A 72,089-nucleotide genomic window follows, 5' to 3' on the forward strand; every position below is an offset into this window, starting at 1 on the left:
ACAGGAGCCCTCATACTCCCACTTACGAATCAAGTTTTTGATAGGTAAAAAGCGGACTGGTTTTACAGTGTGATGATGGTCCTGGCGAGTGTGACTTCCGCACATATATTTCACAGAAAAGTTTGTTTGGATACCACAGAGCTTCATTTCAATCCTAAACACGATCTTACTGGAAGTGCTAGTCTATTGATATAACTAGCAAAACGAATCAGGACCGCGTTTATAAACCTTTTTTAGCAACATTGCGAAATGTTTAACTGGTATCACATCTCAAACATTACGCCGCGTTTGAGGGTTGCACACACGTGAGTTCGAATCGTCGCGCCAAAATAAGTAAACAATAACAAACCACCCCAGCTGACGCGCAAGTCGCCTTGTCCAACACGTCCACGCAACGTCATTCATCAACAACGCAACAAAACAAAACATAATTCGGTACTTTTAACAGGTGACTTTTTTGAGAAGTGATGGTACAGTTTTACAGCACAGGCAACGGTATGAGTTACGGAAAAGCTGTAGCATTCTCCATGTGATTTGTGCGGCGCCTGGCGCGAGGCTAGCGAGTAGAATGGATCCCGCGGAGTGGGGAGGGTAGTGGTGGCGACCGCTTCACGCAGTAACTGGAATCACTACGAGAAGAAAGCGTGTGGCGCTCGGTGTAGCGTCCAGTTGCAAGCGTGGAGTGTGGTGGCAGTGTGTGCGTTTTCGCTTGTGTGTCGAACGGCATTCGCGGATGTAAATATCGCCTACACGGGGAAAAAGAGCTTGTTACAGTTCTGCAGACCAACGGAAATGCTAAAAATTTTGTGTATTATCAGGAACTGCTGAGAGGAAATTAATTCAGGGGGTTGTTTTCTGACGCCATCTTGATCGTGTGCTGTCAACATGTATAAATTATTGGGAGGGTTGAAGGAATACCTGAAGTGGCAGGACATCGTTACTGATAATGCCATTTTCAGACTTCATAACTTGTTCACCACAGTTTTGCTACTGACATGTTCTCTCATTATTACGGCCACGCAGTATGTTGGCAACCCCATACATTGCATTGTAAATGGATTACCAGTCAGGCCAATAAACACGTATTGTTGGATTACATCAACGTTTACGATGCCGGATGCTTTCCTAAGACAAGTGGGCAGTGAAGTGGCACATCCTGGAGTCGCAAACGACTTCGGCGACGAAGATGCCAAGAAGTATTACACTTACTATCAGTGGGTGTGTTTCGTGCTTTTCTTTCAAGCTATGTTATGCTATACTCCGAAGTGGATATGGGACAGCATCGAAGGAGGATTGTTAAGAACTCTGATCATGGGTTTAAATCGTGGACTGTGCCAAGATGACGAGAAATGTATGAAGAAGAAGGCCTTAATTGAATATCTGTTACGTCATATCAAGGTTGGTGCTGTTTAATGTAAATGTCTAAATTTCTTGACTCATTGTTGCTGAAGCACTGTTGCAACGTTCATTTGTTTCGATAGGAAACGTAATCGCAACATCAAAACATGTGAGAAGCGGTACCGTAATTTGATTATGTAACAACTTGCTGTATAGTTAAAAGGATAGGTAGATGATTTGACAACCCGTTTTTTATTGTCATGTCCCATCTAAACAATACATAAATTAAACAGAAAGGCCTTGACTGTCAGATAGTAACAGGCAAATTGAGGTAACTACCTTTCCAACGTTCTACCTGGTTCTGTAATAAATATGATACTATTGACAGCTGCGCTCAGAGCGGAAACTTAACACGCGCTACTGTACCCTATGAATGGAAGACAAAGTTGTTGAGACAATCAGTTGTGTTTGCGTTGACATTAATCTCTGATAATCATAGCCTTTAATATAACCAGTTTCTAAGTTAAATAAACTGGTGCTGTCTGCTTTCTGATGATACTGAGAAAGAGTACATGGAGGATTCAGATGTCTTCAAGTATTATATATTCTCACACAAGTAATTTTCATTTCTTGCACGTGAGTGGAGAAAAGCTGCAGGAAATGATTTCATACACAAAAAATACAAACACTAGAATAATGCGAATAAAATGTTTATTTAACGTAAACGTGCGTGAAAATGATGTTGATTATAATCTTTTGAATTCGCTAGTTTTTTCGTACATATTCTTTACTATATGGGCCATGTCATTGTTAAAACATTTATTTATGATGAAAACCAAAGGAAGGGCACCTACCTGAGAATATACACATATGTCATAATTAATATCTTTCGTAGTTTTTGTAATTGTGTTGCATTCGGCAGTAATATTAGAGATTTTAAATCAGTGTATCATAATTTGAGACAGAAATAACGATTCCAAGTATAAGACAGCACTTTCATAGGCTACCCTCTCGTACCTTTACACAGAAGTATAATTCAACAGTAAATATTGTTGAATGTATTATAGACACTGCGGACAAGTGGAAAATGTTTGTGTTACAGAGTTTGTATTAAGAGGCACAGACAGTGTTTAGTATTGAACGGCAGAGTATCATAAAACAAGTGTATATTTGATTCTGACTGACGGTTGCAAAGCCAATAATAACGCTGCAGAAACAAGAACTGTAGCCATGTTTTATGAGTGACATAGGTAAATATTTTTCCTGGAATCTGTTTTGTTGTGTAGATATTGATTATGAGCATCTGTGGTGGATATTGACGATGAGCATCTGTGATAATATTATGAAGTCTCATGAGCATGATGTTTGCTGAGTAGTGGTCCATTTCATGTGTAGTCTTAATTTGAAAGATTCATACCAACCTTAACAATCTATACAGTTACCCAAGTTTAGTTGTTAGCTTGCTGGCTGCTGAAATATATTTTTTATTTGTGTATTGAGAATGTAGTGGAATGGTCTGGAATTAGGTCCACTCATTCTCACCCAGTAATCTGAGCAGCCACTGCTTGAATAAAAAAGCCCTCTTTCCATGTATAGGGTGCTAAAATATTATTCAGTTGATAGCCTGGTAGCAGGATTTATTTGACATTCATATTCACTGGTTTTGCCAACTCATAACCAAATTATTGTCTTCCAACATAACCTAGATAAAGATTACAATCACTCTGTTCAGTGAATAAAAAAATAAAATAAATAAATAAATAAAAAAAGAGATCAAGTAATTTTACTCATGGATGATTTATAATAGAGGAAAGTGTGGAACAGACTAGGAGTAAGGCTCTGTTTAAATGACATGTTTGCCATTGAGTGTACTATTTAAACCTATTATCATTTCCTCATTTTCGATAGGGTGGTTAAGGTGCTGAAAATACATTAATTGTAACATTAATTACTTGAAAATGACTTGCAGGTCACATCTGCAGTTGTAGAAATTATAGTACATAGCACATTAAACGGCAAATTATTTTTAAAAAATAAGTAAGATTGTATTTCTAAAACAGGTAAAAGACACAGATGCATTTGATCCACATATGTAATCTGTGAGCCACTTTAGAGTGTTTGAGGAGGATTCATAATGTATTGATGCTCTCTCCTCCTCTGCCACTGCCCCTTCCCCCACAAATCCTATTCACTTACATATGCTGATGTGGGTAGAAAGGCTGTATTGCCCCTCTAGGCACCTGGGTTTATCTAATTTTAGTGTTGTGGTTACCACAGGTGACACTTTTGGGAGGAAATGCTATGTTTCTTCAGCCATTTTGAAATAAAGTCTCACAGAATTTTGAAGGTTCTCTGTGATTCACAATATCTTTCCTGCAACATCTCAACACTGTGTTTGTTGAACATTTCTGTGATGCTCTTGCACTGCGTAAAGAAATGCATGATGTATTGTGCAGCTCTTCTTTGAATGTTTTGTGTCTCCTCTGTTGATCTATAAGGGACATCCAACGAAAACAAGACAGAAGGAAAAAAGTAAGTAAATCATTTATTATTTCAAATGTAATCACCATAACTGTTAACACATTTACCCCACTGTGAGACAACATCGTCATTGCCTTCACAGACAAATGTTTGTGATTGCCTACGGAACCATGAGTGTACCCAGATGTGCACATCTTTGTCTGAAGCAAATTGATAGAGTTGAATGTCTTTCTTCAGGGCTCTAAAAATATGTAAATTGCATGGTGAGAGCTCAGGACTGTATAGAGGATGTGCGAGGGCTTCGCAGAAAAACTTCTACAGCTGGCACATGTATCCCCAAGGTTTTTCAGAGTATGCTGCAGAAGTTTTGCTGGGAAGCCTTTACACATCCTCTATAAAGTACTGATCTCTCACCATACAATTTCCATATTTTTGGAGCCCTGAAGAAAGGCACTCGCAGCCATCAATTTGCCTGGGACAAAGAGGAGTGTGCCTGGATACAGTAATGGTTCTTCAGGCAACTGCAAACATTTTTCCATGAAGGCAATGACCATCTTATCTTGTAGTGGGATAAATGTATAAACAGTTATTGTGATTACTTTTAAAATAATATTTTACTTGCATTTTCCCATGTGTCTCATTTTCATTTGATGGCCTCTTACAACTTAAGTGTCCAAAAGCCTGGAAAAGCACTCAAGGATTGGTTAGTTGTTAGTTTGATGACCAGCCTCATTTGTGTGATCATTATCACCTCAGCATCCTCCTTTTTGTTTCCAGTATTGTGTGGCCATTCTGCCTTAAATCATTATGGGCAGATACTACTAAGTACTTGAAACTTATGGTGGATTACCAGTCACATCGTCAAACAATACCAAATCAGTTCATCTGCTTCATCTGGGAATACCTTCATAGGACTACAAACATTGGATTAACTGAAGCTTTTGATACCACTTTATCAGCTCGCAACCAAAATCACCTAGTCCCCTGACTACACTGCCTATCAGTCTGTCACCGCAACCTACATAAAAATTGTATAAAAAATGTTGTCAGTGTTCTACTCTTTTCATGTCTGCACATCTGTAGTGTCACACATCTCAACATTATTTTGTAACACTATGAAGTGACATCAGACGTTGGGTATCAGTACGTTCAGTTGACCTCAAGTATTATCTGTCATGTCCTTTATATTCATGGTGAACAGTGAGCCTGCTATAGGACCACATTGTACACAGGATTCTACCTGAAAAGTAGCAGTGATTCATAAACTACAGTGTCAATATGGAAAATTTCATGCTGAGGCATATGTCGAGCTTATATAAACATAATTCACCTCCAACATTATTTCCACTGCAGCTTAACAAATCCCAGCAACTGAGTACACTGCTTTGTTCATTCCCAATAATAGTGCCTTGCAGTATTATTTTTCATACTGAAATGATTTTACAGTTGAAATCACAATTGTGTTGATCATAATAGATGTTGCCAGTTAAATGTGAAAATATTACCTTTCAAAATAAAATTCTACTTGATTGTGAACTCTGTTCAAGGAAAAAATAATCTGTTTTATTCTATTACTCATCTCGTTTCTTGTTTAGACTGAATTTATGTGACCAGTTTTCCTGAATTGCTCAAATTGGCACAAATTTATGTAACATCCAAAACTTATCTACGATGACCCATTATTACCATTATGATACAATACGTTAGTGAGTTGCAATGGTAATAATTAAAACAAAGGCATTTTTAATTGTGGTGAGATATTTCCAAAAATTTTCAAAAACTAGCTTTCTTCTTTGTATGTAAAAATAATTTATTGTCACCAGTTTACACGAGGAGAAATGATCATCTTAATAAAATAAGAGAAATTGGAGCTTGTACAGAAAGATTTAAGTGTTCATTATCCCCAAGTGCTGTAAGAGTTTGGAACAGTAGAGAAATTGTCTGAAGTGGTTCAAAGAACCCTCTGCCAGGCACATAAGTGTGGCTTGCAGAGTGGTCATGTCGATGTGTTTACTTCTTGTGCATCAGGTACCTTCTTTCACTGATTGCTTTGTGTATCAATTCATAGTTGCTCTTTTTTCTAATGTAAGAAAAAAATCTTTCTCTCTTTAGTGTTCCAAAACTTAAGGAAAGTATATGCGGACTCAATTTCTGATGTGCATATCTTCTTTTCATGACAACAATTTATTTGTACCATGGGTGGTAATAAATGTAAGGATGTCTGAACTTTCGAAGACAATGAAATATATAATGACCTAAGTAAAGAAGTTATCAAAAATACCTCATTCAGTCAGGTATGGTGGGATTTAGTGTATTTTGGAATAAGAAACCTGATGTAGCTGGATTGTTTTCATCCCAGACCGTCATGTTAACTCCGTGCAAAAGCTCTAGAACCAAGTGGTGATTGAACATTTAGATGTTTGGTTTGACTCTGATCCCCAGTCTGACATACTTCCTACTGCTGTAAAAGAAGTAAAAAAGAGGAGTTAGATGGGTGAATATTGGTAGACACATCACATAACTCACATCAAAGACTGGTAGGCCTGTTGTTTTTCTCATGTGTTTACATTATTTAGTTCTATAATTTTGGAATTGGGCATGTGCCAGTGTTGCATGTGTTGTAATAATGAGAGAGATATTTCTCTCTTTCCCTGAATTGTAACTGTCCTGTACTTCCTTAATCACTGAAATGTGCTTAAAGCCATGCTTTGTTCTGGTCTGTGGCTCATACGTATCTATTTCAATTAGTAGAAGAGGTGAAAATTGAAAGAAGAGCAGGGTTAGTCAGCAGTCCTCACAGCGAGACACTACGGAATGCTTCATGTAAATAGGGCATTAGTCTGAATAATTGACTGATCTGGCCTCCTAACATTACCCAAGATGGTCTCGTTACGTTGGTACCGTGAATGGTTGAAAGAAAATGGAAACTACAGTTGTAGATTACACAAGGACAAGGAACTCTGCTGTATGGCTGATTGATAATAACATCCTTTTGGGTGGAATATTCTGGAGGTAAAAGTTCAAGAGGGTGTTGTCAGGAAAAACAAATCTTGTATTCCATGCATCAAAGTGTGGATTGTTTGATCACTTAATTGGGTAATTAGGTTAAATAAGTTAAAAAGTGAAAAGGATAACTTGAAGTTACGTGGGAGTAAATGAAGTGCATTGACAGAAAGAGCAGGCCATCAGTTCAGTTTAGTGCACTGTTATTAACGCACAACCAAATAAGCATAATGCAAGAGTATATCTCGTGATGAATGAGAAGATACAAATTGGGATGTACTAGTGTGAACAGCATAATGAATATAGTCATAGCCACAGTAGTAACAGCTTTTATGTGTAATAGCTCTGCAGGTCATGGAGATATTAAATAACATATGATGAAATAAAAGAAATTATTCAGATCTTTAAGGGAACCGAAAATTTAATTGTGATTTGGGGGAGGGGGCTGGAGTTTGAGAGTAAGAAGAGAAAGAAAAGGGGGGGGGGGGGGAGTTGTAGGAGAATATGTATCAGGAGAAAGGACTTAGAGGAAAGCATCTAGTAGAACTTTAATAATCTTAGCTGAGACACTGGAATGTTTTAGATGGATTATGGATTGATAGTAGGCCTACAGAGATATCTAAACAAGATTTTAAACCGCAAAACATTATAGATTCTGATGTGGACCACCCATAATTTATTGGTTATGATCAGCAGATAGAAACTGAAGAAATTGCAAGAAGGCAGGAAAAAAGGGAGCATTAGACGATGATTGATTAGAAAATGGACAGGAATAAAACAGGATTTGAATGGAATGACCACATAGGCAAAAAACAAGGGCCTATAGAAATCCTTGAATAATATGAAAGATAATTAATTTAACTGAGAAAACATAAAAACACAGCAAGTGGAACAGGCAGAAGTCAAGATGTCTAAAAGATTAGAGTGAGAAGAAATGCAAAATGGCAAGGCAGAAATTAATAAAGGATAAATGTGAAACTCTAGCAGCGTGAATGATCATGAGAAAACTGGATACCAACCGGTAGGTAGAAAATTGAAGAAATCTGTGGAGAAAAGAATGTAGCAGTAAGAGTATCATGAAGATGACAACAACAACAATGATGATGAAGACAGTGACGATGTTTGGTTTGTGGGCACTCAACTAAGAGTATCAAGAGTTTAGATGACAAGCCACTTGTAAGCAAAGGAGGGAAGTCTTAAGGATGGAAGAAATGCATGTAATGGCTGTACAAAAGAAACAAGCTTGAAAGCAATATAAAGGAAAGGGGAGAGAATTTAGATGAATGTTAGATGGGACATATGATACTGTGAGAATAATTTGCTGGAAGACTTAAGTCGAAACAAGGTACATGGTGTATACAGTGTTGTCAGAATTATCAATAAAACTAGTACCCTGGTATCTAAGGTATGTGACAGGAAAAGTACCCTAATTTCTGTGCCAAAGGAGATGGGTGTTGATAGGAGTGTATATCACAGAATTGTCACTATAATAAGCCATGGTTGTAAAATAGTGACATGAATTAATTGTAATACAATGGAAAGACCGCCAGAAGCTGAGCTCTGGAAGATCTGTTTCGGTTCTGGAACAATGTATGAACACAGGAGGCAGTACTGACAGTATAACTAATATGGAAGATTCATACATTTAGAGAAAGCTTTCTACAGTGGAGACTGGAATAAACCTTTGAAATTCTGGAGGTAGCAGGAATGAAGTAGAGAGAGCAAAAGATTATATAAAATTGGTACAGAAATAAGACTGAAATTACAATCCAAAGACACAACGTGAAAATCGACAAAGGTACCTCAAAGCTAATGGAATGTCGTGGAGTTAAATCAGGTAGTGCTGAGGAAATTAGGAAATGACACACTAAAAGTAGTAGATGAGTTTAGCTGCTTGGGCAGCAAAATATCTGATGATAACTCAAGTAAAGAGGATATAAAATGCAGACTGGCAGTAGCAAGAAAAGCATTAATATTGAGTATAAAATTGTTTGGATGTATTTTATGGAGGTGTTTGCCCATAGTGTAGCCTTGTATGGAGGTGAAATGTGGACAATAAACAGTGCAGACAAGAAGAGGGTAGAGGAATTTGAAGTATGATGCTACAGAAGAATAGTGAAGATTATGTAGGTAGATCAAATAACTAATGAGGAGTATGGAACTGAAATGCAATACAATGAAATGTATGTGGTAACTAGACTGAAATGTGGACAGTTAGTTAGTTATTTGCTTGTTCTGTGGATCATAATTGCAAGATCTCACTATGATGTGTATCCAGTCAGTTTTATGGCTGATTTCCTGAAATATTGTTGTTATGAATGTTGTTGTTTTCAAACTGTGATTGATTGTTCACAAAAAACTTGATAAGGGCTTAAATCTGCTGAAAAGCTGTTGTCAGCATGCCCAACCGCTGAAACAGCTGTGTGCAAGAGATTCTAGAACAGACATCAAATATTACTCTTATTACACACTTCTGTGTGGCAACTGCTTTCCTCCTTAGTGGTGAGTTATCTGAGGGTGTGATGGTTCTAGACATTAGTGAATGAAAATAGGAAAAGTAAGTCTGCTTTGATGTTCGTATCTACAGAATCTGATTTTATCCACAATGCAAAAGTTGGGTTACAGAGCTTAGAAATTTAAGGTGATTTGTAAAATTTGACTTCAGCTTGAGGTTCTTTTCACTATAAACATCTAACAATGTTGGTTTTTCCCTTAAGCATTGTTTATAAAGGTTGGTACGGCCTTGTGCAGTACTGAATTACTGTGTCATCAGTGAATCATCACTAATGTAATACGGGGAAAGTGGGTGGTGAAATAGAATTGTGTACGGAGACCAAGGTTTGAATACAACAAGCAGGTTCAAATGGGTGCAGGTTTAAGTGTTTACAAGGTGTAGTCATAAAGTTTTTTCACCTGAAAAAAAAAAAACCAGGTTGTGACCACAAAACATGATTGTGATGTTTTTCCTTCTATACAAAATCCACATTCAGTGCAACACGTTTTTCACAAAGACATATGAATTGGTGAAGCCCTTGGGTATAGAAGCATGCATTTTGGCAATTCAAGAAGTGTTATTCCTCGAGAGTCATCTCATTGTTAGTTTTGGGAATGTCTGCCATGTAATTGTTTCTTCATCTTGGTAGGAGAAGAAGGTCATTGGATGCTGTGCTAGGAGATATGCAGGGATGGGGGTTGAGAATTTGATAGCCCAAAGAAGTAGCAAGTGTGACAGTATCCTGCAGAATCAGCTAACACATTATGGAGCAAAAGCACGGCTTCCTGCAACCTTGTCAGGAGATTTTGGGGTACACTCATGTGATGGTTTGCCCCCTTATGAACATGATCTGGTAAAAACACAGCATGGCAGTCCCAAAAAACATTCATCATCTTGCCTAATGATGGTTGGGTTTATGCCTGTTTTGCTAGTAGTAAATTCACATTTCCAATGCTCCCTTTTCTCCTTCACCTGGGGCCAAAGTGATACACTGAACACTCGTCCATAATGAGGTGGTTACAGAAGTCACCTGTATAATGTTTGAATCAGCTGCAATATTTCTGTTGCTCCTTCGATTCAGTGGAGTTTCTGAATTGGTGTGAGCAGTTGCAGAATCTAGTAGGTGATAGCTTTTACTGAGCGAGGTGGCACAGTGGCTAGCACACTGGACTCGCATTCGGGAGGACGATGGTTCAATCCCGCGTCCGGCCATCCTGATTTAGGTTTTCCATGATTTCTCTAAATCGCTTCAGGCAAATGCCGGGATGGTTCCTTTGAAAGGGCACAGCCGACTTCCTTCCCCGACCTTCCCTAATCCGTTGAGACCGATGACCTCGCTGTCTGATTTCCTCCGCCAAACGACCCAACCCCTGAAAGCTTTTGCTGTATTTAGAATGTCATGCAAAACACTTAAACCTGATCCATGACTGATTTTTACATGTTACGCTTTGTCTCAGTTGTAATATACTGATCGTATAGTGTCAGGGCCTTCACTTCCCTTGTAATATCTGGTTCTTCACAGAGGTGGTCTACCACTTCATTCTTAGGCATTGAGATAATATGTTTGACTGCAGTGGTAGTATTTGTACCAACTAATGGGCCAGCCGTTGTGGACGAGCGGTTCTAGGTGCTTCAGTCCAGAACCATGCGACTGCTACGGTCACAGGTTCATATCATGCCTCAGGCATGGATGTGCGTGATGTCCTTAGGTTAGTTAGGTTTAAGTAGTTCTAAGTCTAGGGGACTGATGACCTCAGATGTTAAGTCCCATAGTGCTTAGAGCCATTTGAACCAACTAATGTCAGCTCATGGTATGTTGTTGCTGTACAGTTCCACCAAATCAACTCTGATTGTTGCAGTGTTGTTCACTTCAAAGACAAGAAACTAATTACCACGTGATCCTCCAGTTATCAGTGGGAGGCAACATTTGTTTTTACCCCTCTAGCAGCATGCTACAGTGCCGTGGCAAGGATATTTCACTGTGTAACAGGACAGCAGACATGGGAAAAACCAAACACCCCAGTGAAGGCATCAGACCAGATTCCCCCTGAAGAAACTAACCAGGTGGCAACTGTACACATCTTAGAACCAGACAGAATCCAAATACTGTCCTGCAGAATATTCAAGCATTCCTCCCACAAATGTCCAGCATTTTCCTGATGATAAGGTACATGTCTGACAAAGACTGCATTTCACCTTACTACACTATTTGTCAATTGTTGACAGGTCAGGCAATATTTCTGGATGAGGTTTGGTGTCTGATGTCTTCCAAAGCTTCAGTTTCGATGGAACAGCATATGGACTTGCACACTACTATGAGGGTGTGCCGAAAAGTATTGTCTCAGACTTTTTTATTCTGTTCCCATGGGTATTACTCGGTCATCTTTCCTGCTTCACTGACACAAGTTGTAACCCTCAGCCACTAGAGGGCTCTGAATTGTAGCATATAAGGTGACAGTATGTAATGTAACTGTGCAGATACACGAGACACAGTGCTGTAATCAAGTCTCTAAATGCAGAAAAGTTTGTCTACCATGGAGCACCCTCTCCTTCAGCATGACAATGTCAGACCACAAAAGAGCGTTGTGACATCTGCAACAGTCCAGTGAGTTCACTGTCATCAATCATCCTCCGTGCAGTTCCGACTTGACACCATCCAATTTCCACCTGTTTCCACAACTTAAAGAACTCCTTTGAGGACTTCACTTTGATAGTGATGAAGTGGTGCGAGCAGAGGTGAGGTTGTGGCTCTGTCAACAAAATCAAACATTCTATAGTGATGGTATCAACAAGCACGTGTCTCATTGGGAGAAATGTGTTCATTGGCAAGGTGAGTATGTTGAGAAATAAGCTTTTAGACACGACGAGTAAAGATGTGAAATGTTAATACAGTTAGTTTTATTTGAAATGCATTAAGAGTTAACACAGAAAAATTGGAGGCATTACTTCTCAGCATGCCCTTGTAAAATCTCTACAAATGGTAGATGTAACATACTGCTTTCAGATTGAAAAAGCAACTCTCATAGAATTCAGTCAAATGAATGTATCATCAACTTCTCCTTCTGATATTAAGAAAATTATGTATTCTCATAAAAACTCATCTGGTTCTGATGTTGTTACCATCAGAGTACTAAATATTTGTTCCCATATCACATCACTATCTCAAGGCATTTTTTTCAGAGAGACTGAAATATGCCACTCTCAAACCTCTCCATTTGAAATGTGATAGGAGAGATGTGAAAAACTACTGACCTGTTCCACTGATAACATCATTTTCCAAAATGTTTCATAAGGTTGTGTATTGTAGAATAGTATTTCCCTAAGCAAGAATGTTATCCTCAGCAAATCACAACTGGGGTTTCAAAAGGGTTATTCTACTGAGAATGCGATTTACATGTTCACTCACCAGATTTTACAAGCATGAAATAATAAAATAGCACCAGTTAGTGCATTCTGTGACCTATGTAGAAATTTTCTGTCTGAAGCACAGTATTCTCCTAGATAATTTGAAGTTATAGGGGATTGATGGTATAGCGAACCAATGGGTAATGTCATACATAACCAAAAGAATGCAGAGCAGAAAGTTGTGCTTAGTAATTCAGCCAAAATAGTCTGGAGACACAACTCTGACTGGAGAGAGAACATGTATAGGGTTACTCAAGGTTCAGTCTTAGATCCACTGTTGTTCCTCATATATTTAAATTATATCCCATGTAATATACAACAAGCAGTTAACTAGTTTTTTTATTCAGAATGCACTAGTACTGTATTCATCCCAAGTAAGTATATATACAGAAACAAAAGTAATAATAAACAATGTTCTTAAAAGTATAACTGACAAATTTGCACTTAGAATCATTGCAAATCTTGCAGAGAGACAAACCAGTAAGTTGACATATTTCGCATATTTTCATTCAGTTATGTCATATGGAATAATGTTCTGGGCAGCTCAGTTTTAAGAAAGTCTTAATCACTCAAAAATGTGCTGTAAGAGTAATCTGTGGTGCACATCCACAATCTTCTTGCAGACATCTGTTAAAGTAGTCGGGCACTCTGACTACTGCTACAGCATATTTATTCCCTCATGAAATTTGTTGTAAATAATCCACTGCAGTTCAAAAGAAACAATTGCGTACACAATTGCGTACATAATTGCAATATCAGAAGAAAAATGACATTTGTTACTCCACATTGAGATTGCCTGTAGCACAAAAGGGCTGCACAATGCTGCAAATAAAATTTTTGATCACTTACCCAGTGCTGTAAAATCTCTGACAGATAGCAAAGTAAAATTTAAAAACCTGTTGTAAAAGCTTCTCTTTGACAACTCCTTCTATTCCATAGAAATAATTGTATTACTGTAACGTGTAAAAGACAGTGGGTAGGAATTACCAAGTCACATCTGCATATTTAAAAAAAAGGGCCACATTTAAAAATTAATTTGTGTTGTGTAAGTAAAATGTCTTGTTTCACAGCATTAAGATTTATTGCACAAATGAATCGTGAACAGGGAACTAACTAAGATTATTGTAAACTATGTATGCACTGAAAGTGTCTTGGTGTATAACTAATGGCAACACATACTGAACTTAAAATGCAGAAGCTGCTGGATGCACAAAATTATGTTGTACTGATGTTAACACTCACTATGACTGTTTATTCACCAAGACAATTAAACACGATTCCTGCTCCCAGTGCATATATGTCGTGCAGTTTGATTTGGAATAGTGTGCAGGCAAGCGACTGGAGCTCCATCTTGCTCAGTTGTGGGTGCTTGATTTTCAGATACACAGAGGGTTGGCTTCTAGGTTCCATAGATAACTGCACTCATGAAAATGCCACATTAAGGTCAGCAGCTGTTGTTTACCAATTATCTCTCTTTCCATTCATTAGATTAATGTTTTGAGCTGTATTAGTTGCAATGTAATATGCAGCTTGTGTTTATCCATTCTGAAGTTCACTAGTTGTTTAACAAAAGTTCAAGGCAAGGTGTTAAACTGACCATGTAAAGTCTTGAAAATACACCACACTACGTCAAACGAATGTTTCCACATAATGATGTGCAACTCTTTCTTTGTTGTGGCACGTAGCAAGATGAGATGAAAGCTGTTGAATGTTTTTTTTTTCTGTTATAATGACAGTTAATACACCCTGTATCATCATGTTTGATGACACTGTTGGTTTTTTTTACTGACAAGTTGAGGATGATAGCCCACTTTAAATACAAATCTGGTTAACTGGTTATCTGTATCCACCATTCCACATGCTTGCTTGTGACAGTGTGCAAACTGTGAACACACTTGGCAGTGAAAAGTTCAGAAACATACCATTTTTAGAGACTGCTGTGACTTTACACTATATGCGAACCACTTGCTTGCCACAGTCTTTAACAAAAGACCAGCAGAGACTGGATCCAGACCAACTCTTCTGTGTTCTTTCATTTACAGCAACAGTAAAATTTCTCCAATAAATGGGATCAATTTTATCCATTATTTTCAGGTAATCCCTTGTAATTTTTAACTCATTTTGGAAAATATGACATATGTCACTTAAGAGGATGCTGTGGCTGAAAAAAATATTTTTGTTCTCTTCTTTTATTTGACCAGCTGAGAGTGAAAGCTTCTCAGTTGTGGGGTCCTGGGTTCAATTTCCAGCCTGATCAGAGATTTTTCTTTGCTTGGGGAAGGGATATTTGTGTTTTCCTACTCATTTCATCTCATCTGCATCAATGTGAAAGTTGCCGAAGTGCCGCCAAATAGGAAGACTTGCTCCTGGCTGCCAAAGTGCCTCACATGGGGTCTCCCAGCCACTAATGCCATACAAAATTATTTTATAACACTGTTCCGGGAAAACTGTGATCTATTAATATTATAACTTATTTAGTAAACACAGTTCTGATCGCATCTAAGTTTTTAATTTCTATTTTTAGGTGATCGGTCTTGATCTTCTAAGAGATCATCATCAGATCTACACTCCTTGATGGCAGTAGGAGTGGCTGATGTGGAGCAGATCCCCATCAGTGCTGGGGTGGAGTACAGTGCTCAGTTCTGCACCATACTAGCACAGATGGACCTGCTACACGCCAGCAAATCCTACTGTCATCAGGGAATGTAGATCTGATGATGATATCTTATAAGATTGAAATCAGTCATCAAAAAATAAAAAACTTAAATGTAATCACAACTGTGTTTACTAAAAAGTTATAACAATGCCATACACTCATTCATTCAGAGTGATTAGTTCTACTTTTAGCATTAGTGGTTTGAGTTAGGATGTGCAACCATCTACAGATGAGTGTTGCAGCATGGGAAACCACATAACACAGAGACACATGCATCTTTGTGTTGCAGGCTGATTGTTCAGATACACTGGTATTGCATAGTGTGAATAACACCTGTGGATCTCTCAAGCAATGTTTACTATTTACAGGATGTAAAACAAAACATTCAAGAATCCTGCACAACTTTTATCTGTATAAAATATTTACTGTGGCTATATGGTTTATGTATGCAGTATCACTCAAGATGTAATCATGTTCATGGCATGCTATGCTTGAATGGCCCTTAAGTTATGTATAATTTGCTAGCTTCCTTTATCGTATTGCAGTTTAAATGAACAACAGAGTACACTTACACTAAGCTGCTCCAACACAACTTAAACAAATCCAAGAGTAAAAATTTTTATTGAGATACAATTCGTATAGAGCACAGAGTGAGTTGGTACACTTATTAAGACACTATGGATTCCGGAAAGAACATAGATTAACTGATAAAATTCATTGTTTGATATAGTTATGGCTAGATATTTTCTTTTCTCTCCATGTGGCTAGTTTTTTTCTTCATATTTCTCAAACTAAACTAATAACCTTGATGTTAATGCAAAAGGCCATAACTTCTTTTTTTATCTTAAATGAGTTGTTTCTCATAATTGTTGGACATTCTATACTTTTTTGAAGTATTAATAAAGATGTGCACTTACAAGATTTTGGGAGTTGCCTGGTGTTTGTTCCTCTTCACATTGAAGCATATTTTGTGGGAAGAAGCAATATTAGTTTATTAAGTTATGGTGAGTTTTCATTCTAGGTTGAGACCTCTTCCTTGTAGCAAGTATTTTGTCATCCGTGGAGTTTGCCTAGAATTGTGGTCTGGGGTTCGAATAAGTAGTAAGCTTTTAAACATTATGCTTAGCTGTCTGTCGTGACTTTTTAAGCAGTCACTTGAAATACTGATAGTATTGCTTGCTAAGGACCATCATGCATTCCTTGCAACATAGTTGCCATCTGATTGAGATTAGAAGCTGCAGGCCTATAATTACGTAATTGCAGATGGTAAAATAAGGTCTTTTTTTCACAATATGAGGCAACAATGAACTCTGTCAACATACAGTGTGCATTAAAACAGCAATGACTAAGAAAAGGATACTCTTTTGGGGTCATATTGTCCATAGGGGCTCACATCAGTGATCTTCAGCACTCTCTCTAGACAGAAGGTGATGTATGCAAAGTATGCAAGAATAGTTGGGAGATGCCTCAAGGAACTAGAAATTGACTAAAACTTCATTCCAGACACAAAACAATACAAATTGCCCATAAGAACATCAGATTCTCTCCAGTCACTAACAGAGGTAAAAGTTTGCCTGAAAATTGGAATTTAATGGGCCCAAAAGAGAAAAATACCCATAGTGCCAGATGAGGGAGCACTAGACTAAGAGGAAAGCTCAGCAGGAATTAAGTGGTCCATTGTAGGCCTAATCAAAATCTTATAATAAGCGTTATCTTGTACATCCATTACAATTTTCAATGACAGTCAAGTTTAATATTTAATGAACTGTGTGCTACAAATTCACATTATATAATTATCTGAAGCTATAATTCTGACTGGGGAGAAATCACGCATTGGTTTCCCAAATGTTTGATCTTAGGTCCATTACTGTTCCACATATATGTAAATGATCTTCAGTCTAGTATACAACAAGCAGAACTAGTTCCTTTTGCAGATGATACTAGTATTGTAATCAATTTGAGCATACATACAGAAACAGAAGAAATGATAAACGAAGTTCTTAAATGTGTCATTAACTGATTTTCTGCAAATGGTCTCGGCCTCAATTTTAAAAAGACCCAACATATTCAGTTCTGCACATCTATATGTACTACACAAACTGAGGAAATACTAAGTCGGATGGAAACTTCAAAATTCTTTGGGGTCCATATTGATGAGAATTTAAATTAAAAAAATAAATACATTTTGGAACTCCTAAAACAACTTAATTCAGCCACATTTGTGCTTACAAGGGAACCTCCCCATCATACCCCCCTCAGATTTAGTTATAAGTTGGCACAGTGGATAGGCCTTGAAGAACTGAACACAGATAAATCGAGAAAACAGGAAGAAGTTGTGTGGAACTATGAAAAAAATTAGTAAAATATACAAACGTAGTAGTCCATGTGCAAGATAGGCAACATCAAGGAACATGTAAGCTCAAGAGCGCCGTGATCCGTGGTTAGTGTGAGTAGCTGCGAAACGAGAGGTCCTTGGTTCAAGTCTTCCCTCGACTGAAAATTTTATATTCTTTATTTTCGCAAAGTTATGATCTGTCCGTTCGTTCATTGACGTCTCTGTTCACTGTAATAAGTTTGGTGTCTGTGTTTTGCGACCGCACCCCAAAACCGTGTGATTGGTAGACGAAAGGACGTGCTTCTCCAATGGGAACCAAAAACATTTGATCACAAGGTCATAGGTCAACCGATTCCTCCACAGGAAAACACATCTGATATATTCTGTGCGTCACATGACAGGAATATGTTGTCGACTCACGTAACTTGTACACTTAGCGAATGGGTAAAAAGATTCTTCTACCTTACCCGATTTAGGTTTTCTTGTGGATGTGATAATCACTCCCAAAAAAGTGATGAAAACATAAGAGTTTGTCACATAAACTGAAAATAAAAAATTAAACATTTCGCTGGAGGGAAGATTTGATCCAAGGACCTCTCGTTCCGCAGCTACTCACGCTAACCACGGGACCACGGTGCTCCTGGGCTCGCACTGTTCTTGATGTTGCCTATCTTACGCATGGACTACTCAGTTTGTATATTTTACTAATTTTTTTCATAGTTCCACACAACTTCTTCCTGTTTTCTCGATTGATCTGTGTTCAGTTTTTCAAGGCCTATCCACTGTGCCAACTTATAACTAAATCTGAGGGGGGTGCGATGGGGAGGTTCCCTTGTTAGAAACACTGCAAATTCTTGGGCGAGAGAATATTTTCATTAAGTAATGTCATATTGAATAATGTTCTGGGGTAACTCATCTTTCATTGCACAAAAACGGGCTGTGAGAATATGTGGCACTCAACCACGATCATCTTGTACACATTTGTTTAAGGAGTTGGGCATTCTGACTGCTGCTTCACAGCATGAAGTTTGTTATAAATAATCCACTACAGTTCAATAGGAACAGTGAGGTTCATAATTACAATACCAGAAGGAAAAATACCATTCATTACTCCACATGAAGGTTGTCTTTAGCACAAACAGGGGTGCACAATGGCACAACAAAAATTTTTGATCATTTACACAGTGATATAAAATGTACAACAGACAGAAAAATAAAATCTGAAAAGAAACAGAGAAAGTTTCTCCTTGGCAACTCCTCCTATTCTGTAGAAGTAGTTTTGTTGGTAAGTGGGGGCTAGGAATTATCGACACGACATTTTTAACAAACACTTTGTTGTATCAGCAGCCCAAACTGGAAAAACACATTCTGTTAATCAAGCCATGTTAGCCCTTTAAAATGCTATTAATTAAAAAAAAACACAAGCTGATTAAAATATCTCCTGTCACAGTGCATGAAATTGAAAATATAATTAGAGAGATCAAAAGCAAGAATTCTGTTGGCATTGATGGTATCTCTTAAAGATTACTGAGGGAATGCTATAAGGAAATAAGCAAAATACTGTGCTGTATATCCAATGAACCCATCCAGCACAGGATTGTTCGTGAGGGGCTAAAGTATGCTATTGTCAGACCTCTCTATCGACCTATCTCCCTTTTAATAACCTTATCTGAAACTCTTGAGAAATTGGTTCACAAAAGACTTATTGACCACCTCATTCATTAGGCACATGTGGCTAGCAACATGATTACCCCTGTCCACAGGCATCTGGCTGGTGTGGTATGATCATGAACACTGAAGCTAAGCTGTCTGACTGCCCACGTGTCAGCTGTTTGCTCACCTATCCTTGTGGGTGCCCAGCTGTCAGCTGACAGGCACACTAGTTGGAACAGCCCATGATATAATGTTAGAACTGAGCCATAAATGTTTACAGTCACACTGCAATTACATGTTTGAGTACTCTTCAGAGTTTTAGAAGAGGAAGGAGTAGAAAATGAGTGGAATGGAGAAAAATGAGAACAGAGTTATTTACTTAAGGTTTCCAACCTTTCATTGATTCCTGAGTTAGTTTGTTTATTTATCTTCTGAGAAACAAACAATACAAAGTACAAGGATTCACATCTTACCTAATGACAAGAAATAAACATTACAAAAATCAAACAGTTGTAGACAGGGACATGGCTAGTTAGTATGTTAATAGTAGGTTTTCCTAAAGTACTCCACAATGCACAAGATTGGCATAAGTGACAATGCAAGAAGAGGGCAGAGATCTCTTCAGCACCCCTTTCACAAAACATACTCCACACTGGTGCTGCATTTCTGGACATTAGTTGGCTCTTCGTAACCCCTGAATTGTTTTGGTTGGGTGACATCTAACTTGCACATTCTTCAGTGTGGCCATTAGACAGTTCACCTCCAAGTATGACCCTTAACTGAAAATACTTGATTCTAAAATGTCACAACAACAGTCTCAGTTGCCATGGTGATCCTGTGAATGCCTTAGCTGCCTTTATTAAGGAAACTCTGTGTAATCATCAATCATGAAGGTGCTTGCTGGTATTTAAACTGAGAATGAATGTAAGATGTTTTGGTTTACTCTTTTGTGGGTACTGTTTGTTGAATGTTAGAAACAGCAATTCCAGCAAAACAGCTCCTCCAGCATAGTGGGCTATAAACAGCCTATAATGATGTGGCATGTTTCTTTAATAGCTGCATCCACTTCCTAGGTATGGTGGAAACTGTACCATACATGGCACACACATTCAGCTGTAGAGTAGCAAAAAGCAAATGCAGAAGCCCTCACAGTTTCTTGTTGGGCTCTCCTGTGTATGTACGTTTGTGCACATTATTACTCCTGGTGGCCATTTTCAGCTTATTTGGACAGTGCTGTTTAAAAAATAAGTTTTGGTGCAAGTTATTCCAGAGTTATGTTTTACAGTGTTTTTTCTTTCCATAAGAGGTTTGAACTTGATTTTCTTCCTTGTTCCTCAGATGAAAGAGACATTTCTGTTTCCAGTCAGCTCAATTTTCTTTGCTTCCTCTCATAATGTGTGGAAACAAGTCGGCTCTTAATTGCGACTGGCGAAAATGCCCAGTACAGATAGTTTAACTAGTGAGGTCCCTGCACAACTTTAAATTTTCAACATTATTCTAAGATCCGACCAGGGCCCTCTAGTCTGGACGGGATGGAGGTTTTAAACCAGCGGTATTCTCAGTTCTGTAATGAGCTCTGTTATAGGCTCCATGAACTACAGTGCTTGGTGGAGACTTGTAAAGTTGCCTTGTTTATTGTGTGCTTTCTTTATTTTTTCATGTAAAACTTTGAGGTCCCCTGTTCCTCCAACAGACTGGAGTCAAAATGTGGGAAATAAGAATCTTAAAAATAAAGCTGCTGCAGTATTCACAACAAAGTCTCAGACCTCGACCCTCTCTTAGAAAGCAGTCATCCACATAGCACTTTAGGAATGGAGAGTTACTGAAACTCGTAGTTGAACGTAGGGAAGTTTGTGGCACTTGGACTGTGTATCTAAAAGATAGATAACTCCTCAGGAGGAGTAGGAGGACTCTTTTTAGCAAAAACAGAAACATTAGGTGTGATGAGGTTCAAAATGAAATACACCTGCTCGCAAATTTGGACAAGTTTTCTGGATCAGTAGACTTGGACCAATAACCAGATGTTTACACCAACTGTCAAACCACATCAATCATAGAATCATTCAACTTTGATAGCACAGAAATGCCCCCTGTATATGGTTGTAATATTGCGACTTCAGCCTGTACTGTATCAGCTGGGAAAACCACACACACGCTATTGGTGGTACAGGCAAACAGTCTTGCCAAGTAATGCTGACTACATTGTCAACTGCTGCAAATAACTAGTCAGAAAACTCACTCTGAAAGAAATACTTTAGATCTCTTGGTTACAAACAGATTTGATCATTTGAGTGTGTCACCAATGACAAGGGTATAAACAACCTTTTACTGTTACACAAACAGTTATCATTGGAGGCAAAATTGTGAACAAGAAAGCTAGGAGTGAGTATTTGGGTTAGGTCAAATGTGACGGGAAATCGTTAACAATCTACATAAATATAAAATATGAACAGAGATCATTTAGCACAGATGTGGCAAATGGAGAACAATTGTGGTTAAAGCTGAAGATCATTATAAATTGCAATCTAGATAAAGATGGACCAAGTAAAGTAATAAAATACGACAAAGATCCACCTTGGTTTAATAGCAAATATTGGAGAATGGTGCCAAAAAGACTGCAGGGAAACTGATAGAGAAAACTTAATTGCAACTTGTGCATCCACAAAAAGGTTTGTGTGTTAAGTCTACAACAATTTTCACCAATACATCCTGACAGAAGATGTAAGAGAAATCCTAGGACATCCTGGTCATATGGAAAGTAGAAATATTAAATACTGCCTTTAAAAATATATTTACACATGAAGTTAGTATCATAGCAACATTTGCTGCACAGACTAAAATATGAGAGATTGAATCAAGCACCTCAGTGTTGAAAAACAATTAAGTTGACTCAGATGCAAGCAAAACATTAGCCCCTGACAGGATTTCAATTAGATTTGCATACACTGTTGAGTTGGCCACTTTCCTAGCTCAGATGTATTGAGAATGACAGGAAGAGAATGATGGTCATTCCTGTTTAGAAAGGGGTTCAAAAATATCAGATGTTCAGATCTTCTGACCAATGTTGTTTATGTCTGGCTGTTGCGGGATCCTGTAGCCTATTCCAAGCTGAAAAAATAAGACTTCCAGAAGGAAAGACTCTTCTTTCAAAGATTTGGTACGGATTTTGCAGAAACCTCTCCTATGAAACTTCACTTGCTTTATTTGTACACAATGTCTTGCAAAGAGCAGATGCAGTTGAATAGGTAGTTTCTGTCTTCTTAGATTTCTAAAAGGCATGCAGATGTGCTAGGTTGCTGACTACTGAGATAAGATCGTACAGAGTATCTTCCATAATATCTGGTTGGCTCCATAAATGTATCAAGTATGTTATGTTGGAAACTGAATGTTGAATAGAAATAGAAGTAACATCAGACGTTCTCCAAAAAAGTGTAATAGCACTGCTTATATTCTCCAAATACATAAATGATTAATGAGATAGGACCGGCAGCACTGTAAGATTGATTGTGGACGATGCTGTTGTCTACAGGAAAATCAGCGTTGGTCCATAGTAAGTAATGCAGAGACTTGGACAAAATTTTCACTTGGTGTGATGAATTGAAGGTCTATTTAAATGTGAATAAATGTAAGATACTGCATGTAATGAAGGGAGAGAACCTATTAGTATCCAGATAAAAGATTAATGGTGAACATCCCGAGCATATCACATATTGGAAGTATTTTGTGGTGCTACTAAGAAGCAATGTGAAATGAGACACACGTAAAGTCTGTGGGATCCTGCCACTTGTCTCGTATAGGCTGCCTGAAGGACGCTGCATTCTCGGATAACTATTCAACAATTCAAGCAAATAACTTTAATAGTTTTTATTACAAATAAGCAGACTGACAATACTTAACTTTGTATTTACAACGGGTTGTCGCAAGCGATGGGTGACATGCAAACAAAAAAATGTTCTTTGCTATAGACAATGTCCATGTAAGCAATTGATATGGATCACTAATAACTGCTGTTGTTGTGCCAGCCTACAACTTTGCTGGTCTGCGAGTCCTGGTCGGACACTGTGGCAGAGGTTGGCAGAAGCGGCGCTTATATTCTCTTTGGCTAGAGGGCGCTCCTGTCGTGGTATGGTTCTTGTCAGTGGGCTATTGGCTGACATTGTCTCACAGCCTTCTTTGCTCTCGCATTCTTCATCTTTGAGCTGTTACTTATTGTTATGCCGTAACAAAGTCAGTGTTAAGGAGAAGTGAATGGAAAACTTCTTAGAAGGATTGTAGGAAAAAATGCAGTGCATGTGCAAGTAAAGAAGCATAAAAGATGCTAGGGTGACCTGTTCTAAAGTATAGTCCCAATGTTCAGAGTCCTTAACACAAAAGCATGACAACGGATATTGGACAAGCATAAAGACACACTGCTAGGATTGTGACAGGTTGGTATATCTCGTATGAAAGTATAAGAGAGATGCTTGAAGAGCTTAAATAAGAATCCTCGAAAGAAAGGTGACATAGTTCTCATGAAATCATGTTGGTTAAAATTATAGAACTGTTAATCAAGAAATATTGCAATCATCATGCTGCCACCATCTTAGAAAGGGCATGTGCAGAGGCGTACAGATAACCATTTTTCCCTTGCTGAATGCATGAATGGAATAGTACAGAAAATCACTAACACTAGTGCAAATTATCCTCTGCCATGCACTGTTCAGTGGTTTGTGGAATGTATATGTATATACAGATCTAGAGGGGGGTGTCTAGTGCATTTAGCTTCTCCTGTATTGGCTTTTGTAATGGTGATATTTGGCTTTTGTAATGGTGATACGCTCGTAAGCATAAATGAAAATTTGTGTCGTCCTAGGAAGAAGGAGCAATGAGAAATCATTTGCTTGAATTCATAGAGAATTCATTACTTTCAATCTTCTGCTTTCAGGGTGATGAAGGTTGCTCCCGACATTTGTGGAGGTTGCTGAATTTGAAACAGTGTCTTCATCAAATTTACTTCTTGTATGCTGTAGTATCATACGATCATAGAGATTCAACAATCTTCAGATTCAGCTTAGATATAAGTAATAATATCTTGAATACCCATGTCAAAATGCTGTGTACTACTGGAAACTGTGTTGATTACTGAAGATTATTGATTGAATACTTGAGAAAAAGCATTAGCAGTAGTTTAAGGATCATTGCATCTACTAATAATGTGTTTTCTTTCTCTGCAGAGACACAACATGTACGCACTGAAATACTGGTTCTGTGAAACTTTGTGCCTGGTAAACATAATTGGCCAGTTGTACCTAATGAACCACTTCTTTGATGGAGAGTTCTTCAGCTATGGCTTGCGTGTGGTGGCATTCTCAGAACAGTCTCAAGAGGAACGTGTTGACCCAATGGTTTATGTGTTTCCGCGTGTAACAAAGTGCACATTCCACAAATATGGTGCTTCAGGCTCTATACAGAAACATGATTCACTTTGTGTACTTCCTCTCAATATAGTCAATGAGAAAACTTACATTTTCCTGTGGTTTTGGTACATTATACTAGCAGCACTTTTATCTGTACTAGTTGTTTATAGAGCAGTTATTTTAGCTGTACCTTCTGTACGGCCAATACTATTGCACGCACGTAACCGTATGGTACCAAAGGAGGTCACAAATGCAATATGTCGTAAGACAGATGTTGGAGACTGGTGGATTCTGTATATGCTTGGACGTAACATGGATCCTATGATTTATGGAGAAGTTATAGCTGACCTTGCGAAGAAAATTGAGACTCCTTCGAGTAATAATCCTTGACTGAAGTGTTACTGACTCTACTCAAAAATTCAATTGTGCTTCATACTCAAGATGTTGACTGAATACGGTACTGCCATACTGTGTTGTCACTATTATTGCACCTGGTAATTAGAATAAATTTGTAATGAAATATTTTGTGTTGTTTATGCTATTTCAGTTGGCTCATTCTGGTTTTCTAAAGCATGTGGCATGTGTAATTAATCATTTTGAAGGCAATTTAGGATTGTATGTGATCTGACACAGAGTCGGCTTTTTATAATTTATATAATTTTTGTGTGTGTAACTGTATTACTACATCAGCTATAATTTTCAGTAAATGAAACACCAATTGAAGAGTATTATTTATATTATTTTCTTGTAACTGTGCAGTCATTTCCTGCACATTCGTAAGACACTAAGATACATTTCATACATGTATTTCATACTTGTTTCATTCCACAAACTTTAAGGAATTATGTGACTGACGTGATTTCCTTCCCAATCTTTTTGCCTCGGAGTTCTTTGCTTTGAAACTACTTGTTTCTAAAGTGAAATAAAATTATGTATTATCTATTGGTAGTAAGTACAAATTTTTTTAAATCTTTGTCATTTATAATCTCTTTTATAAAGTATAATCAGCTATTTTTGATAAAAAAATTTACATGTATTCAGCATTGATGAACTTTGTATTAACTGTTTGAAACTATGACTGTAGATTTTTTTATGGCACAATTGCTAATGCAATGAATTAAAGATCTGTTTCTTGTACAGCTGTTTAGTGTTCAGTGTATGATCTGAAAATCTCCTGCTAAATTCCTGTACAAATGTAATAACACAATAATTATGCAGTGTTGGCAGTGATGTTATCAAACAGACTGTCCAGAAATGCAAAGTGAGCATAATAATGTAAGCTTTCGATGTGTTCCTGTTACTGGAAGGAGAGCTAACCTTTCATATTTGCTCAAGTTGAAAATGAAGCAGTGATACAGAAAACTGACTGACATTACATAAGAGCTTTGCTCTGTTGGTGATTACATCACCACTGATTATAATTAAATGGAAACTTGGTGCAAATTTCTGTACAAATCATTTTGGTGTGAAAACAACAGATTTGTAATTAGTGATTGCATACATGCTTAATACGTTTCATATATGTAATATCCACTGCCTATGATTGTTCTGTAATGATTGTTATATTGTCTGTTTCAGTATCATGTGATAGCTTGTGCGAATCTTTTTTCAAAAGAATCTTGCCACATAGCTCACATGTTTAACAAAGCGTGCTTCCCACTGCTTAAATCTGAAATGTATTCAGAACTACTCCATTTATAATGTTAGAAGGTTCAGTAAGATTTTCTTTCGAACCATTTTCTAGCCTCTGTTATTTTGAGGTGATGGGAGTTTACTATTGTTAAGACAAAGTTTGCACATTGTAAAATTACAGAATAGGGCAATTTTGTTAATATAAGTCTGATACAAGTATTTACAGGAAGTACCATTTCCTTCATTATTTCCTGTTACATATGATATTATAGACTTACACTTTTCAGCTTTCCCATGAGATGTCTTTCATCGTACTGGTAGTTGTTATATTTAATACTGAACATAGCATGTGTAAACCAAAAAAATCAAAATAAAATAATTAATAAAAAGAGAGAATGCATGTGCAGAAGTATCACAGATATTCTAGTTGTAATATGAGGATCATCTAAATTTTTCAGACACCACTAACTTTTCAAAGACAATGCAACATAAATTGTAGTGACATCGCTCCCACAAGAATACTACTTGTTTTAATGGAGGTACCAGTGCTGTGGTTGGTACCTCATTTGTCTGGTTCAGAGAGAGGCGGGGTCACCAATGCTGCCATTGGAATGTTTTATTTACAGTGGGTTTTGTGTTTTTTGTACCAGGGGTAATGTAAAAAAATACATTATTTAACTGCACTGAGTAAACTATCCTGGCATATTTAAACAGAATGTCTACTGAAGTTGACTGTGTATGCTTGGATACTCCTATGGGAAACATATTGCCAAGCGGGAAACATTGACTTTTTGTGAGCAGGATTTCATGTAGCATTCATTATCAAGCTGTAAGACCAGTTATTGATAGTGGCCCTTTCTCTCAAAATTTTCATCAGTGTTTCTCTGGAATTACTGAGAGTGAATGAATCTATCAATTTATTAAACTGTTATGTTTGATCTTTCTTTCATTCTTAACGTGTACTATTAATAGCGTAATATTTTCCACGAGTTTATGGCAGTCTTATAAAGTCTTAGTTTAACATTTTACCGTGTTTAGTCACATTATTCTCGGCAGCCAGAGAAAGTTAGTGGCAATCTAACCTTTTCAAAATACTGTTAAGTTTTGCATGTGATGACTAATCACCTATATTTACTTTGGAAATTATTTTTTTTTGTGCCTGAGTGCCATACCTGTCACCACATTGTAACTCAGGATGAAAGAGTTGTGTATGCTTCCTTTCTGTGACTTGTGTAAATTTTAATGTTTTTGCTGTCATCTTTCAATAGTTTGCGTGAAAAACTACCTGTAAAATACACCCTGCCTTGCCAGTTTACCAAACCATTGGTTGTTACTCTGGTGTGCTAATCAATCAGTGTGACCCATCTTGTCTTGCAAGCACGCACACTGCACTTTAAATTATACAAGGTCAATTAATTTAACATTTTTCTCAACAAAATATTTCAGTTTGTGCTTCATTTTTGCAGCTGTGCATTTAATAGTTCCTACTATGATAGCTGAAAATGGTATGCACACATAAAATACATATTGTGATGTCAAGTTGTAGGCCTTCTAGTCTTTGTTAGTATTGGTATATACTCCGTGCTGCTTCCCAGGCTTGATACTATTAGCAGTGTGACCTTTTCTCATGCAAGGATGTCTGCCCTGCATAAAGTAAGCAATTGCAACTGTTGAACACACTACACAGCAGTTATCTTTAGTTATTACAGGAAAAGCACTCTGCAGAAAAGACATTCTGAATATCAGATTTAGACATGCAACTGTCCCACTAATAAATTTTTGTGTTGGTCATACAGCCTTAAAAGTGTGGTCCTGAACAGTTACAAGAATTTTCAGTTTATTGATAACTTTGGCAAGTTAATGTTTTTTTTAATGTTCTCTGTAAACACATAAATTACAGTTTCTTTATTTTTTTATGTATATCACATTTCACTGACTTACATCAGACTGATTGTAAAGTTCTGGAAACTGACTGAACATTATAATACATTGCACAAAATGTGTCTCTTTGAATGGGAATTGGTTCATAGCACATCATCAGTAAGTTTTGTACATTTCTGATATTGTGTCTAATCTTCTATCACGTGTCAGTGTGTGGAGCTTTATCTGGTTTGTTTGTTCTCTCTCTCTCTCTCTCTCTCTCTCTCTCTCTCTCACACACACACACACACACACACACACACACACACACACACACACGTGCATGGACACTTTTTCTGTGTTCCATTATGCACATGGAGACTGGCTTCACTGCTGAAGAATAGTAATAATAATTGAGATCACATGAAATTAGAAGACTTAGGAAATCTAAAATGGGTATGACGCTAGGTCATTGGTGTTACTGTCATGAAGACAGAAGGAGACTGTGACAGCTGCTGGTTGATAAGTTGCTTTGTTTAATATTTGGCGCCATATGGATTAAATTCACCATTATTGCTACCTTTAAGTTAAAAAGTTTAAGGACAAATTTCTTTCAGTGTTTTTATAGACATTTTTGTAACAGAAACTAAAACATTTTAATCATTTACAGATTTTGAAATTTATACAGTCACTCTGACAGTCTTGCATTGAATACAAACTTTAAACATGACTACAGGATTGCTACATTACATTAGTCTTATCTTAATGTGTGTTAATTTTCTACATTAAGTCGCAGCAAATAACCTTCAATCCATGACAAGTTTCTTTAACAGAATGGTAACTCATTAGTGCAGCAGTTTTCATTTCTTTAGTTGTGACTCGTTATTGTGAATGTTCGTTGGTGTTTGCACCACAAGTTCTCTGAGATTGGTATATTCTGTGCTTGTTACACCAGTGTTGGTGCTTCAGTTCTGTAATAAGTGTTGGAAGATAATTATAATTTGAACTAAAAGTTCCTGAATTTTAAACATTTATTTATATGCCACAGAGAACTCTTTAATTAATCAGAACATATTTTCCTGTGTTAGTCATGCCAAAATAATTGTTATTTTTAAACATATTGTATAATTTTTTGCAATAAATAAGGTTTAAAATTATCTGTTTATTAATTATTGTTTTGCAGCCTCTGACTAATTCACTGGTTGAGATGCTTTTGCATTTAATCTATGAATGAAACTGAAACAGATACATTCTGAAATGGCAGCAGTTCCACCATTCACTGTAATTATGGTTTATTTTCCACTATCGGACAATTTAGTTTATTATTCCATTTTCAAGTGGCAGTTGACATGCATGAGGACAAGCCATCAAACCTTCCAGCTATCAGAAAATGACAAGCAAACATAAAACTTCTGACTACAGTTGTGCATACAATTGTTATAAAACAGTGTAAAAGTAATAGCAGAAATGAGAACATTGCCACATAAGGTAACTGTAATAAAATTATAACAGGAGTGATACCTGCTTGTAGGATAGTAAAGAGTCTGAAATTTTGTCTTCGTAACTTGTGTGTTGTCAGCTAAAATCTGATACCATTAATAAATAAATATTGTAAATAATGCACCATCTGCAGATGACAACTGCGGCCACATGAATTCTGTGGAGAGAGAGATGATGTATAATATTGTTGTGGTTGTGGAGATGGAGATGAATAAAACAAGTAGACTGTCACTTTTGTTCCATTTCTTTGAAGTTTGTTTAGACTGAGCTGAGAATGTTGTTTTAGTCAGATTCGCTGAAAGATACAGGTGGAAATTAACAACATTTAAGCTAAGAAAGTGAGATAGATACAATCCCGGTACACTGACTTCAAAACATCACTTTTTTCAAATACAGCATTTCTTCTGTATACAATGCGAACTGAGTTTCCTCCTTTCCAACTATTCCTGTTTAGAGCTTTACTTTCAGTAAGTCCAAGAAGTACCATGAAGTACAGAAAAAGTATGTCGTAGATATTTACATAAAACCAGCATTACACGTGATTTTAATAATAATGGGGAAAACTTTGTATGTAATCTTCATTGGTGATGTGTTAAATTTAATATTTAGCAAAATTCTGAGTCAGAGACATTGTATTGTAAGTGTTTGATCTCCTGACACATCTCCATAAATGACATACCTGACTTAAATTTTGTCACTTCCACCTTTACAGTAACCCCCTTACTGGCCAATGAAAGATTTTGAAATTCCTAAATTTTGACACCTTGCAAGCTGTGGTATTTCTTGTAATCTGAAGGTGGGTGAACAAGATTACACGTAACTACACACACCTGTTTCTACAGTATCTTCACACTTAAACCAGTGAAAATTTGGATATTTTATCAACACATTTATTAGAATTTTTAATAAATCTAATGGTTCATTTAGATTTTTGTGTCATACAGCAAGGTGGTAGTTAAGTGCCTGCTTGTTTATTTGTGTGACAACACTCCACAGATATGCATGGAAATGAACTGTATAGGCAGTATTTTTTACTCTTTCCTATGGTTGCTACATTAAATTGTTACTTAAATTGAATGTAGTGGAAGGGCTTATGACATAGTTTTGAAACAAGTTAAAACTCTATGGGAAGCAAAGGAGTGGCATATTTCATACACTACCACACATTGAACATAAATGGCACAGTAAATGTTGTAGGGTGGAAAAACTGCATTTATAGCTTAATGCACTGCACCATATCTTGTGAGACAGAGAAGTTAACCAGAACTGGATCATGTCAGCACAGCATATCACCTTTGGTCTGGCACAGCAACCAGCATAAGTGTGGTTTTTAGGCTGTTTAAAATCTGGGATAGTCCCCAATCTCCATCCCAGAAAAAATTACACACGAACAGTTAAAATATCATAAGGCATAGAACTAAGTTCACACAGTACAGAGACAAGATAACACACACAACTTTCCTCCCTTATGTTAACTGGTGATTGTTGCAATAGTAAGTGCAGTTGGTCACAGTGTTAAAGTAAATTTGCCAAATCATGAACAACAATGGACCCTGGTCCTGGTCAGATTGATTTTAGGAAAGAAAAAATGATGATGTAGGATGTAAGGGTACATCGCCTAGAAACCAATACACTTAGATCCAGTAGAAAAAAGCATAAATGGCATGGGGAGTGTTGTAGGGTGGAAAAACTGTTTTTATAGTTTAATGCAGAGGAAAGGGTATTAAAACATCAAGGAGCATGCACATGTCGGAAACCAGTAATTCAGACTTAGGCTATATGGAATGTAATGAAATAGGAGACAGGCAATCGGCCACAGAACAGGATAAGACCACTGATGAACTGAATGAAAGGCCAATAAATGATGAGTGACAGGTAGCAAATATATTTAATGAACATTTCTCAAATATAATAGAATGCATAGGGACAAACAGTTCAAGAGAAAAATCGCAGCAGTATAATAAAAAAGTAACTCTCATAAAATTCACTTACAACTAAGAAAATTATACATTTCTCCAAAATAAAAGTTCATCTGTTTTTGATGGTGTTTCCAATAGAGCATTAAAGATCTGCTCCCACATAATAAGTGTGGTCTTGTCTGAAATATGTAATGTATCGCGAACTCGGCATTTTTCCAGAGAGACAGAAATATTCCATTGTTAAGCCCCTCTCTAAGAAAGTTCTCAATAACTACTGACCTGTTTCACTGCTGACATCCTTTTCAAAATTTTTGAGGTGATGTTGTCTAGAATAGTATCTATGAACAATAATATCCTCAACAAATCAAAGTTTGGGTTTCAGAAGGGTTGTTCTACTGAGAATGCCATTTACATGTCCACTCACCAGATTTTACAAGAATTAAACAATAAAATAGCAGTAGTTGATATTTTCTGCAACTTATTTAAGGCTTTTGGCTGTGTGAATCACAGTATTCTCAAATGTAAACGGAAGTTTTACAGTATTGATGCTGTAGCTAACCAATGGATAATGTTATATCTAACCTAAAGAATGCAGAAATAATCTGGAGACATAAATCTGATGGGAGAAATCATGTATGGGGTTCACCAAGGTTCAATCTTAAGTCCATTATTGTTCCTTACATGTGTCTACAATCTTCAGTCTAATATACATCCTGGAATCAATTAGTTCTTTTTGCAGATCACACTAGCATTGTAATCAGTCCAAGGATATGTACAGAAACAGAAGTTATGGTACACAAAGTTCTTAAAAGTATGATTGACTGGTGTTCTGCAAATGGTTTTACCCTCAATTTTTAAAAAAAGAGTCAACATACTCAATTATGCACATCTAGAGGTACTACACCAATGATAAGTGTAACACATGGTGAGGGAATAATAAATAGGGTGGAAGCTTCAGAATTCTTAGGTGCCCATACTGACAAGAATTTAAATTGAAAAAAAGACAATTTTGAAACTCCTAAAACAACTTGGTTCAGCCACATTTCCACTTGGAATCATTGCAAATCTTGGGGAGAGACAAAGAAGTAAGTTGATATATTTTTCATATATTCATTCAGTAATGTCATAGGCCCCCCCATGAACCATGGACCTTGCCGTTGGTGGGGAGGCTTGCGTGCCTCAGCGATACAGATGGCCGTACCGTAGGTGCAACCACAACGGAGGGGTATCTGTTGAGAGGCCAGACAAACATGTGGTTCCTGAAGAGGGGCAGCAGCCTTTTCAGTAGTTGCAGGGGATGATTGACTGATCAGGCCTTGTAACATTAACCAAAACGGCCTTGCTGTGCTGGTACTGCGAACGGCTGAAAGCAAGGGGAAACTACAGCCGTAATTTTTCCCGAGGACATGTAGCTTTACTGTATGATTAAATGATGATGGCGTCCTCTTGGGTAAAATATTCCGGAGGTAAAATAGTCCCCCATTCGGATCTCCGGGCTGGGACTACTCAAGAGGACGTCGTTATCAGGAGAAAGAAAACTGGCATTCTACGGATCGGAGCGTGGAATGTCAGATCCCTTAATCGGGCAGGTAGGTTAGAAAATTTAAAAAGGGAAATGGATAGGTTAAAGTTAGATATAGTGGGAATTAGTGAAGTTCGGTGGCAGGAGGAACAAGACTTTTGGTCAGGTAATTACAGGGTTATAAATACAAAATCAAATAGGGGTAATGCAGGAGTAGGTTTAATAATGAATAAAAAAAATAGGAGTGCGGGTTAGCTACTACAAACAGCATAGTGAACGCATTATTGTGGCCAAGATAGACACAAAGCCCATGCCTACTACAGTAGTACAAGTTTATATGCCAACTAGCTCTGCAGATGATGAAGAAATTGATGAAATGTATGACGAGATAAAAGAAATTATTCAGGTAGTGAAGGGAGACGAAAATTTAATAGTCATGGGTGACTGGAATTCGTCAGTAGGAAAAGGGAGAGAAGGAAACATAGTAGGTGAATATGGATTGGGGGGAAGAAATGAAAGAGGAAGCCGCCTTGTAGAGTTTTGCACAGAGCATAACTTAATCATAGCTAACACTTGGTTCAAGAATCATAAAAGAAGGTTGTATACCTGGAAGAATCCTGGAGATACTAAAAGGTATCAGATAGATTATATAATGGTAAGACAGAGATTTAGGAACCAGGTTTTAAATTGTAAGACATTTCCAGGGGCAGATGTGGATTCTGACCACAATCTATTGGTTATGAACTGCAGATTGAAACTGAAGAAACTGCAAAAAGGTGGGAATTTAAGGAGATGGGACCTGGATAAACTGAAAGACTAGAGGTTGTACAGAGTTTCAGGGAGAGCATAAGGGAACAATTGACAGGAATGGGGGAAAGAAATACAGTAGAAGAAGAATGGGTAGCTCTGAGGGATGAAGTAGTGAAGGCAGCAGAGGATCAAGTAGGTAAAAAGATGAGGGCTAATAGAAATCCTTGGGTAACAGAAGAAATATTGAATTTAATTGATGAAAGGAGAAAATATAAAAAAGCAGTAAATGAAGCAGGCAAAAAGGAATACAAACGTCTCAAAAATGAGACCGACAGGAAGTGCAAAATGGCTAAGCAGGAATGGCTAGAGGACAAATGTAAGGATGTAGAGGCTTGTCTCACTAGGGGTAAGATAGATACTGCCTACAGGAAAATTAAAGAGACCTTCGGAGAGAAGAGAACCACTTGTATGAATATCAAGAGCTCAGATGGCAACCCAGTTCTAAGCAAAGAAGGGAAGGCAGAAAGGTGGAAGGAGTATATAGAGGGTTTATACAAGGGCGATGTACTTGAGGACAATATTATGGAAATGGAAGAGGATGTAGATGAAGATGAAATGGGAGATAAGATACTGCGTGAAGAGTTTGACAGAGCACTGAAAGACCTGAGTCGAAACAAGGCCCCGGGAGTAGACAACATTCCATTAGAACTACTGATGGCCCTGGGAGAGCCAGTCATGACAAAACTCTACCATCTGGTGAACAAGATGTATGAGACAGGCGAAATACCCACAGACTTCAAGAAGAATATAATAATTCCAATCCCAAAGAAAGCAGGTGTTGACAGATGTGAAAATTACTGAACTATCAGTTTAATAAGTCACAGCTGCAAAATACTAACGCGAATTCTTTACAGACGAATGGAAAAACTGGTAGAAGCGGACCTCGGGGAAGATCAGTTTGGATTCCGTAGAAATGTTGGAACACGTGAGGCAATACTAACCTTACGACTTATCTTAGAAGAAAGATTAAGAAAAGGCAAACCTACGTTTCTAGCATTTGTAGACTTAGAGAAAGCTTTTGACAACGTTAACTGGAATACTCTCTTTCAAATTCTGAAGGTTGCAGGGGTAAAATACAAGGAGCGAAAGGCTATTTACAATTTGTACAGAAACCAGATGGCAGTTATAAGAGTCGATGGGCATGAAAGGGAAGCAGTGGTTCGGAAAGGAGTGAGACAGGGTTGTAGCCTCTCCCCGATGTTATTCAATCTGTATATTGAGCAAGCAGTAAAGGAAACAAAAGAAAAATTTGGAGTAGGTATTAAAATTCATGGAGAAGAAATGAAAACTTTGAGGTTCGCCGATGACATTGTAATTCTGTCAGAGACAGCAAAGGACTTGGAAGAGCAGTTGAACGGAATGGACAGTGTCTTGAAAGGAGGATATAAAATGAACATCAACAAAAGCAAAACGAGGATAATGGAATGTAGTCAAATTAAATCGGGTGATACTGAGGGGATTAGATTAGGAAATGAGACACTTAAAGTAGTAAAGGAGTTTTGCTATTTAGGGAGCAAAATAACTGATGATGGTCGAAGTAGAGAGGATATAAAATGTAGACTGGCAATGGCAAGGAAATCGTTTCTGAAGAAGAGAAATTTGTTAACATCGAGTATAGATTTAAGTGTCAGGAAGTCGTTTCTGAAAGTATTTGTATGGAGTGTAGCCATGTATGGAAGTGAAACATGGACGATAACCAGTTTGGACAAGAAGAGAATAGAAGCTTTTGAAATGTGGTGCTACAGAAGAATGCTGAAGATAAGGTGGGTAGATCACGTAACTAATGAGGAGGTATTGAATAGGATTGGGGAGAAGAGAAGTTTGTGGCACAACTTGACTAGAAGAAGGGATCGGTTGGTAGGACATGTTTTGAGGCATCAAGGGATCACAAATTTAGCATTGGAGGGCAGCGTGGAGGGTAAAAATCGTAGAGGGAGACCAAGAGATCAATACACTAAGCAGATTAAGAAGGATGTAGGTTGCAGTAGGTACTGGGAGATGAAGAAGCTTGCACAGGATAGAGTAGCATGGAGAGCTGCATCAAACCAGTCTCAGGACTGAAGACCACAACAACAACAATGTCATAGGGAGTAATGTTCTGGGGTAACTCATCTTTAAGAAAGAAAGTCTTCATTGTGCAAAAACATGCTGAAAGACTAATATGTGCAGTTCACCTACAATCATCTTGCAGATATCTGTTCAAAGAGTTGGGCATTCTGACTACTGTTTCACAGTATATTTATTCTCTCATGAAATTTGTTGTAAATAATTCACTCAATTGAACAGGAACAAAAATGTACATAATTACAATACCAGAGGGAAAAATGACTTTCATTACTCCACATTAAGGTTGACTTTAGCACAAAAATGGATGCAGAATGCTGTAACAAAAATTTTTGATCTCTTACCCAGTGATATAAAATGCCTGACAGACAGCAAAATAAATTTTAAAAGAAACTGAGAAAGGTTCTCCTTTACAACTCTTCCTATTCTGTAGAAGAATTTCTGAACTGTAATGTGTAAAAGGTAGTGGATACGAGTTACTAATTCAGTGTCTGTATATATTATTTCTTTTTGGGAAAAAAAACGTAGAAATGTTCAGAATGTAACCATATGTACAAATTAATTTGAGCTGAGTATGTAAAATGACTCATTCTACATCATTGTGATCTATCAAGCAAAATGATCCATGAAACATTAAAGTAAATAACTAGCTAGCTAGCTATTCAATGAAACACACAGACAAAAAAAGTGAAGCACCTGTAAGGGAAGGAGGAAATAAAATGAAACTCCATTGTAGCGATAATAAAATAGTCAAATTTACAAGGAACTGTGCAGTATGAGTTCACTTACCAGTGGATGCACCCACTCATTCTACATCTACATCCATATACTGCAAACTACCACAAAGCACATGGCAGAGGGTACGTCCCATTGTAACAGTTACTAGGGTTTCTTCCCATATCATTCACATATTGAGTGTGGCAATGTAGATTGTTTGAATGCCTCTGTGCATGCTGTAATTATTATAATCTTGTTGTCATGATCCCTATGTGAGATACACATAGGGGGTTATAGTATATTAATTGAGTCATCATCTAAAGCCAATTCAGGAAACTGTGTTAGTAGATTTTCTAGGGGTAGTTTACATCTGTCTTCAAATAGTCTGCCAGTCCAGTTTCTTTAGTAGCTGTGAAGGGGTGATCTAAAGCTGCTGTATCCTCTCCTGAGTAAAGCTGGTTCATAACTATTGTAACTTGTCATTAATATCCTGGATACTATCACTGGGATGGAGTTTATGTCTGAGCTGTACCTACACCATTTTCTTTTAGTGACTGATCTGGAGATCTTGCTGCCCATATGGACACCTTAACAGTAAGCAGACAGTTCACAGAGACACTTACCATGTGTGGACAAGCACTGTCCTGTTGAAAAATGGCACAATACTGTTGCATGGGAGGTAACACATGAGGTTTCAGGCTGTCCATGACGTACCATTGTGCCATTACAGTTCCCTCAGTCACTACCAGCCGTGACCTGAAGCCATGCTCAATGGCTCCCCACACAGTGTCACTTGGAGCAACACACTGTGTCTCTTGAAAACACTATAAGAATAGGACCACATCCCTGGTTGCCACCATACCTTACCTGAGGTAGAGAAGGATTTTGATTTACTGCTGAACACAGTATGACACCATTCATTAGCAGTTCACACTTACCAGTCATAGCACCATTCCAAATGCAGCTTTTTGTGTTGTGGTGTTAACAGCAGCCCACAGGTGGGATGTTAATCCTCTAGTCTTGCTGCAGCTAGTCTCCATCCATTGTTGTGGGATGACAGATTTTTGAGGTGAGTCCATTACTTGTTATCTGATGGCAGGTGCAGATGTGAAGGGATATGATGTCCTTGGTGCACAGTACTGCTATCCTCCCTTGTGAGCATCAGACGCAGTCAACAAGAATCTTGATGATGAGTAAGTTTGTCCTTGTGTTCCAATGCGGTCCAACATCAGACCACTGTCACATCAGATGCCCCTTACATCTGGGTATTGAACAACTCAACTAGATTGCCAAATGGAGATCCACAATGAAACCCCTTTCAAACTCTGTTGGGTGCTGTTAATGCAGTCTCACACAAGTACGTGGCTTCTCCATGCCGTGATAGTGATCACTCGAGATCTGACACTGTTCACGTGCCTTAGATACCCATCATGCTTAGCAACAACTTTAGATATGAGCAACACTAATTAACTCTTGTGGTCATTCTACCTGTTGCAGAATGTTGCAACTCTAATAATTTACATACTCACCAAAGGTGTGTACATGCACTACATTAATTTGACAGTCGATCATGTCTTCTGGGTGCTTCACTTCTTTTTAGGGTCAGATGTTGTTGGATTTCACATGTGATGAATCGTTTGGCACGAGCTCTCTGTGTCGGATGCTTCTTGAAGACAAATGCCTCAGTTTCTTCAAACATAGATTCATGATTATAGTGCCAGCTACACTCCTGGAAATTGAAATAAGAACACCGTGAATTCATTGTCCCAGGAAGGGGAAACTTTATTGACACATTCCTGGGGTCAGATACATCACATGATCACACTGACAGAACCACAGGCACATAGACACAGGCAACAGAGCATGCACAATGTCGGCACTAGTACAGTGTATATCCACCTTTCGCAGCAATGCAGGCTGATATTCTCCCATGGAGACGATCGTAGAGATGCTGGATGTAGTCCTGTGGAACGGCTTGCCATGCCATTTCCACCTGGCGCCTCAGTTGGACCAGCGTTCGTGCTGGACGTGCAGACCGCGTGAGACGACGCTTCATCCAGTCCCAAACATGCTCAATGGGGGACAGATCCGGAGATCTTGCTGGCCAGGGTAGTTGACTTACACCTTCTAGAGCACGTTGGGTGGCACGGGATACATGCGGACGTGCATTGTCCTGTTGGAACAGCAAGTTCCCTTGCCGGTCTAGGAATGGTAGAACGATGGGTTCGATGACGGTTTGGATGTACCGTGCACTATTCAGTGTCCCCTCGACGATCACCAGTGGTGTACGGCCAGTGTAGGAGATCGCTCCCCACACCATGATGCTGGGTGTTGGCCCTGTGTGCCTCGGTCGTATGCAGTCCTGATTGTGGCGCTCACCTGCACGGCGCCAAACACGCATACGACCATCATTGGCACCAAGGCAGAAGCGACTCTCATCGCTGAAGACGACACGCCTCCATTCGTCCCTCCATTCACGCCTGTCGCGACACCACTGGAGGCGGGCTGCACGATGTTGGGGCGTGAGCGGAAGACGGCCTAACGGTGTGCGGGACCGTAGCCCAGCTTCATGGAGATGGTTGCGAATGGTCCTCGCCGATACCCCAGGAGCAACAGTGTCCCTAATTTGCTGGGAAGTGGCGGTGCGGTCCCCTACGGCACTGCGTAGGATCCTACGGTCTTGGCGTGCATCCGTGCGTCGCTGCGGTCCGGTCCCAGGTCGACGGGCACGTGCACCTTCCGCCGACCACTGGCGACAACATCGATGTACTGTGGAGACCTCACGCCCCACGTGTTGAGCAATTCGGCGGTACGTCCACCCGGCCTCCCGCATGCCCACTATACGCCCTCGCTCAAAGTCCGTCAACTGCACATACGGTTGACGTCCACGCTGTCGCGGCATGCTACCAGTGTTAAAGACTGCGATGGAGCTCCGTATGCCACGGCAAACTGGCTGACACTGACGGCGGCGGTGCACAAATGCTGCGCAGCTAGCGCCATTCGACGGCCAACACCGCGGTTCCTGGTGTGTCCGCTGTGCCGTGCGTGTGATCATTGCTTGTACAGCCCTCTCGCAGTGTCCGGAGCAAGTATGGTGGGTCTGACACACCGGTGTCAATGTGTTCTTTTTTCCATTTCCAGGAGTGTATATACTGCTGCATGTAGTTCATGCATGAAAAATTAATGACTGTTTAGCAATAAATAGGAGGGTATTTCTGTATCATTTAGGTGATAACTGCTGGACCGTATCGGAATTTAACACAGTGTATCCTCTCTAGAATGTCAAATGTTATCTCTGAATATTTTGAGCAGGCTCAATTTAGACATACTGAATATTAGGATAACATCAAGGGCTTCCACAATGAAAATGTTACTATTTGGTTGTTATACACTGTGTTGGTTGTATTCTAGAAGTTAAAAATGCTGAGTATAGTATCCCCCTCCAGGCGGAGGGAGGGGGGGGGGGGGTGGATATACCATGAACGTGCCGTGTCACTGTAACGGTTTTGCACAGGCAGTTTCTTAACATAACCTGTTTGTTTTGGTGCTAACGGCCAGCATTTTCGTTCACAGATAGACAAAGAGAGGATGAACCGAGTGTTTTAAGATGTTTTTTCTTAGGGCCGGTAAATTATTAAAAACGTGTGTTTCGCCACTACGCTGTATCACTGGCATTAACATAGCGGCAAATTGCCTCTGCAGCCGGTACAAAGACGCCCGTGCTCTAGTTTGTCGGGGGGAGGAGGAAAATTTGGAGGTATGGAGAATTTTCAATATTTTAGAAGACGAATGGCAACTCGTAAGTAGCCATAAAAACGTGCCTATTCCGATTCTGTTAAAAACCTGCGTAATACCGATCATTGAATCATATTCTCGAAAGGGAAACACCAGACTGCACTGAATTTTTCGTTTCCCCGAGAGGTAGGGGTTGGGAGGGTGTGGGGCGGAGCGGCCCCGTCGCCTTGCCCCCCCCCCCCCCTCACCCCCAAACAGGGTATGGGCGCCCTTGAGCCGGTATGATGAGGTTGGCACTCGTGCTTAGCGTTAGTGGTATACAAAGGTCTGCTGTGTACACATTCCTTCAGTTTGTTTTATTGACAAGACAGCACAAAAAAACGGATTTTCGAAATTCATCTTACGGAAGAATGGAAAAAGAAAGTAAACTGCCACTTACACATACTGCAGGCCTACAATACAAATTGAAGATGTTTCGAGAGGTAGAGAGAATTATGGAGGACATAGCAAAATCATTCTCCGACGGAGCGAAGTATTTAGGAAGGAAATTGGCGCAACACGTTGAAAACAATGGACAAAATAGTTTTGATGGAAGATAGGCAAGTAATTTGTTTTAAGTAATTTGTTTTACAGCCTGCGTTACATTTTTCTTGTGAGGCCGAGCTGATCGTCACATGACTACAGCGGAGAATTGTCATACATTGATGCTATTAATTTTACGGTTATGTGGACGCTCTACTTACATGAGCTGCTACTCTTCCTACTCCCATCTCTCTCTCTCTCTCTCTCTCTCTCTCTCTCTCTCTCCACCCCCCCCCCCCCCCTCCCTCTCCCTCTCTCCGTAACTCTGCCTGCCTGCGAGACTGAATGCCAGCTGGTGGAGTTGCGGGAAAGGAAAGTATATAAACGGAGTAGAGACGAATGTGGGATCATACTACGGACACAGAACAGAGAGTATATTCTGTGCTAGGGACGATAGGACAGTAAATGGGGGAAATCCACGAACATGCGTGGGTTTTACAAAACGCAGATTGTTAAGCGTTGGAACCTGGGAACAAGCATATTGGAAATGGCAGACGTGATCTGCTGTTTGATTGCTATTGCTGTGGGAATCTGCAGAGAGTGGTTGAAAGGTTCTGAAACCACGAATAGGCGAAAAGGTGTCAGGCGTCCTACTCTCGTCACAGAGGGTGGAGGCCACAGGCTTGCAGGATAGGTAGCGATCTGTGGCAGATCATCAGTCGTGATCTACGTTTGTTAGGGACGCGGCCAAGCTTTGCACACGTTGCATTAAGTATCTACCGCCAGGTAACTTGGCTGGCGTAGCGTATTTTGTTTGAGGAGCACTGTGTGCAGTCACGAATAAAATTCAGAGAACGTTAAGTAACTTCAAGCCTGAATTGAGATTTTCACTTTGCAGCGGAGTGTGCGCTGATATGAAACTTACTGGAAGATTAAACCTGTGTGCCGGACTGAGAATCGAACTTGGGACCTATGCCTTTCGCGGGCAAGTGCTCTACCAACATTTTTTTTATTTTTCTATTTTTTCTCACATAAACTGAAAATAAAAAATTAAACTTTTCACTTTTTTTACATTAGCGCTTTTTTTTGACCGCTTTCCTAACAAAAGAAATAAAACAAAATCAATAGCCATTCCTACTTGGCACAGCAACTTGTGTCCCTGCCAAACAAAAATGAACTCTTACCTCTTCAGGCGTTGCCTTCCTAACTATACGTAACCACCCTCCATCTAAAATGTGAAGAAACTACACTACACGGGACTAACGTGTGTGCATCAACCCACAAAAACACGATGAAAGGAAGGGGGGAAGGGTATTTCTAGTAGGGTGCGGAAGGTATTTTTTATTGTTTTTGTTTTTATTTTTTTATTTATTTATTTTTAATTTTTTCATTTATATAGATATCAATGTGCGAACAGTCATAGGTAATCATGCCCGGAAAGGAAAACAGAATGAAGACACCATACGAAGATAGTAAACATAAATAACATGAAAATAAGCTACCACTTCGTAGTTAGGCTTCCCAGCGACTGCGCCCACTGATAAAGATTGTTCAATATATGATCGTTTGCAGTTAGTTCTGACCTCATCTGCCACTGCCTGGAACGATCCAGCTACACGGCGGGCTGTGAAAGGCACTCCATAGGTAGTTTGCGAAGCATTGTCGATATCTGGTGTGCCCGGAAATAGCATGATGTCTTTCTTGCAAATAGAGCCAGAAGTCAAGTAAATTCTTTTGTCCGTCACGACAGAGGTAATGGACCGCATGTCCACGTGTCCAGGTGACGGAGTTGGTTCGAGTCTTGGGGTAAAACGTCTCATCCGGGAACAATAACGTGCGTGCAGATATATGCTCCGGCCTAACTCGTAAGAGATATGCCAGCATCTGCCGCACAAGGTGCCAAACCGGTTCCGCCTCTCCACAGTTGAGGCGGTGATCGTCAGAATCTACTGTATTACAACCCACACAATTGGGAGATTCTGCCATGTGGATATTGTAGAGACATTCTTGCGTCACCAGCTTCCCATTAACGACTATGTACCATTGGGAAACAACATCGGAATCAAGCATGGCATCGTGTACAGTCTTCCACACCACGCGCCACCGTACGTCAGGATATTTTAGTTCGACCACATTTAGGGGGCGGCGTTGCAGCATATCGTGATATAGGCGTCGAGTTGTGGCCATTCGTGGTGTCGTGAGCGCTACACTGCAATAACTTTGTTCTAAATAGAAACGTCCTATATAAAAGAGGGGCGCTGGGATGTCCTGTAGCGGCACCGGCGCTCTTAGTGAAGCAGGTCGTAGCGCTGTCAGAAGCAGACTCGTGAGGCTCGTAGGACAACAGCGCAGCAGACATAAATGTGAGCTAACATAGAGGGCAATGACCCTAACGTGGACGTTAACTAGGCCGAGACCACCTTTTTCCTTGGGGAGAGTAAGAGATACGTATCTGATCTTCAGTAACATACCAGCGGTGACGAAGTATCCCAGCGCTGCCATAATGCTACAAGCCAAGGGTTTCGGAATGGGTAGCGTTTGGGTGACATGCGGTATGCGGGACGCAAGGTATACATTGGCATAATCCGCTCGTTAAACGATGTTGAGGGATCGCAAGCGCTGATGTGCAATTCCGGCCTTAATTTGGTTAAGAAGGCGTCGATAATGGAGCGTCGTCGCGCGTCGCATGTCGTTCTTGAAATCTAAGCCCAAGCAGCGGACAGTATCACTGAAGCGTAAGGGGGCAACGTGTTCCTGCGGTAGCCCAATCCCGATGCTCAAGGCGACGGACTTGTCAACGTTGATTTGGCTACCAGGAGCTGTACCGTAGGTTGCAATCCAGTTCAAAGCCGCGGCCATATCGTCAGCTCCACGTATGACGATCATCAAATCATCCGCATATGCGATGCAGCGATAGATGGAGCCGCCGAACTGTATCCCAGTGAGCCTGTCTCGGAGACCACACAATAAAGGTTCTAAGGCCAATGCAAATAACAATGTTGATAATGGACATCCCAGTCGAGCTGATCGGCGGATCGGAATGGGTGCCGTCAGTCTTCCATTAACAAGGACTCGAGAAGTAGCCCCATGCAGAAGGCGTGTCAACACTGTGATAAAGGGGTCGGGGACTCCATGCGTCGTAGAACGGCCGTGAGGAAAGTGTAGCCCACACGGTCAAAAGCCTGGCTAAAGTCGATAGACGCCAGGGCTGCCGGCAAACGTCTCACCCGTGCAAGGGAGATAAGATCTCTGTAACGACCTAACGCAGTTCTGATGTTGTTGGGTCCCCCCCCCCCCCCCCCCAAGGACGTCTGATCGCTGGACAGGACGTGCAATAGTGTGCTGCGAATACGTTCTGATAGCAGCCTCGAAAAGATCTTCAAGTCGCTGTTCAATAACGTTAAGGGGAGATAATCGCGGACATGATTCCGTCCCTTCGGCTTATGGATGGGGACAATCAGTCCTTCCAAGAACGGTGGAGGCAACGGTATACCCGGGGACATCAATTCCTGACAAATTTCAACCCAACACGGTACCAACAGTTGTTTAAAGGCTCCATAGAACTCTAATGGTAATCCATCGATTCCTGGTGATTTATGGGGAGCACCTTTACCAACGGCGTCGAGCACTTCCTCTTCTGTCACTTCTTCCAGTAAAGTCGGTACCATGTCTGGTGGAACAGTACCGTGGACATGTGCTGAAACGGTGTCTACCGTCGCCATATCAGGGAGCACTGCTGAATAAAGTTCAGCGTAATGCCCATAGAAGGCTTCTGCTCTATCTGCTTGTTCTACCACGTGTCGGCCGTCGTCCGTCGTCACGTCGGTTACCAGTGCCCTACGGCGTCTCCTGCGTTCTGGGAGCACGTGGTGCATAGATGGCCTTTCTGATTGTATCATGTCTGGAGTATGCGACCGTATAACAGCGCCCTGTAAATGATGGCGTGCTAAGGAGACGAGCTGCGCTTTCGCGCGATTGACTATGATCTGCCTGTCAGGTGAGGGCTCCATAGCAAGACATTCCCGTAGGATGGTGTAATAAAAGTTTTCCGTGCTCCTCCTCCATGACGCCGCTTCCCGGCCGTAAGCCATGAAGGTGCACCTAAGACCAGGCTTCGCACATTCAATCCACCAACTGAGGGTCGATCGGTAACGACCACGACGCTGTAAGGACGCGTTCCACGACTCTTCGATAGCACCTTTACATGTCGGCTCGTCCAGATGGGCGACGTTCAGTTTCCAGGGGGGCCTACTGCGCCACACACGTGCAGGTTGTAGCGCAATGGTGCAAATATAGGCTGTGTGGTCGGTGAATCCAGTGGGCCAGAGCTCTGCTCCTCTCGTCGCCGTCGAAAGGGTGCTTGTGACGTAAATCCTGTCTAACAGATTTGATGAGTGACTTGTATAATGGGTGTAACAAGGAGCAGGGCCATGGATGTGGCGCCACGTGTCGATCAGGTGGAGGTCACGCACTAGCATTTCCAATTCCGCACACGGGACGTGATGTGGCTACTGATCAGACGGAGATAAAGTACAGTTAAAATCTCCTCTGATCACTATATCGTCTATGCGACCCATAAATAGACGCGTAATATCTTCCGAAAAAAAAAAAGCGGGCCCGATATCTCCGTCTCCCTGATCCTGAAGGGGCATATACATTGATGAGTCGTACACCGTTGACAGTTACTGCCATGGCTCTTGCACTCGGTAAGTACAGTACGTCCGGAGCCGCCAAGCCGTCCCATAGCAGGACAGCCACACCATAATCGGTAGAAGAGGCGTGGGAGACGTGGGCGGTACATCCGTAGAAGTCAGGGAAACAAGCGACACATACTTCCTGTAAGAGGGCCACGTCGATGTCCGCCGCATCGAGCATGCGTTATAGCATTGTCAGTTTGTGTGGTGCCCTTATCGCGTTCATATTGATTGTGGCAAGGCGAAAGGTGTGCTGCCTAGCCTCTTCACCTAGGGTAGACGCCATGACAATCGAAGATAACCGCAAGAGATACCGGACCCACCGAACCCTTTACAAATTACGAGTCTTTCACGCTAGGAGTGGCATCCCCAATGCCACCCCCTCCCCTGTCACCCGTGTCCTCCCCAGGAAGTTCCTCAACATCGTCCGACCACAGTGGGTGCACAACGATGCTGTGTAGCTGATCGGCACCTAAATCTCTCTCACGCACGTCGTCTCTGGTAGAGGTAGACGGAGCGCCATCTATCGACGCGACCTCCTGCATCTGTGGTGCAAGAAGTAACTGGGCACTCGTACTATGGGAAAGTGAACCGTCTACACCACTTAGATCCTCAGCTGGCGCAGCATCCACGCCGCCTGACGAGATGTCACCTTCTTGACCGGCCATGTGTAGAAGGCAATCGTCAGAAGGGGTCCGCCCACGTCGCTTGCGTCGTCGAGGCGAACGTTGCTTTCGAACGTGGACATCCGTATCCGAATGTGGGAGGCAATCCAGCGTCGTATCACCTTCCGCTAGGAAAGCCGCGGTCGAGACAATGTTCGCGTCCACGTCCATTGCGTCCTGAATGTTATGTTGCGTCTGGATTCCGTGGGACTGTTGCAGCTTTTGTTGCTGTGGAGGGGGCGACATATGGGTTGGCATCGGGGGTCCTTCCTCTTCCTCCCTTGGTCCTTCTGACGTCGATGGATGTGCCCGATCGCCCGTTTCGTCCTCATCTATGGTGCGCATCGTCGTCTGAGCGTACGTGAGGGGCAGGATTGTCGTCCCCGTCGCGGAAACGGAGTCTCCCACTGGTGTCTGCGTAATTCTACTTTGTAAGCAGCTCGATCGAACATGGCCTTCCTGCCCACATCCGGAACAGGTACGCGGTTGACCGTCACCGATGTTCAAATAGGACGGCACATGTTTCTTGAGCTCAAGTTTAATTTGGCGCACACCATTGTATATCTTATACGTCGAGAAAGTATGCCACTTTCCTGCAACGTGGCTGATAACATTGCCATATGGTCGGAAGGCGCCCTTGACAACTTCCTCTGGGACCTCGAAGGAGAGCTCAAAAACCCTTACAGTCCTTGGGCCCATACCTGCATGATCCACCGTCACTGCTCCGATATGCCTGTCGTAATGTTTGAATCTGAGTAGGTTCGAGTATTTAGACACCACTGTCGCGTAGACCTCTGCACTGGTCATTTTAACATAAACCACGCTCGCCGTTATAGAAAAATGTATTCCGACGGCAGTCGCCGGATCTAAACGTAGATCGTCGCGTATGAACTGCTATACTTTATAGGCTCGAGGACGCGCGTGATCTGGTTGGAAAGTAATTTTGATCGTATCGTGGCGCCATAGTCGCACTGAACTTTGAACAAATAACACTCGCGCCGCGAGAAGGTAAACACAAGCACGGTCGCGCACGGCGGGGCGCAGCGGACGTCCTCGCCCCACCGCAGCCGAAAGCAGACTGATGAGCTACCCAAGCACGACCGACGACCCGTCCCGAAGCTCTTCTGCGAGTTCGATTCTCGGTCCGGCACACATTTTTAATCTGCGAGGAAGTTTCAACTTCAAGCCTGTTTTTACCGTTAGGCAAGACTAGGCGGCCACCTAGGGCGGCAAAAATTTGTAGGGCAGTAAAGGGTGGAAGAAACTGATTTCAAATCAAACAACGAAAAAATTGAGCAAATGAGAAGAAAATGAAAAAGAGAAAAAATTAAAACTCCGAATTTTTTTTCAAAAGCATAAGGAACAGTTACTTAATAAATCCTTAATTACTTTGACGAAAGTAAACACATTGCCTTTAGCTACCTCAAAACTAAAGCAGCCGCTACTGAGTACGAAACAGGAAAACAATCCATCTCCGTCGAGCGCTGGAGCGGGTCTTGTGCGTTGGCTTGCGATCGCGTTGCGACTTTATACTATACCTCCCTCGCTCTCTCTTTTTGTTTTGTCTGTGCAGATGATCTGTCAAGCGTCAGTTGTAATGGTGGTTCGGTTGATGGTTTTTAGTTCTACTATTATTTCCTGTGGATAATTGCTCACGTATTCACAAGCTAGGATTTGTACTTCTCTTGCAACATATGTGAAAGGAGTAGAAGGTCAAGTGCAGTTCTTGATACCTATAAAATAAAAATGAGTTGGTGTCGGACTGCAAGCCTGTCTCTTGAGTGACTGAGACTCACAGCACGAGAAAAGAAGTACATTGTCTTTTCTAAAACAAATGAATAGTCATTTTCTTAAATAACACCCGGAAGAGCGTGTAATGACTTGTTTATCGACTTGACATAACTGTAGAAATTGTGTGCCATGTGCTTTCAAACTGTTGTCTCAGTACAATTTACACATTAGAGCATACTGCAATCTCTATGTTGCATATTCCACTCTGCTGACCGTTGCATTAACACAAGCACCTTGTGAAAGGACATCTTTTGCTTTAGAACGTATAGAGACTAAGCTTCGTGCACTGTTAGGACAAGTTGCTCTTAGAAGCGTTCGTAATCTTGAACACTGAAACAAATATTATTAATAACTTTGATGTTGTATTTCATGATATAGTTATAAATTAGTTGCTGCGTCATTCGAAAATTTGACGAAGTTATTGATTATTCATGTTTCAATAAAATTAACCATGTACAATAACAACGCAGAAACAATTTCTGTATTTTTTAATTTAATCATTAAATTGTAATTTACATTACAGTTTTAAGTAACTATATCTTATGTCAAATAAGAATATTAGAACATGTAAGAATTCTTCGTTACGTATGCTCCGAACCCTAACTGCATACCTTTCTTTCATCAAATAATTAGCTGGAGGGGTGGGACGGGAGATATCGAGGAGATCGAAGGTAGTAAAAAAGAGGGGGCGTCATTTTTCAGTTCTCGCTTAGGGCGACAAAACACTTGGCAACAGCCCTGCACCACTTTCACATAACTTAAGCGATGTAAGCGCACTCCTGGAAAGTTGTCTGTACGAATGGTTCAAATGGCTCTGAGCACTATGGGACTCAACATCTTAGGTCATAAGTCCCCTAGAACTTAGAACTACTTAAACCTAACTAACCTAAGGACATCACACACACCCATGCCCGAGGCAGGATTCGAACCTGCGACCGTAGCAGTCCGGCGGTTCCGGACTGCAGCGCCAGAACCGCTAGACCACCGCGGCCGGCTCTGTACGAATGAATGTTATGTATTCCATACTGAATTGGCGTTAGGAGTGACATTTCATGGCAATGATGGGAGTATATCGAGACGTAAGTAATATGTTTACAACATACTGCATCCGAATCATGGGTGAATGTGTGTGAGTGAGTGAGTGATTCGATATGTATGAGAGGCTGGCTGAGTTGGCACAAATAACAATAATGAAAAGAAAAAAATCCTATGCTCTACATGTTTATCTCGTGCTACAGCACTCCTCTTGTGAAGCTTAGTACGCATTGTAATACATTGTTGGCGCATTGCCACAGTTCTTTGTCGCGGACCCAGCAGTGCCACGCAAAGATCGTGTCCACATCTAGGTTTGATTGAAGTAAAACAGAAAGCTGAAAGTTGACTCATCTACTGCGCTGCTGAAAGAACAAATTGTGAGTAAACAACGCAAAGTTGGTTAAGTGGCTGAACCAGTTTTACGGAAAACATTTTGTTTGCAAATTAAAAAAATGAAACACCTCATATTTTGGACTCCCATGTTTTTTCGCTGTGCAGTTGTTCTCAGGTGATTGCAGGGAAATTATTTCTTAAAATTATTTGTTTCTATCAAGTTGTTTGTCTCACATCACAGCCTGATGACAGGAGGTTATCTTTCCGTTATCGGTCATTGCGACGCTGTAAAGTTGTGTAGCTCACCGCCTGTTGTTTGAAGAATTTGCAGTGAATGAGTAGTGTGAATTGCCCATTCACGAGAATCTTTCCCATGTCATTATGATCTTTAAACGACCTAAAACTATTTTTCGCCACTGAAGACTCGTTTACCAGTCTTCTGAATAATTAAAAAATTTCCAAACAAATACTATCTGAATACATTATGGAGCGCACATGCAGAGCTCACGCACCAAAACACGTCCTATCTATTGTCGGTACATCAAAGGAAGGATCATGCCGCACAGAGCTATGTGCTTCAAGAGTTCTGCCATTCACTGCTAGATGGCAATAGAATGGTTTTTACACCTTCTGTTTACTACTACTACATTGTTCTGCCAATTAGCTATTAAATATTTATAAATTACATACAAACCCTTCCTCATAAATCAGTATACCTATTAATATAAACTGTATCACAATGACTACCGTAGTTCCTAACATTTACCCTGATATACAAAAAGAAGCGAGCAGAGGATTTCAGTTTATGTATGTAGAGAAGATTTATAGTGCATCATGTATCAGAGGCTGGCTGAGTGGATGAAGTCCAACGTCACAAAAAAAAGGGATGCTTGATGTAGACATATGGCCTGTGACGGCACTCCCATTGTAAAGCTTAGTGCGCACAGATTGATTGTTCAGACTCACTTTGTAAGGTGGCTATAATTTCGCACATTACAAGCACTCATCTACATACTTTGCCATGATCTACAACCACAATTAGGTATCATTTGATAGGTTGTACATCGTATATATGAATATTTAAAGAAACAAATTGTCATGTACACTGTATAAATAATTGTTTTCGCCTTTGCATGAAAGGTGATGGAGTGTCTTTATTATCAAAACAGCGTAATGAATGATTGCCTCTATTAGTAGAGGTTCGAATGCCAGTGGAGATGAAACGGCAGCCCTGGGTGGAAGGTCCACGCAGGTGTGTTGGTCCTGCTTAAACACAGGAAGTAGAAAGACAGACGTTTGGACACCTGAACGCTGGCGCACAATAGAGTCGTGGCTGGCCGGTATTGTAGCCGGACCATAAGGATAACCAGGAACTCTGCAAATCTTGGACGCAGCTGAGAGAATGAGAAAGCGTCACCTCAGAAATCATGCAGGCTGGGTTATTTCCAGTAGTGAACCATTGTAGGAGTATACGTATTCCCTCGCAAACCTTCTGCACTGGACGACAAAAGACTAAAATATGGTTGGTCGGCGTTCATAAGAATCTGTAGAGAGGCAGAATGTTCTGGGGTCTCGAGAATAGGATTCGCCTTCTGCAGTTACGAAGGAGGGGAGCCGAGTCTTGCTGGGAAGCCAACGGTGGAGAGGAAGGGTCTTCCGATTGAGCGCCCATGTGTGATGGTCGCTCAGTATCAGCTTTGTTGGTACAGGTGGACTTGCTGTCTTTGCTCTCAGGAGAGTTTATAGTTAGAACGGTTAGGCACCATACTTTTGCGAACTTACACGATTGTAGACTTCGCCACCAGGTTGGAAGGCACTATTGAGCACGCAGCGTTCAGTGATTGAGAGCACTTCTTCTGCCTATACTTACGTCGAGACGTTATTTGAACTCCGTCCTTGTGGCTGGGAGTTCGCGTTTCTCGTCTGTACAACACAGAGAGAAGAAGGCAGTTTTAGAGTATATTAGTCAGAAGACCGCCTTCTGCCATCTTACTGTTTGAAAGAGTTTTATTTTGTGGCTGGAGTTCTTCCATCGACGCAGATGTGCACAAAAACCATCACTCCGACGAACCGGACGTAGTACATATGGTGATATTGCTAACTGCTTCGGCTTATTAGGACCATAAAGCTAAACAGCTGTTATCACGCTAGTTTATTAACACTGAGGTTCCACACTACTGCAGATCATCTTTTAAAGTAGTGTAGTAGTGACTTTCTCAAATACCAAGAAATGGTAAGGGAAAATTGAAGAAGATCGCCTCAGAGTAGATGAAGAGATAGTCACAATAGGAGGGAAGATTTAGATAACACAGTTGTGTTGGAAATCCTTGCACACCTAAAAGTTATGGAAGGAAAATTCAACAGATCAGCTCAGAAATGTGAATTAAAATTCAAAAGGTCAGCTCTGATTTGGGAAGCGAAATAAAAAGGGGGAATGAAAAAGTACGCGCTGAATTGGGAGATCGAATAAAAAAGGGGAATGATGAAGTAAGCTCTGAAATGAGAAGTAAAATTCAAAACATTAGTGCCAAAATTAAGTCGATAAAACACGAAACGGGGGAGGTGAAAAATGAGGTAATGACGCTCCGAACAAAACTAGAACGAGAGACTGCGGAGGTCAGAAGAACCGCCAACGAGGCGCGATTACTGGCGAGGGGCGCAAAGCGGATTGCTCTTGAAACATTAGAGAAGACAGAAAACACGACAAAGATAGGTAGAGGTGCATTAACGAAGTTCCAGAGGCGCGTGAAACAAATAGAAATAACGCATCTGCAAAAGATAGAAATTGCACCAAATAAGGCATTGACCGCGGAGCTCTCCCAATTTAAACAGCACATAGAAAGCGAAATTAAACAATTATCTCAGGAAGTCAGGTCGCAACCAAGTCAAAAATCATCTCAGAAAAGAAATAGTAGGCGATATGGAAACAATAGAAACCGAAAGAGCCAGTTCAAACTCAACAGGATCATGTCCAAGCCCAGACGATATTAGAATGTGCTCGAATGTAAGAGTTGCTCGTCAACTATACACTGAAAGCGTATCTGCAGAGTAACGAAATATCGCTAGAGATATGGACCCCACGTCTACACAGTACACGACTGGGTCGCAAATTGCGAATACAGAGAACGGCAATGAGATATCTCATATGCATAATTGTTTCCCGATAATGCGCACCATTGGACATGTTTCCACTGATGAAAACGTAACAGGGAGTGGAAAAGAGGATAGCCAAAGTTGCGGTAGACCGAAAACGTTAGCGCCAAGTGAGAATGTGGTAGGCCGAGCAGGAAGAAATTCTAATGTAATTTTCGATTTTAAGCATTTTATTTCTGTACGAAAATTCCAGCATTACAAAGACGAGGGTAATGTTTTACGTCCAGAAACTTTCATTGGACAATTTGGTTTATCATTACCCCATGACTGATCTCTGATGTGCAAACTGGACTTTGTATGTTCACATATCGAGGGAACATCGGCCGAATGCATGCGGAACATTGCAGAAACGTGCACGCCATATGAAGAGCTTCGTGGCGCATTTTTAAACAAACACTGGTCCAAAGAGACACAGGACAGGATCAAGCAGGAAATAATGATGAGCAGAGACATGGAGGGTTCAGGGTTCCGTAGCTCGGTGAAGTATTTCGACAACTTGACCAAGAAAAATCAGTATTTGGACGATCCATGGACATCGGCTGTAATCATAAGATTGTGCTGCATGAAGTTGCCAATTTCCTCCCAGCAAACACTCGTCAGACGATGTGGAAGTGATGTAGAAGGATTCAAGAGTATCCTAAGAGAGTTGGAGTCCACTTTCAACGAGCAGCAGGCACGAGAGAAACGTAATCTGAGAGACGTGCAAAGTGAAAGAAGGGAGAACAACGGAGGGAACAATAGAGGCCATAAGTGGCAAAACAATGTAATTCGGCCGCCTCACGAAAACATGAACCATAGATATCGTAGTGGGAACAATGTACAGTGGAGGAGCTATGGCAGAAAATATACGCAACAAAATGAATGCAGATGGGAGTCACAAAATAATGGAGCATCATGGGACGACAATAGAGAAACTCGTCAACGGTCTGACCAAGGATGGGGTGGGATGGATAACAACAGGAATCGGGAACCATCGATTGAAATTAGACCACCTAACCCTGGGAGAGTACGCCAGAATACCATGGAAAATGAACGATGACTAGGCCAGACGATGGGCACTAGAGAAAATGCTCCCGTAAACCGTCTCAAAAGTAATAATATAAATATTATACAATATGAGGACATGAGGGAGATATTACTTGATGAAAAGGAAAAGTTGCCCAAACAGAAAATCTATCCGGTGGTAAAAGTACTAATAGGAGGATTGTGGGTACTGCTGTAATAGATAGTGGAAGCGAACTCTCAGCTATTTCAGAGAGGCTGTTCGCTAAATGCAAGGATTCAGTTAACCCACCTATGCTCACAGTACAAAAAGCAAAGCTACAAGGCGCGTTAGTTGGAAACGGTATGGAAATATCGCAACAAACACGTCTAGACTTTGAATGCCAAGGACGCCAGATGACTCCAGATCTGTTCATAATACCGAAACTAACAGCTGATATAATAATCGGTGTAGATTTTCTTTCAGCGCAGAAAGCTATCGTTGACCTAGGAAGAGAGGAGTTAACGTTAGGGAAAGAGAATAAAATAAAAATCAGATTTTATGAGAAGGCAATAAAAACTCAAATTCCGGCGGGCTGTTTAAAACTACAATTCACGGACCAACATGCAGTTCAGAGGGAAGAGTGTAGAAAAAATAATGAGATTAGAGCAGAGTTCAAGTCAGAACGTGAGAAGATTAATGAAATTAACAGTAAGATTGATTCGAAACGCCGGCCGCGGTGGCCGAGCGGTTCTAGGCACTTCAGTCCGGAACCGCGCGACTGCTACTGTCGCAGGTTCGATTCCTGCATCGGGCATGGACGTGTGTGATGTCCTTAGGTTAGTTAGGTTTAAGTAGTTTTAAGTTCTAGAGGACTGATGACCTCCGATGTTAAGTCCCATAGTGCTCAGAGCCATTTGAACCATTTGATTCGAAACTCCAGAATCTAGAAAACATAGATAATAAGGACATGAAAGGGTTGAAGCTTGCACTCAAAAATAACGTAGGGATCTTCTTACCTAAAACCGGATGCATTAAAGGGTATCAATATAAATTTGAGGTAAAGAAACATAGACCATTTTGGGTACCTCCTTATGCCATCCCATGGTCATACCGGGAAAGGTTTCTAGGTGAAATATGAGGAATGGAGGACGAAGGTGTAATTGAGGCCGCGAGATTTGAGTATAATAGTCCACTACGCATAGTAGACAAAAAGAACGGTGGTATTCGGCTGGTGTTAGACTCACGCCAAGTAAATACCATTATTGTACCAGAGGCGGATCGCCCTGAAAGGCTTGAGGAGTTGCTTCAAAGATTTCACAGGGTTTCAGTGTTTTCCTCACTTGATTTACGATCGAGCCTTTGGCAGATAGAGCTCGATCCTGACTGCCAAAAGTACACGGCCTTTATTGTTTTCTGAAGGTGTTTTCAATTCAAAAGGCTCCCTTTTGGATTGAATATATCTTGAGCTGCATTTATCAGGGGTTTTAGCAAAATATTGAGTGCAGATTTAAAAGAGAAGCTCACGTGTTATGCTGAAGATGTACTGATTGCAGAAAATACCTGTGAAACACATAAAAAAACTCTTAGAGGAAGTGTTAAGCAGTCTGAAAAGGTATGGGGTGACAGCAAACTTTGATAAATCTTGTATTGGGATCAGTAGGGTTAGCTTTCTGGGACACATGATAACAGGAGAAAGGATTAGTCCCGACCCAGAGAGGATGGCAGCAATTGCAAAGTTTACCACTCCCACAACCAGAAAACAACTGAGAGGGTTTCTAGGAATAATAAATTTTTATAAAAAGTTTATTTATGTGGAAACATTAGCACGTCGGGGGACTCTGCCAATTGATGGGAAAAGGAACACCCTGGGTGTGGGATGAGTGTGCAGATCGAGAATTCAATAATTTGAAGGCGGCACTTGTCAATGCTCCTATTTTATCACATCGTGACTTGTCACAGGATTTTTGTATGGCCACTGACAACGCGAAGACCGGTGTGGGAGTTATGCTGATTCAGGAGTTTGAAAAAGATGACAAATTTGTACACAGAACAATCGCCTTTGGTAGGAGGGTACCATCCAAAACTGAAAGTAATTACTCTGTTACCGAACTTGAAGCCCTTGCAATAGTGTGGGGATTTAAAAAGTTGAGATACTTTCTGTTCGGTAGAAAAACAGAAGTCTATACGGACCATAGGGCGCTAGAATTTCTCCTAGCCGCCAAACTTCGGCATGGAAGACTAGAGAGATGGGTAGCTGTGCTTCAGGAATACCAGTTTTCAACGATATATGTGCCTGCCCAACAAATGTCATTGCTGACGCCCTGTCCCGCTCAGGCGCTACAGTCTGGAACCGCGAGACCGCTGCGGTCGCAGGTTCGAATCCTGCCTCGGGCATGGATGTGTGTGGTGTCCTTAGGTTAGTTAGGTTTAAGTAGTTCTAAGTTCTAGGGGACTGATGACCTCAGAAGTTAGGTCCCATAGTGCTCAGAGCCATTTGAACCATTTGTCCCGCTCACCTATTGATATAACAGAAGAGACGGCTGAAGCATTAGATCAAGAGCACTTTTAGTTGTTCTACCTCAAAGGCATGGCATTTAAAAACTTCGTTACTGTAATGATGCAGAATATCCAGAATGAGCAGTACAAGGACCCAGATTTAGTCAAAATGAAAGAAGAATGGAAGGATTTGACGGATGCCTGCATACGACAGCACTACCTCTTGAGAAAAGGGACTCTGTTTTATAGGACAAGCGTTAATGGTTCGCTGTGGGTGATGTGCATACCAAATGAGTTAATAAATAAGCTTATACGGTATACACACCTAAATTACGCACATTTCGGTCCACGAAAATGTTTTATGAAAATGAGGAGTGTCTGCTATTTTTAAAACATGGAGAAACGTAGGAGGAAGGTACTAGCCATCTGTAAAAACTGCCATAAGGCGAAATCCACAACTGTAGGTACCCAGGCTCCTTTATACCCAATTATTCCTGAGAAGCTATGGCATATGGCAGCGACGGATTTAATGGGACCATTACCCAACACACCGAGGGGCTATCAATATATATTGGTAGTGCCGGAGCTGACATCCAAATTTGTGACGTTGACACCACTAAAAAGGGCGACTCGTGCAACTGTGAGTAGAGCCTTGTGCAGAGACTTCATAAACCAAGTGGGAATTGTAGATTGTATTATCTCAGATAATGGACCTCAATATAAATCTGAGGTATGGAAAAGAACGCTAAGAAGGTATAAAATAAAGCCCATATTTATTAGTAGATTTCATTCGGGTTCGAACCCCATGGTGAGAACAATGAAAGATTTGGGTAATTTATGTAGACTATACTGTGGAAAGAATCATGCTAGCTGGGATGTATTTCTTAAAGATTTTCAGGATGTGATGAACGAGCTCCCACACAGTACTACACTGATGCTACCTATGACTGTTCTGAAGAATAGGGACCCTCCAGACAAAATTCGAGGACTGATCGATTTCCCACAAAGGACGCGCCGACAACATAAAGTCATAGTGGAGGAGGCTTTGCGCAATATTCGGGTCGCTGGAGAGAAGCGCAAGCTGCGCACAGACCAAAAGGAGCACGTAAGGGAATTTGTAGTTGGACAAAAATTCTTAGTAAGTCTTATAGGTTGCCCAATAAACAAATGAAGCTATGTCCAAAGTTCTTCAAGAGATACAACAGCACTGTACGTATAAGAAGACTAGCGCACGCAAATGCGGTTGAAATTGTGTCTCTGAAATCAGGAAAATCTTTGGGACTCCATCATATGAGCCATCTAAAGCCATTTATAGAATAAATCGGAAGAATTAGCTTGTATGGCGAAAGTAAAGTGTAATCTGTATAGTTAACAATTAAGTTAAGTTATCACACCGAACGGATATGTAGATTTATCAATATTTTCTGTGCTATTATCATGTTAAAAGAGGTACTACAGTACATAAAAGGGCAGGGTGTCGAGGGTGAGAAAATTAGTGTATGTTTCTTTGTGTATACTATAACTATGTGCACAGCAAGCTCAGCACACAATTTTAGAAGGTGTTTAGAGTTTAAGGTGTGCTATCTGTCCATGATGGAATAAAGTAAAAAATGAGAAACGTGTGGTACTGCAAAATGTTGTAAAGATGTGTGAATAGGTTACCCAATTGATGTGGAACGTATTAGCAGAGAATGTCAGCATTCTGAAAAAGAAATTTTAGAACTACTTCGTGAAATGAGTGTCTATTTTACATGTTTATCAATGGGATCACAAATAAGTGAGTTGCTAGCAGTGGTTTGTGGTGACACGCAGGTGTGTCATCCAAGTATGATTTGTCTCCATTAAGAGAAATGAAAGTTTAATAGGCGACCTGCTCCACGTGGCTACGCGAGAGTGCACCGTTATTTGTATATGGAAATGTTGTATTTATGCTTGTCAGAGAGACGGAATAATTGTGTACACGGTAGCCAGTTCTGCGGAATACCGTATGAGCGCACTGAAATATTGTTTGAGTGTTACAGCGACATGAAATGGAAGTTTAATAAAGGGATATAGACACGTAAAATTTAATAAAGGAAAATAATAATGCTCTACTTCAAAGCACATGACATAGTAGGTAATACATAAGGGAATGGCAGTCTTGTTGATCAGCAGTGATTTTATATAATGTACTAAAATCTTTAATTTTCCAGCTACACTAGTAAAAATAAAAAGTAACCTTATAAACACGAGAAGAAGAGAACACCAGATAAAGGTAATGGCAGCAGCTCGGCAAAAAGGGGAAAGCGACAGAGAAGGTATTACTAAGTAAAACCATGAGAAATGGTACGTGAAATATGAATATAGAAAGAATCAGGAATTTTGTACTACACTTGCTATGTAGTTTATGATTTTCCACAGGAAGCACGCCAAAGCATGAAGTGAAGAAGAGGCCCGTCTAACCATTCATTTGTGTATGTTTGTGCAGACATACACTTTATTGTTCACAGATATTCACAACTACATCCACGATGAAACCAAGAGCCAAAAGACCGGACGATCTTGGGATACCCAACGACAGTAGTAATTTGAATTGGGTAGTAGTTAGACTAGCATAAAGATCCTACTGGCCAGTAGCTTAACAAATAGTTTATCAAGTAGTATTTGCAATTTTTAACATTGGGATTTGGTGAGGATTATAATGCTGTTGTTGTATGGACAAATAATGAACATGTATTTTTCATAGGTATACGGGTGTCCACAGATATTTAATAATTAATTAACATTAACTTTGTACATGAAATTTTGATCAAAATAGTAATAATAAATAAGTGAGCGTCTTGGCTGATTCTACAAATAGAACAATAATAAATGTGAAGGTAAATATCCTCACTAGCAAATGCATCTAAAATTTTTATATTTCATAACAGAGAAATGTCAATGATTTTGTGTTATGCATTGTATAGTGTTTGTGTAAACCAGAAACTAATTGTGAATAACAGTGGGCACAGGATGCACCAAAACTTTGCGAGACACACTGGAAGTAACAACGTGATGTGGTGTTGGAACGTACTGGAAGCAAGGGACGCCGTCGACCATGTTCCAGACATGGGCATACAGCTAGCCTATTCATGCGGCTACCAGAAGTCCTCGGGCAGCAGACAGTGGCGGAGCAGGTAACAAACGGGCATCTGTAGCAACCCTGCTGGGACGAGTCAAAATGGTGTTTAAATGGCCCCTAATGACTTGTCTCCACTGTTGGACTACACGATGGAGACGAGATAAACCAACTGCACACATAATACCGTCAGTTAAGCCTACAGTGCAAATGATAATAGCTGTACGGACCTGTAAACTATTTGCTTTTCCTTCGGCTGTTCTCTGTCAGACAGAGGCTGATAAACATCATAATCTGAAACAGTCAGTCACCTGGCACTGACTTCTGCGGAATCTGAGTCATAGACAACGACTCAAGTTCCATGTATAGTGTCACTAAACAGATAACCTATGTCCAAAATTACCAATATCCTTATACAAAACACTATATTTATATCAAGAGAAAGAAGCAACATAAAGATCAGAAGAGTAGGAACACAAACACAGTAAAAGAAGAAACACAAAGAACTGAAGACTAGATACCAATTCAACTAAGTACCTGGGTGTTAAAATTACGAACAACTTCAGTTGGAAAGACCACATAGATAATATCGTGGGGAAGGCGAGCCAAAGGTTGCGTTTCATTGGCAGGACACTTAGAAGATGCAACAAGTCCACTAAAGAGACAGCTTACACTACACTCGTTCGTCCTCTGTTAGAATATTGCTGCGCGGTGTGGGATCCTTACCAGGTGGGATTGACGGAGGACATCGAAAGGGTGCAAATAAGGGCAGCTCGTTTTGTATTATCACGTAGTAGGGGAGAGAGTGCGGCAGATATGATACGCGAATTGGGATGGAAGTCATTACAGCAAAGACGTTTTTCGTCGCGGCGAGATCTATTTACGAAATTTCAGTCACCAACTTTCTCTTCCGAATGCGAAAATATTTTGTTGAGCCCAACCTACATAGGTAGGAATGATCATCAAAATAAAATAGGAGAAATCAGAGCTCGAACAGAAAGGTTTAGGTGTTCGTTTTTCCCGCGCGCTGTTCGGGAGTGGAATGGTAGAGAGATAGTATGATTGTGGTTCGACGAACCCTCTGCCAAGCACTTAAATGTGAATTGCAGAGTAGTCATGTGGATGTAGATGTAGATTAGGATACTTTACTTTAATATTTCTTGCCTCAACCTATGTCTTAGGGATGGATGAATGACAGAGAGTCTAAAGAAAGATGCGAACTACCACTTTTGCAAGAGCATAAATTTTTTGTAATGTTAGTTAAATTTCTTTTGATATCGTATATTCCAATTGTCACATCTCGGAAAAATGTTCCAAACATAAGGGGCAGACAGATTATAATAAACATATAATAAGTAAATTTATGGCAGTAAACCCATGAATGAACGCAGAATGACTGTAGAATGATTCAAGTGTTCCACTGCACTCATATTCTTGTTAGTTCGCTTGTACAGGCAATTGATGATTATTTTATTTTGTACTGGATGAGATAATACTGTAAGAATTACCCCATCCTAGTACAAAATAGTTCATTAGGTGGGAGTATTGTAAGGTGGCTATGATTTCGCACCTTACAAGCACTCATCTACATACTTTGCTGTGATCTAATACCACAATTAGGTACCATTTGATAGGTTGTACATCATATGTATGAATATTTAAAGAGACTGACATTGTCACGTACATCGTGTAAATAATTGTTAAAGCTTTTGCAGGAATGGTGACGCAGTGTCTTTATTATCAAAACAGCGTAATGAGTCATTGCCTATACTAGTAGAGGTTGGAATGCCAGCGGAGATGAAACGGCAGGAAGAGCTCAAGCCCTGGGTGAAAGGCCCACACAGGTGTGTTGTTCCTGCTTAAACACAGGAAGTAGCAATACGGACGTTAGGCACCTGAGCACTGGAGCACAATAGAGACGTGGCCGGCCGGTAATGTAGCCGGATCAGAAGGATAACCAGGAACTCTGCAAATCTTGGGCGCAGCTGAGAGGAATGAGGAAGCGTCACCTCGGAAATCACGCAGGCTGGGTTATTTCCAAGGATTTTCACTCAGAAGCGTACCATTGTATGAGTATAGGTATTCCCTCGCAAACTTTCCGCGCTGGACGACAAAAGACTAAAATATGGCTGGTTGGCGTTCAGAAGAATCTGTAGAGAGGGAGAATATTCCAGGGTTTTGAGAATAGAATTCGCCTTCTGCAGTTACAAAGGAGGGGAGCCGAGACATGCTGGGAAGCCAGCAGTGAAGAGAAAAGGCCTTCCGTTTTTGAGCGACCGTGTGTGACGGCTGCTCAGTATCAGCTTTGTTGGTACAGGTGGACTTGCTGTCTTTGCTCTCAGGAGAGTTTATGGTTAGAACGGTTAGGCACTGTACTGTTGCGAACTTATATGATTCTAGACTTCGCCTCCGGGTTGGAAGTCGCCGTTGAGTATGCAGCGTTCAGTGATTGAGAACACCTCTTCTGCCTATACTCAAGTTGAGACATTATTTGAACTCCGCCCTTGTGGCTGGGAGTTCACATTTCTCGTCTGTTCAAAATGGTTCAAATGGCTCTGAGCACTATGGGACTCAACTGCTGTGGTCATCAGTCCCCTAGAACTTAGAACTACGTAAACCTAACTAACCTAAGGACATCACACACATCCATGCCCGAGGCAGGATTCGAACCTGCGACCGTAGCAGTCGCACGGTTACGGACTGCGCGCCTAGAACCGCGAGACCACCGCGGCCGGCTTTCTCGTCTGTACAACACAGAGAGACGAAGACAGTTTTAGAGTATATTAGCCAGAGGACCCGCCTTCTGCCATCCTACTGTTTGAAAGAGTTTTATTTTGTGGCTGGAGTTCTTCCATCGTCGCAGATGTGTACAAAAACCATCACTCCGACGAACCGGACTTAGTACATATGGTGATATTGCTAACTGCTTCGGCTTATTAGGACCATAAAGCTAAACAGCTGTGATCACGCTAGTTTATTAACACTGAGGTTCCACACTACTGTAGATCTTCTTCGAAAGTAGTGTCTTCTAGTGTTTGGGACGTAGATGTGTATGTGATGTGATGATTTCAGTCATTTCACGTTATTTATGTTAGATCACGTGGCCATAAAAAGGGGCAGAGTTTGGCAATTGATCAGAAATTTTAGTTAGGAAATATAGACATTTGTAATAAAGGGTTGATTTTTAATCTACAGTAAATGTATAATAAGAAAAAAACTTTTATCATTTAGAGGTATTAGCTGCCTTAATAATTCATTTAAGTTGAGGCTGTAATTTATATGTCAAAGAGCATTAAGAGATCTAAGATCTGCTCCAGGGGGTAGTCAGACAGGGCCAAATCATCATTTTAGCGTTCACTATTTTTTCGTTGCGCACATGGAGTAGCATCTTGGAACTTCACAATTTCGTGTCACAGTTCATTTGTGACAGGCTTTTTTGCTGGAGCACACAAACAATCATGTTCGCATCTATGTTTGCTTCCAGGAATGCATAAATTTGAAAGCTATGACAGCTGCTTTGCTACTGCGAAATTTTCTTTATCTAAACAAAGAAAAGCAGCATCCCATCCGCAGAAAGGAGAGTTACAGTGTAACGTGCAATCTGAGTCACTCTACTGCTAGACCACCTCTCTGAATACAAACTTGGGTATACTGGCTGCTCTCTCGGGTTATGGCGACTGTTAGTTAGGTGCCAGTGACATCAGCATGATTTTCACAGCGATGAGGAACTTTAATTTACCGTAATTCAGACAAATTCTATGAAATATTTATAAATCATGAACAAAAATCTTCCTCGTGAATCGGTGCATCGATTACTCAAAACCAGGGTATATGTATTTCACTTTTAGATATTGTCTCTGTATATATGTTTCCGTCTTCAGTTTTCATTGTATCAATTTGTGCTTTTCCTAAGTCGAGTTTGAACTGTTTGATCCATATTACTGTTGACTTGACCCCTTGTACGTACACTATGTCATCAAAAGTACCCAGACGCCCCAAAAAACATGCGTTTTTCGTATTAGGTGCATTGTGCTGCCATCTAGTGCCAGGTACTCCATATCAACGACCTCAGAAGTCATTAGACATCGTGAGAGAGCAGAATGGGGCGCTCCGCGGAACTCACGGCCTTCGAACGTGGTCAGGTGATTGGGTATCACTTGCCATATGTCTGTACGCGAGATTTCTACATTACTAAACATCCCTAGGTCCACTGTTTCCGATGTGATAGTGAAGTGGAACCGTGAAAGGACATGTACAGCACAAAAGGATACATACCAACCTCGTCTGTTGACTGACAGAGACGGCCGACAGTTGAAGAGGGTCGTAATGTGTAATAGACAAACATCTATCAAGACCATCACACACGAATTTCAGACTGCATCAGGATCCACTGCAAGTACTATGATAGGCGGGAGGTGAGAAAACTTGGATTTCATGGTCGAGCGGCTGCTCATAAACCACACATCACGCCGGTAAATACCAAACAACGCCTTGCTTGGTGTAAGGAGCGTAAACATTGGACGACTGAACTGTGGAAAAACGTTGTGTGGAGTGACAAATCACTGTACACAACATGGCGATCCGATGGCAGGTTGTGAGTATGGCGAATGCCCGGTGAACATAATCTGCCAGCGTGTGTAGTGCCAACAGTAAAATTCGGAGGCGGTGGTATTGCGGTGTGGTCGTGTTTTTCATGGAGGGGGCCTGCACCCCTTGTTATTTAGCGTGGCACCATCACAGCACAGGCCTACATTGATGTTTTATGCACCTTCTTGCCTCCCACTGTTGAAGTTCAATTCCAGGATGGCGACTGCATTTTTCAACACGATCGAGCACCTGTTCATAATGCAAGGCCTGTGACGAAGTGGTTACACGACAATAATGTCCCAGTAATGGACTGGCTTGCACAGAGTCCTGACAAGAATCATATAGAGCACCTTTGGGATGTTTTGGAATACCGACTTCGTGCTAGGCCTCATCAACAGACATCGATACCTCTCCTCAGTGCAGCACTCCGTGAATAATGGGCTGCCATTCCCCAAGAAACCTTCCAGCACCTGACTGAACGGACCCCTGTGAGACTGGAATCTCTCATCAAGGCGAAGGGTGTGTCGACACCATATTGAATTCCAGCATTACCTCCACGAACTTGTAAGTCATTTTCAGCCAGGTATGCGGATACTTTTGATAGCTTAGTGTATTTCAGAATTCTGTAGCTGAGTGTTGTTGGTGGTTGCTTGCTGATGTGCCAGCTGAACTTTAACCCACTTTCCCTGACAGCTACTGCTAGGATTAACATCTCTGTGGTTTTCCTAGGGTGTACGTAATCTGTATGTCTCTTCTGTCAGCTTTGGGATGAGAATTTTTCTCATGGTTTTGTGTTCTTCCTTCAGTGTGCTTTCCATGTCGTGTTTCGTATGGAGAGTTAGTGTCTCACTAGCATACAGTATTTCAGGCTTGATTACTGTGTTGTAGTGACTGATCTTAGTTTGAATGGACATACATTTCTTATTATACACACATCGAAAAAAGTTTTACATCACCTCAGTTCCGAGAGTACAGAAAACTGGAATAGAGATCAGCATAAACATCGTTCCCACCCATTTTATTGCTCATGAAAACCACATATTGCATGTTGTACCACCATTCAGCAAAGCCTTCAGAGGTGGTGGTCCAGAATGCTGTACACACCGGTACCTGTAATACCCAGCAGCACGTCCTCTTGCATTGATGCATGCCTGTATTCGTCGTGGCATACTATCCACAAGTTCATCAGGGCACTGTTGGTCCAGATTGTCCCACTCCCCAACGGTGATTCGGCGTAGATCCCACAGAGTGGTTGGTGGGTCACGTCGACCATAAACAGCCCTTTTCAATCTATCCCAGGCATGTTCGATAGGGTACGTAACATGGAACATGCTGGCCGCTCTAGTCGAGCGATGTCGTTATCCGGAAAGACTTCATCCACAAGACGTGCACGATGAGGGTGCGAATTGTCGTCCATTAAGACGAATGCGTCACCAATATGCTGTCGATATGGTTGCACTATCGGTCGGAGGATGGCATTCACGTATCGTACAGCCGTTACGGCGCCTTCCATGACCACCAGTGGCGTACGTCGGCCCGACATAGTGCCACCCCAAAACAGCTGGGAACCTCCATCTTGCTGCATTCGCTGGACAGTGTGTCTAAGGCGTTCAGCCTGACTTGGTTGCCTCAAAACACGTCTCCAACTATTGTCTGGTTGAAAGCATATGCGACACTCATTGGTGAAGAGAACGTGATGCCAATCCTGAGCGGTCCATTCGGCATGTTGTTGGGCCCATGTGTACCGCGCTGCACTGTTTCGTGGTTGCGAAGATGGACCTCGACATGGACGTCGGGAGTGAAGTTGCGCATCATGCAGCATATTTCGCATAGTTTAAGTTGTAACACAACGTTCTGTGGCTGCACGAAAAGAATTATCCAACATGGTGGCGTTGCTGTCAGGGTTCCTTCGAGCCATAATCCGTAGGTAGCGGTCATGCACTGCAGTAGTAGCCCTTGAGCGGCCTGAGCGAGACAAGTCATTGACAGTTCCTGTCTCTCTGTATCTCCTCGATGTCCGAACAACATCGCTTTGGTTCACTCCGAGACGTCTAGACATTTCCCTTATTGAGAGCCCTTCATGGCACAAAGTAACAACGCGGACGCGATCGAACCGCGGTATTGACCGTCTAGGCATGGTTGAACTACAGACAAAACGAGCTGTGTACCTCCTTCCTGGTGGAATGACTGTAACTGATAGGCTATCGGACTCCCTCCGTCTACTAGGCGCTGCTCATACATGGTTGTTTCCATATTTGGCCGGGTTTAAAAAAATGGTTCAAATGGCTCTGAGCACTGTGGGCCTTAACTTCTGAGGTCATCAGTCCCCTAGAACGTAGAACTACTTAAACCTAACTAACCTAAGGACATCACACACATCCATGCCCGAGGCAGGATTCGAACCTGTGACCGTAGCGGTCGCGCGGTTCCAGACTGTAGCGCCTAGAACTGCTCGGCCACTGGCCGGGTTTAGTGACATCTTTGAACAGTCAAAGGGACTATGTCTGTGATACAATATCCGCAGTCAACGTCTATGTTCAGAAGTTCTGGGAACCGAGGTGATGCAAAACTTTTTTTGATGTGTGTATATGTTTTGTGTTCTGCCGTATGCTCTCTTCATTTTTTGTAGTCGAGTCTTCTGTGAGACCTTTTTTTCTCTTGTAGGTTTGACGACATCACCCAAATATTTGAAATGTGTAACCCTGTTCATCTTGCCGTATTTTGTGTCTAATTTTTGTATGTTTAATTTCGAGCAGAACAATTAAGATATCTGTAAAGAGATCTGCACACCAACTTATTCTGCACATTCTTTTAGTATTTACATTTGTTTGGTTGCTTCCTTATGCGAGAGTAAGCCCAAATCGTTTGCGAAAGCTAGGTTTGAGATTTGTGTCTTGTCCCGGGATCGTCCTAGTTGTGTTGGTTTCCAGTGTCCTTGGATTTTCAGTTCTTTTTTCTATTCCCTCGCTACTTTGTCCAGGACTAGGTTGAACAACAGTCTGTCGCCTTGGCGTATTCAAGTTTTGATCATGAAGGGTCAGAGATTTGACCCATGAATTTCGTCTGTCTGATTAGTCGTAGTGCTTATGGGTAGAGTCCCTGTTTATCTAAGATGTTAAACAAAGATTGTCGGTCAACAGACTAGTATGCTTTCTTGAAATCTAAGAGAGTGCAAATGACTGGAGTGTTCCTGGTGGTATTGTATTTTAGAACTGTTGTCAGATTGAAGATTTGTTCTGTTCATTGAACGACCGAGGTGGAAACCTGCCTAGTATTCACCAATTTCGTGGTCTAACCACTCTTGTGTTCTCTGGAGTAAGCGCGCTCCAAAATTTGTGTATTTGACTTGTAGCAGGAAGATTCCTCTTTAGTTGTTCACATTCGCCCTATCTCCTTTCTTGTGCAGCGAGTGGATAAGAGTACATTTCCAGTCGTCAGTAAGTGTTTCAGTTTGCCAGTAATAGTTCTGTAATGATGCCTTCTTCACCAGGTGTCCGTTTATTTTCCAATTTAAGTATTTATTTGTAGATCTCTTCACATGTTGATGGGAATGATTCGTGGTGAGCGGAGGAGCAGTCCTGTGTTGGGAATCTTGTTTCAGGTTCAGGGCAGTTAAGGAGATCAGAGAAATAACGAGCCACTTCCTCACATTTCTTGTGATTAATTAATGCGAGGTTTCCATCTTGTTTTCTGAAGCATAAGTTCTGAGTTGTATAACCATGGGCCTTCCTTACGGAAGTCCTGTAGAAATCTCTCGTGTTGTGGTTGTGGAACTTTTCCTCTATAGCGTCCAGTTGATCCTTCATGTACTTTTTCTTGGTTTGCCTAATGAGTTTTGCTACCTGTTTCCAGGACTCATTAAAAGTATTGATTTTCTGGAAATTTTTTATCGTTGCATTCCTGGTAGGCTTGGTTGCATATTTATAGTGCGTTCTCACATTCAGAATCCCACCCCAGGTGTTTAGTGTTCTTTTTATGTGGTATTAGTTCTTGTGCTTTTTGTGTGATCTTTCTATAGAATTCTTCTCATGTGTTTGCTTGTGGCCTTTTCCATTCCTGCTTCACGTTGGATTCTATGACCTTCTTCATGTCAAACTTCTCCAGGTGTGTTCTTCTTTGATGGATTTTCTTCTATGTAAATTTGACTTTGATTTGAGTTAGGTAGCAGTCTGAATCAATATTCACATTTCCGCGGACTTGACTGTAGGGAGATCTCTTTCTACACTGGATAGACCGACAGGATATCGCTACATTGCCTATTTGTAATTCTCCAAAAAAATGGTTCTAATGGTTCTGAGCACTATGGGACTTATGAGGTCATCAGTCCCCTAAAACTTAGAATTACTTAAACCTAACTAACCTAAGGACAGCACACACATCCATGCCCGAGGCAGGATTCGAACCTGCCACCGTAGCGGTCGCGCGGTTCCATACTGTAGCGCCTAGAACCGCTCGGCCGCCCATGCCGGCTGTATTTCTCCCTTCTGTTGTATAGGTGAACTCCAAGTTTTCTGTTTTCACGGGGATTTCCTGAGGAATGTTCACACAATCTTCAGGTAGTTCTACTGGCATAGTTAGATTAGTCTCACGCCATTTTTGTTTGTATATTTGTGCTTGGGAAACTTTCCCAGAGTTTTCTACTGACATTTTCCTCTGCCGATTTGTGCGTTGAAATCACCTACCAAAACTTTTATGTCGTCTTTGGGGATCTTGGCCATCACTGTCTCTAATGTTGCCCAAAATTTCTCTGTTGATCTGGGATCGTTTTTTATCATTGTTTGTGGGGGTGTGTACGTTGATCATGGTATATTTCTTGTTTGCACGCTGTAGGCGCATTGTCATTTGCCCGTTGTTTACGGGGCTGACTTCTCAGACTGGATTGAATTTCTACTTTTTGTGTACCATGATGCCCATGCCCAGAAGTTGATTGTTCAACTTGAACGTCATTATATATTAGTGCGAATATACGCACATATTACAGAATTTTTGGAAGTTACGAGTGTTGTTTTCGGACGCTTGAAAACGTATATTTTCAAGAAGTGTTGTGAGTTAGAGTTTTTTGCAAACCTATTTCATAGGTTTCATATTTTTATGATATACAGTTACTGTACGTAACTAAAATATTGTATCGCACTAGTTTTCCCTTTAGCAAGAGTTTGTATAGCTATATAATCTGCATTCATCGTAAATTAACGCTGTCACTTTTTGTTCCCTCCTGGTTCCCAAACTTTGAAAAGTGACATCATCAAAGTTATCAGTGGCATCAAGTATGACACCACTGTTTACCTTGAACTGATGATGTCATCGGTGATATCATCAACCTTATCAGTGGGAATCCTAGCCCCCTTCTAATCTCCAGTCGGTCATAATATTGTATTAAATAGGAAAGAACCAATGAAAAATCTAAGACGGTGGAAATAGCCCAATTCTGTTAGTGAGAAATTGAAACCATGTCCTCCTCCTCCTATCTCCCACCATCATAGTAAAGCATTAAAAATCCAAGTCGGTGAAAATAACCCACTTGTGTTAATTAGGAAATTAGAAGTCCCTCCCCATTATCTCCAACCAATCACATCACGGCATTAAAAATGAAACAACCAATGAAAAATTACAAGATGGCAGAAACTGTCCAACTGTGTTAATTACGGAATTAAAAGTCCCTCCAATCGTAGCACAGTTTTAAAAATCAAAGATGATGGACATTGACGAATTGTATTACACCGGATCTCTCGTCCTTTTTCCAACCAATCAGAGTATAGTATTTGAATGATGTGCCAGATATCTAATACAAATTACGTAACCTCCACTTGAAAGTCGAAGATATTCATTCTTTCCAAGAAAGCCAAAGATATTCATTACTTATGTTGTAAAAATGATGTGAATTGAAGTTATTTACGTACAGACCAATTGTGTACTATGTACCCCACTCTCCTGTCTTTCCAACCAATCAGAGAGTAATACTGAAATGACACCAAGTCTATGATGTTTACATTAAACTGTGTAAAAACACACTGCATAATATACTGCCTCCCTCATATCTCCCCCTCCCCCCTCCCCCCTCCCCCTTCCCCCTAGACGTTTAGCCACCATTAAAACGAAAGAGCCAATTACAGTGTAGTCCTCCCCATGTGATGTGTGACCGGAGGTACTGAACGACATGAATTAATTAACAAAAATGTGTCACAAACCTCTCTTCTCTCCTTCCTCTCGTCTTGTCTCGTTTCGTCTCGTCTCGCCTCGTCTCCTCTCATCTCATCTCCTCCTATCCTCTCGTCTTCTTTCCTCTCCTCTTCTTTCCTCTCCTCTTCTTTCCTCTCCCCTCCACTCCCTTAAGCTCAGCTCAGATCAGGTCAGGCGGGTCAGCTCAGCTCAGCTCTTCCCTCATCTCCACTCGTGCCCTCCTCTCCTGTCCTGCCCCACCCCTGCCTCTTCTTCTCCTCCAATCAGAGCCTAGTATTACTGTTACAATGTAGCCCCATCTGGACCATGATCAAAAGTATCTGAATGAGCTGAATAATTATTTATCGAAAAATGTCACACCTCTCTCTCTTCTCCTCTCATCTCCTCCAATAAGAGCCTAGTATTACTACTGCAATGTAACACCATCTCGGCTGTCCTCAAAATTATCCTAAATATGTATTAAATAACAGTCCATTGTATCTGAAATGCCTAAAATACTGAAAATGTTGCAAACTATGTTTGCATTACCGACTTCCAAAAAATCGATAATGGACTGGCTCACTCAATATTTAATACTGGAATTACTGTATAACATATTCTCTATAAACAAAAATCAACATTTTCTTATAAAATATAAATAATGTTGTGTTGGCAGAAGAGCCAACACCGTGTTGCTAGAGGAGGCCGAAATGCACGCGTTTAAGCTCATGCAGACTGGCGTGAGGTCTGGAACAAGGTAACGTAATTATAGTAGCCAAAAATAGTACATAGCTTTTGGAATACTTAACTTTAATCCATAACTGGAGAACATCGCTCTTGATGATACATAATTACAGTCTCAATATAAACTGGTAATGGCGCCTTGCTAGGTCGTAGCAAATGACGTAGCTGAAGGCTATGCTAACTATCGTCTCGGCAAATGAGAGCGTATTTGTCAGTATATCATCGCTAGCAAAGTCTGCTGTACAACTGGGGCGAGTGCTAGGACGTCTCTCTAGACCTGCCGTGTGGTGGCGCTCGGTCTGCAATCACTGACAGTGGCGACACGCGGGTCCGACGTATACTAATGGACCGCGGCCAATTTAAAAGTGTGGTGTCTGGCGGTGACACCACAAATAACAAATTAAGAATATGTATTTGTCAAGCGTGAGTTTTAGCTTAAATACTATTCCATAAACACTTAACATGCAAAATGAAACCAATTGCTGTTTCACATTGCAGCCGCTTACTGTCACCAGCAGATGGCTCCAATGTTAAACAGCGTCGTAAGTTCCATCTCCGTACCACAAGTTGTTCTCTCTGTCATCAACATATGTTTGAACATGATTCACAGCTCTATGTTATCAGGAGGGCGGGGGGAGTGTAGATAGTGTATAACTAGATATGTATAATCTATAACAATTATTGTAAACGACTTGTATCTACTTGATGTTAAGTATAAGAAATCGTTGTAAGGCTGAAATTCATTATTTTACTTCATTTATGATGAAACTTTCTGTCAGATTAAAACTGAGTGCCAGACAGAGATTCGAAATCAGTACCTTTGCCTTTCGCAGGAAAGTGCTCTACCAACTGAGCTACCCAAGCACGACTCATGACCCGTCTTCACAGCTTTAACTTTGCCAATACGTTGCCTCCTACCTTCCCTAATTTATGATGCTTGTCCAAAATTATCACAATATTCTAAAACGCACCATAATAATTAATGTTACAAAAATGTTCAAATGTGTGTGAAATCTTATGGGACTTAACTGCTAAGGTCATCAGTCCCTAAGCTTACACACTACTTAACCTAAATTATCCTAAGGACAAAGACACACACCCATGCCCGAGGGAGGACTCGAAACTCCGCCGGGATCAGCCGCACAAAATGGTTCAAATGGCTCTGAGCACTACGGGACTTAACATCTGAGGTCATCAGTCCCGTAGAACTTATAACTACTTAAACCTAACTAACCTAAGGACATCACACACATCCATGCCCGAGGCAGGATTCGAACCTGCAACCGTAGCGGTCGCGCGGTTCCAGAC

The 72,089-nt window shown here is 40.7% G+C and overlaps 1 protein-coding gene across 1 annotated transcript; it reads left to right on the forward strand.

Moving 5' to 3' along the window:
• Positions 1 to 633: 633 nt before the first annotated feature.
• Positions 634 to 29,410, forward strand: LOC126248674 (innexin inx1). Its single transcript, XM_049949906.1, has 2 exons — positions 634 to 1,398; positions 24,579 to 29,410. Exons 1-2 carry the CDS (start codon positions 886 to 888, stop codon positions 25,149 to 25,151), a joined length of 1,086 nt encoding a protein of 361 aa, XP_049805863.1. The 5' UTR covers positions 634 to 885; the 3' UTR covers positions 25,152 to 29,410.
• The last annotated feature ends 42,679 nt before the right edge of the window (positions 29,411 to 72,089 follow it).

This window comes from Schistocerca nitens, chromosome 3, assembly GCF_023898315.1.
Source record: "Schistocerca nitens isolate TAMUIC-IGC-003100 chromosome 3, iqSchNite1.1, whole genome shotgun sequence".
In the NCBI taxonomy this organism is placed as follows: Eukaryota; Metazoa; Arthropoda; class Insecta; order Orthoptera; family Acrididae; genus Schistocerca; species Schistocerca nitens.

What these genes read in the sequence shown, in the direction of transcription:
- LOC126248674 (XM_049949906.1), top strand. Translation starts at nt 886, where the DNA reads ATGTATAAATTATTGGGAGGGTTGAAGGAATACCTGAAGTGGCAGGAC. An exon ending in ATCTGTTACGTCATATCAAG is followed by an intron (nt 1,399 to 24,578) that starts GTTGGTGCTGTT and finishes CTTTCTCTGCAG; the next exon opens with AGACACAACATGTACGCACT.